The 72089-nt window shown below is 38.1% G+C and overlaps 1 protein-coding gene across 2 annotated transcripts; it reads left to right on the top strand.

Moving 5' to 3' along the window:
- The first annotated feature begins 25801 nt into the window (after positions 1-25801).
- P2RY10 (P2Y receptor family member 10) lies at positions 25802-55905 on the top strand. Of its 2 annotated transcripts, XM_077144753.1 has the most exons (3): positions 25802-25935; positions 44911-44997; positions 48265-55905. In XM_077144753.1, exon 3 carries the CDS (start codon positions 48314-48316, stop codon positions 49298-49300), a length of 987 nt encoding a protein of 328 aa, XP_077000868.1. In that variant the 5' UTR covers positions 25802-25935; positions 44911-44997; positions 48265-48313; the 3' UTR covers positions 49301-55905. The 2 variants fall into 2 exon arrangements, with proteins under 2 accessions (XP_077000868.1, XP_077000867.1); XM_077144752.1 differs by lacking the exon at positions 44911-44997.
- Positions 55906-72089: the final 16184 nt, after the last annotated feature.

The raw sequence follows: 72089 nt of genomic DNA, 5'->3' as shown, positions 1-72089 counted from the left end.
CAAGTCTTTTTCCCATTTTGTAATTGGATTGGCTGTCTTTTTGTTGTTGAATTGAACAATCTCTTTATAAATTCTGGATACTAGACCTTTATCTGATATGTCGTTTCCAAATATTGTCTACCATTGTGTAGGCTGTCTTTTTACTTTTTTTTTTTTTTTACATGGGCAGGCACCGGGAATCAAACCCGGATCCTTGCACATGGCAGGCAAGCGTTCTTGCCTACTGAATCACTGTGGCCCACCCTCTTTTTACTTTTTTGATGAAGTTCTTTGATGCACAAAAATGTTTAATTTTGAGAAGCTCCCATGTATTTATTTATTTCTTCAGTGCTCTTGCTTTAGGTGTAAGGTCCATAAAACTACCTCCAATTATAAGATTCATAAGTTATCTACCTACATTTTTCTCTAACTGTTTCATGGTCTTAGACCTAATGTTTAGATCTTTGATCCATTTTGAGTTAACTTTTGTATAGGGTGTGAGATACGGGTCCTCTTTCATTCTTTTGCATATAGATATCCAGTTCTCTAGGCACCAATTATTGAAGAGACTGTTCTGTCCCAAATGAGTTGGCTTGACTGCCTTATCAAAGATCAAATGTCCATAGATGAGAGGGTCTATATCTGAGCACTCTATTCAATTCCATTGGTCGATATATCTATCTTTATGCCAGTACCATGCTGTTTTGGCCACTGTGGCTTCATAATATGCCTTAAAGTCAGGCAGCGTGAGACCTCCAGCTTTGTTTTTTTTCCTCAAGATACTTTTGGCAGTTCGGGGCACCCTGCCTTTCCAGATAAATTTGCTTATTGGTTTTTCTGTTTCTGAAAAGTAAGTTGTTGTGATTTTGATTGGTATTGCATTGAATCTGTAAATCAATTTAGATAGAATTGACATCTTAACTATATTTAATCTTCCAATCCATGAATATGCTATGCCCTTCCATCTATTTAGGTCTTCTGTGATTTCTTTTAACAGTTTCTTGTAGTTTTGTTTGTATAGGTCTTTTGTCTCTTTAGTTAAATTTATTCCTAAGTATTTTATTCTTTTAGTTGCAATTGTAAATTGAATTCATTTCTTGATTCCCCCTCAGCTTGTTCATTGCTAGTGTGTAGAAACACTACAGATTTTTGAATGTTGATCTTGTAACCTGCCACTTTGCTGTACTTGTTTATTAGCTCTAGTAGTTTTGCTGTGGATTTTTCAGGGTTTTCAATGTATAGTATCATATCATCTGCAAACAGTGATAGTTCTACTTCTTCCTTTCCAATTTTGGTGCCTTGTATTTCTTTTTATTGCCTAATTGCTCTGGCTAGAACTTTCAACATGATGTTGAATAACAGTGGTGATACTGGATGTCCTTGTCTTGTTCCTGATCTTAGGGGGAAAGTTTTCAATTTTTTTCCATTGAGGATCATATTAGCTGTGGGTTTTTCATATATTCCCTTTATCATATTAAGGAAGTTCCCTTGTATTCCTATCCTTTGAAGTGTTCTCAATAGGAAAGAATGTTGAATCTTGTCAAATGCCTTCTCTGCATCAATTGAGATGATCATGTGATTTTTCTGCTTTGATTTGTTGATATGGTGTATTACATTAATTGATTTTCTTATGTTGAACCATCCTTGCATACCTGGGATGAATCCTACTTGATCATGATGAATAATTCTTTTAATGTGTTGTTGGATACGATTTGCTAGAATTTTATTGAGGATTTTTGCATCTATGTTCATTAGAGAGATCGGTCTGTAGTTTTCTTTTCTTGTAATATCTTTGCCTGGTTTTGGTATGAGGGTAATGTTGGCTTCATAGAATGAATTAGGTAGTTTTCCCTGCGCTTCGATTTTTTTGAAGAGTTTGAGGAGAGTTGGTACTAATTCTTTCTGGAATGTTTGATAGAATTCACATGTGAAGCTGTCAGGTCCTGGACTTTTCTTTTTAGGAAGCTTTTGAATGACTGATTCAATTTCTTTACTTGTGATTGGTTTGTTGACGTCATCTATGTCTTCTTGAGTCAAAGTTGTTTGTTCATGTCTTTCCAGGAACCCATCCATTTCCTCTAAATTGTTGTATTTATTAGCATAAAGTTGTTCATAGTATCCTGTTATTACCTCCTTTATTTCTGTGAGGTCCGTAGTTATGTCTCCTCTTCCATTTCTGATCTTATTTATTTGCATCCTCTCTCTTCTTCTTTTTGTCAATCTTGCTAAGGGCCCATCAATCTTGTTGACTTTCTCATAGAACGAACTTCTGGTCTTATTGATTTTCTCTATTATTTTCATGTTCTCAATTTCATTTATTTCTGCTCTAATGTTTGTTATTTCTTTCTTTTTGCTTGCTTTAGGGTTAGCTTGCTGTTCTTTCTTCAGTTCTTCCACGTGGACAGTTAATTCCTGAATTTTTGCTCTTTCTTCTTTTTTGATATAGGCATTTCGGGCAATAAATTTCCCTCTTAGCGCTGCCTTTGCTGCGTCCCATAGGTTTTGACATGTGTGTTCATTTTCATTTGCCTTGAGATATTTACCAATTTCTCTTTTAATTTCTTCCTTGACCCATTGGTTGTTTTAGTGTGTGTTGTTGAGCCTCCATGTATTTGTGAATTTTCTGGCACTCTGCCTATTATTGATTTCCAACTTCATTCCTTTATGATCTGAGAAAGTTTTGTGTATGATTTCAATCTTTTTGAATTTGTTGAGACTTGCTTTGTGACCCAGCATATGGTCTATCTTTGAGAATGATCCAGGAGCACTTGAGAAAAAGGTGTATCCTGCTGTTGTGGGGTGTAACGTTCTATAAATGTCTGTTAAGTCTAGCTCATTTATTGTAATATTCAAATTCTCTATTTCTTTATTGATCCTCTGTCTAGATGTTCTGTCCATTGATGAGAGTGGGGAATTGAAGTCTCCAACTATTATGGTAGATGTGTCTATTTCCCTTTTCAGTACTTGCAGTGTATGCCTCACGTATTTTGGGGCATTCTGATTCGGTGCGTAAGTATTTATGATTGTTATGTGTTCTTGTTGAATTGTTCCTTTTATTAGTAGATAGTATTCTTCTTTGTCTCTTTTAACTGTTTTACATTTGAAGTCTAATTTATTGGATATTAGTATAGCCACTCCTGCTCTTTTCTGGTTGTTATTTGCATGAAATATCTTTTCCCAACCTTTCACTTTCAACCTATGTTTATCTTTGGGTCTAAGATGTGTTTCCTGTAGACAGCATATAGAAGGATCCTGTTTTTTAATCCATTCTGCCAGTCTATGTCTTTTGATTGGGGAGTTCAGTCCATTAACATTTAGTGTTATTACTCTTTGTGTAATACTTTCCTCTACCATTTTGCCTTTTGTATTTTATATATCATATCTAATTTTCCTTCTTTCTACACTCTTATCCACAACTCTCTCTTCTGCCTTTTCATATCTGTCTCTAGTGCTCCCTTTAGTATTTCTTGCAGAGCTGGTCTCTTGGTCACAAATTCTCTCAGTGACTTTTTGTCTGAAAAGGTTTTAATTTCTCCCTCATTTTTGAAGGACAATTTTGCTGGATATAGAATTCTTGGTTGGCAATTTTTCTCTTTTAATAATTTAAATATATCATCCCACTGTCTTTTTACTTCCGTGGTTTCTGCTGAGAAATCTACACATAGTCTTATTGGGTTTCCCTTGTATGTGATGGATTGCTTTTTTCTTGCTGCTTTCAAGATCCTCTCTTTCTCTTTGACCTCTGACATTCTGACTAGTAAGTGTCTTGGAGAACGTCTATTTTGATCTATTCTCTTTGGGGTGCGTTGCACTTCTTGGATCTGTAATTTTAGGTCTTTCATAAGAGTTGGGAAATTTTCAGTGATAATTTCTTCCATTGGTTTTTCTCCTCCTTTTCCCTTCTCTTCTTCTTCTGGGACACCCACAACACGTATATTTGTGTGGTTCATATTATCATTCAATTCTCTGAGCCCCTACTCATATTTTTTCATTCTTTTCCATATAGTTTCTGTTTCTTTTTGGATTTCAGATGTTCCATCCTCCAGTTCACTAGTTCTAACCTCTGTCTCTTGAAATCTACCATTGTAGGTTTCCATTGTTTTTTTTCTTCTCTTCAACTGTATCTTTCATTCCCATAAGGTCTGTGATTTGTTTTTTCAGACTTTCCGTTTCTTCTTTTTGTTCACTCCTTGCCTTCTTCATGTCCTCCCTCAATTCATTGATTTGGTTTTTGATGAGATTTTCCATTTCTGTTCATATATTCAGAATTAGTTGTTTCAGCTCCTGTATCTCATTTGAACTATTGGTTTGTTACTTTGACTGGGCCATATCTTCAATTTTCCTGGTGTGATTAGTTATTTTTTGCTGGCATCTGGACATTTAATTACCTTAATTAGTTTATTACTTATTAGTAATAAGAACTAATTCTTAATTAGTTTTTATCTTATTAGGTAAGATAAAAACCCCTATCTTACCTAGGGTTTTCTTGCTAGATGAGTTTGTTGTCTATCTGTTCTTTGACCTTCAGTTCAGCTTTTTCTGGGCCTCTAGCTAAGTTTTGTTTAACAGAGGGTAATTTTTCAGTTCTTGTTTCCTTGTTTCTTGTCCTGCTTGTAAGGTGCCTTTTCCCTTCCCACCCTTAGGAGGGTCTACATAGGTATTACAGACTCCAGCAGGGTTTTCCCGGACTAAACTGGCTTCCTTTCGGGGGGAAGGAGTCACCTGCATCAGTTTTACCTGAGGGTGAGACCTAGCAGGTTGAAAGACTTTCCTGTGAAGTCTCTGGGCTCTGTTTTTCTTATCTTGCTCAGTATGTGGTACTTGTCTGTCTGCAGATCCCACCATCAAAAGATGTTGTGGCTCCTTTAACTTTGGAAGGCTCTCCCTGCTGGGGGCATGGTGGAGACAGAGGAAAGGTTGTAGGCTGGTTTTAATGGCATCAAATTGCCAAGCCCTGGGATCTGAATTCCTTGAGAGAGGGATTCCACCTGAGTTGCCTTTCACCCCTCCCCTGGGGAAGACTTAGGCGGGAGACAGCCCTGAAAGCAGCCTGTTTCTGCATATGCCTGGGGCAGTTGCAGCCTGTGTAATTCCACCGCTGAATCCAGAGGCAGCCAAGCCTCCATAGAAACAGTCACAAAAGCCTCTGTTTCATCCCCTTTCCTCTTTTTCGGTTAGCCTAATAAGCAACCTCTGCCTTGACCAGTTTCTCCTGAGCTCGGGGCCTATTTTTAGTAGTCAGAATTTGTTTATTAATGCCACAATTGGTGTTTGGTTGGACTCAGTCCCTGCTACTGTTAGAGTCTATTTCCTTTCCCTTCGGGAAGCCGCCTGTGGGGAAGGGGCGCCAGGCGCCAGCCACTGTGGCTTGGGGAACTCACTGTTCCGGAGACTCGCAGCCGGTCCAGCTGGTCCAGACTGGGGTATGCTGTGTGTCCGGTCACTATTGTGGCTCCGGGAGCTGTTCTGTACTTTTTCTGGTTATTTAGTAGTTGTTCTGGAGGACAAACTAAAATGTGCACATTACTAAGCCGCCACCTTGGCCCCTCCCCTCTCCAGGCTACACTTTTGACATTTAATTTGGAGATCTCTTCTGCTAAAATATTCAAGTTCATGGCTTTTAAAATCAGCCTTCCAGCAAAAGCCACTAGTCAACTTTGCCAGATTATCTGCCATTTAAAAATAAGGATTGCCTTCCTTCCAGTTTGCAATAACATGTACCTCATTTCTATCTAAGGCCTTATCAAAAGTATCTTTAGAGTCCACATTTCTACCAACAGTCTCTTCAAAGCATTTTAGGTCTTCTCTATCAAGCTTCTCACAACTCTTCCAGAATCTTTCCCTTATCTATTTAAAAAGCCGTTCCAACATGTTTGGTATTTCCAAACTGCAGCAGCACCCCACTCTCCAGTACCAGAATCTGTTCTAGTTTCCTAACTGCTGGAATGCAATATACCAGAAATGGAATGGCTTTTAAAAAGCCATTTTTAAACACAGAGTTTCTCTCTCATTTGGAAAGGCACATGGTGAACACAGTCAGGGCTCCTCTCTCATCTGGAAGGGCACATGGCAAACACAGCATCATCTGCTAGCTTCTTCTTCTGGCTTCCTGTTTCCTGAAGCTCCACAGGAGGTATTTTCCTTATTCATCTCCAAAGGTCACTGTCTTGTGGGCTCTGCTTCTCGTGACTATGTTGTTCTGCTCTGCTCTCTCTGAATCTCTTTCGTTCTTCAAAATGTTTCCTCTATTACAAGACTCCATAAACTTGTCAAGACCTGCCCAAATGGATGGAGACACATCGTCACCTCATCCAGTTTAACAACCACTTTTGATTAAATCACATCTCCAGGGAGATGATATGATGGGAGTTTCAAACATATAGCATTGCAAAGGGATTATTCTGCCTTTATGAAATGGAATTTAGATTAAAACATGGCTTTTTTAGGGTCCACACATCCTTTCAAACCAGCACTATGTGTAAGTGTCTTGGAGAAGGTCTTTTGGATCTATTGTGTTTTAAATAAACAGCTCTTCTTGGACATGCAATTCTCTGTCTTTCTTAAGAGATGGGAAATTTTCAATAATTATTCCCACCATTATTCTTTCTTCCCCTCTTTCCCTCTCTTCTCCTTCTTGGACATCCATAGTATGCATATTCATGCACTTCATGTTGTCATTCAATTCCCTGAAACCAGGCTTATATTTTCCCATTCTTTCCCTTATGTGTTCTTTCATGTGTAGGGTTTCAGATATCCTGTCCTCTTGTTCATTAATTCTTTCTTCTGTTTCTTCAAGTACGCTGTTATAAGTCACCATTGTGTTTTCACATCTTCTATTGTGCCTTTCATTCACAAAAGTTCTGCCATTTGTTTTTTCAAGCTTTCAAGTTCTGCTTTATGGTCCCCCAGTGTCTTCTATATACCTTCATCTCTTCTTCCATATCTTCCCTCCATTTTCTTATTTGATTTTGATTTGATCTAGCATGCTTTTATAAACATCTTTAATTAGTTGTTTCAACTCCTGTATCCTATTTGAAGTGTTAGTTTGTTCTTTTTGCTCATGTCTAGGCATCTGATTTCCTTGATTAGTTAATTCTGGAGGTCATTTTCACTCTTTCGCCTAGGGTTTTCTTCTTGCTTGGCTTTGTTCTCTATCTTGTCTTTGTTATGCAGTTCAACTTATTCTAACCTCTAGCATAGCTTCTGTTTAACTGAACAGAGTTTTTAAGCTCTCGCTTTTCTGGTTCTTGCCCTGCCTATATGGAAGTTTTTTGATGAGGGTATACCCGGATATGATTGATTACAATAAGGTTTTCCCAGACCACGCAGGCCCAAGTCTCAGGAAAAGGGTGTAATCTGTATTAAATGTCCCTCAAAATGAGACCCAGCAGGATGTTGGATTTTCCTGGCAGCCTCTTGACTCTGTGGTTTGCCTATCTAGCCAAGCAGGTGGCACTTGTAAAGATCACAGCTCCCCACCAGTGTAAAGCAGTGCAGTGCCTTTAATTCTCAGCAGACCCTGTCCTTGACATGGGCATGGATGAGATTGATGTTCAGGTAGTAAGCATGCTTAAAGTGTTTCTATTTTCCAGGCCCTTGGACCTGAATTCTCTGAATGAGAACCATCAATTCAGCTGGGCTCATTCCCCTTTTCTTGTGGAAGATGCACTCTTTAAGGAATTATCTCTTACACTTGACTAGTTAGTTACCTGTCTCTCAGACTTTTCTTAACTCTGCCCATGCCTAGGTGAGTGCTGACAATTAAAAATGTCTGAGGCTTTCTATAATAAGTGCTTAAAATTGTTAAAAATAATAATAAAGCCCTTTTCAGAGTCAGTTCCCAGCCCAGAAATTTCACCAGTCAAGAGCAAGAGTTGGTACTCAGCTCTGTGGTGCACCTTTTCTTTTGACACAGTCTTTTTCCAGAATTCTGAGCTTGGATAACTACAAGAAAACTCTGAGCTCTTTTTGCTCCATCAGTGCCCCTTCCTCTCTGCCAGAAGAGACCTCAGAGATCCTTTTCTGTTTGCTCTGGGTTTTGTCTGTGTTAAGAGCTTGTATTCAGCAGTCCAAATTTGTTGATTAAGCCACAATTTGAGCTTGCTTGAGCTTTCCGCTGCTCCAAGTAGAGACTGCTTCTTTTTCCCATGGGAAAGTGTCTCCAACACAACCTGCTGTGCCAGTAGGGAGAGGGGCACCAGCCTCCACAGTTTGGGGGCTTTACTTATATTTCTGCATTGTCTTTTCAGCCCTTCTACCCATTCCAGACTGGTGTACAATGTGTGTTCAATGCGTAGATGTCCCCAAATAGTTGTTCCAGATAGTTCCTGGCTATTTATAGCTACTTTAGAGGAGTAATTAAGTTGCATTCCTCTTTTTTTCCATGGACAGGTGCCAAGAATCAAACCTGGGTCTCCAGCATGGCAGGTAAGAAGTCTGTCTGCTGAGCCACCATGGCCTGCCCCATTCCTCTTGAATTCAATTTTGAACATACTGAATTTCAGAATCTGTGGGACAGCTAAGTGCATATGTTTAGCAGGAATTTGTAGAATATGATCTTGAAATTTAAAGAAGGACCCTTGGTAGGAAATACAGCTCTGGGATCCAGAGCCTATAATGAATCTTTCAGATGATAAAATTTACATCTCTTAATTCTCAGTATCTCTGGCTTTCTGTGAATATTTTATTGTATTTGATAGACTCTCTAGACCAGTCTACTTGGTTAAAGAATGTAATGTAGTATTTGGCTAAGAAGATTATGCCCAGATGTAAAAGGATCCAGTTCTTTAATGAAGACACTGTGTGATCTTGGAAAAATCACAACTTTCTGGGTGGCTCTTCATTGGCAAAATTAAGAATAAACAAAGATCAGCAGCTATTTTGAATTACTCTTCCCAGTTGACCAGCTAGTAATTGTCCCAGAATTTTCACAACAGTGAAGGGCTATCTTGCTGAACACCTGTCATTCCTATACTCGTGAACCCTCAAGTAAGCATTTTCTAAAAGTAATATCATTAGGTCAATTGGTATTTACATTTGATTTCTTTCAAGACATTTGAAAATTTCTTTTCAAAACTTTGTCAGAAAGTAGCTGATTCTCTACATCCTCACCAACACTGGATATTATCAACATAATCTTTTATGAACTGATTTTTGACTATCTTATAAGCTTCCAATAAGTTCATCAACTTTTTTTGAATGGAGAAAAATATTTTGTTAAAGACCTTGTATTTTAAATATAGATGCAAACCATAATAACCTTAAACCTCTGGACCCCAAAAGGCATGTTCTTTCCTTATGAAAACTACATTTGTTCTATCACAATATCACAAAAGCCTTAAATCCCTTCAGTAACAATATTAAGTACAAAGTTTCATCAAAATCAGTTACAGATGTGGTCTATCTTAGGGCAAAATTTCCCTCTGACTGTGGGCCTGTGAAACTTAGAAGACGTTATCTCTTTCCATCGTCAAAAGGAGGAACAGTCATAGGATAGATGTTCCCACGGACAAAGGGAGAAACTGGAAGGAAAACAGGGATCACAGTTCCCAAACAGTTCTGAAAACCTGCAGAGCATACTCCATTGTATTTCATATTTTGAGAGTCATTTGCAGAATGACGTTTTGTCTTTGGGGCTTGATAGAACAGCAGCCATGCCCTTTCCAAGTGCTTGCAGCATCCCTTCTGTCTTCAAATACTGGGGTGAGGGCTACTTTGGGGTTATGGTTGGATTTTAGGGCTCACCCTCCTCAAGCATTAGGGTGGTGGTAAGACTCTCCAAATCTCTTGAGGCACAGGTTCAATTCCATTACAACAGTGAGTTGGTGGCCAGGCTCTTCCCCAATATCAAGGAAAGTGCTTCACTTTCTCTGAAGACTCCATTGGCAGCAGTCTTCCTGAACAACAAGGTCTCCAAACTCTTCACAATCCTCCAGGTATCTGAAAACCCTGGGGTGGTAACACTGTTCCTGAACAATGAGGCATAAAGCCCACCCTCTGTAAGCCCCAGGGCATACTCACACTTTCCACATATATGGATGAATTTATTCTCCTGGGCTGAGATGTCTTTGCTCCAGACCTCAGATTCCATAGTTCTGCCTTTGAAGTATATTTTCCTTCAATCTGTCCCTTTTCTGCTCCTTTAAGTCTTTGCTGGCAGTGTTTACATTCATCCAAATCTTGCAAAAACTTGTATGCTTTACAGCATGCACACAGGGGTCTCAAACATCAGAGAGTAGCACTTTCCACAAATCCTTTCTGGATAATTTTATTTCCAGTCCTGACTTGCACTGAAATGGCTGATGGCTTCCATGTTCAGTTAAATTCTCACATGGAGAACTATTTTCTGGGAATGCATTTTCTGGAAGTTCAGAATCTTCCAAATCATCAACCTCTGTTTTCTTTTTATGGAAGGTTCAGTTTCCACTTTATCCCTTTCCTCTCACGTTTTCCTATGATCTGCCAAGGGAAGCCAGTCTGCAGTTTCCACATTTACTTTGGAAATCTCAGCTAACTATCCAAGCTTGTCACTTTTGAATTCTGCCTTCCATCCAATTTCAGCACTCAACTGTCCAAGTTCTCTGCTGGTTTAAAACAAGGATCACCTTTCTTTCCTCCAGTTTGCAATGACACTTCAATCATTTCTGTATAAAGCCTCATCCAAAGTACCTTTATTGTCCATATTTCTACCAACACTCTCTTAAAGGTAATCTAGGCCTTTTCTATCAAGCACCTCAAAATTCTTGCAGAATCTTCCCCTTATATAGAGCAGTTCTAGCATTTTTGATATTTGTAATTTCAGCACCCCACTCTCCTGTTACCAAAATCTGCTTTAGCTCACTAATGTTTGGGGAATGAAATATACAAGAAATACTTTGGCTTATATAATGGGGATTGTTAATTTACAAGTTTGCAGTTATAGGGCCATGAAAATATCCCAGTCAAGGCATCATCAAGACAATACCTGGACTCTGAAGACCAAGCAGTCAGTGAACCCCAGCTCCTCTGTCACATGGCAAGGCATGCAATGGGTCTGTTTGTCTTTCCCTTCTCTCTTGGGCTTCTCTCACTTCTCTTCTAGGTTTCATTGTTTTTAGCTTCTGGCTTCTCCACCTGTGGCATTTTTCTCAGTTTCTGCATCTTTCTCCCTATGCTTTTGTGGTTTTGTCTTATATCTTCTGTGTGTATACTTCTCTCTGAACTTCTTTTCTTTCTCTCTATTTCATCCTCTTACAAAGGACTACAGTAGTAGGATTAAGACACTTGAAATAACCTGATCAAAAAGCCCAACCCACACTAGGTTTTCATCCACAGGAACGATTAGCTTTAATAACTTGATTTTCTGTGGTACATAGCGCTTTATACCATCATACTTTGGAAAACAGTGAGGAGTAGTGGTCTTTTATTAAGAATGTATCTGGTTAAAGCTTTCATTCTCGAGCTTGAGTAGGCCATATATTTGAAATGTCTGCTTGGAGATAAGTTGCATATTTTAGCATTACCAAATGTGTTTCTCTTTTGAGGAAAAATTTAATACATTGGCATAGGTTGCACATACAACTAGTATCAAATGACAGCATCCTTCACTTTCTGTGACTTTCAAATATTTTGAATAAATGTGAAGTTCCTTATTTTTTGTGAACCAGACCTTATCCACATCAAAGTGATGAGATAAGTAATTGAGTTATTGAAAAACAATATGAAACAGTCTGAATCTATGGTAACTTCTTGAATCAGCTAATATTTTTTCCCATGAGACTCTGGTGTAAGTTACCCTGAAATTTTAAGAGATTTGATCAAGGAATAGGAGCAAAGATATCTTCAGCAAAACCTTTACTGAATTCCTGTTTCTCTAAGCTTTAAAATGTCATTAGATTGTAATGCAAAGAACTAGGGAAATCATTTGGAATAAACTGTATCCACTTTTCAAGTCAGAGTGAGTTAGCTTAGCAATTGAATTGTTTATCATCATTTATTTTTTGGTTGTAAGATGACTTGATCAGATATACTGCTCTGGGATCTATACATTATTCTTCAGCCAAGGAAGAAAAATAATGATTTCTTATGACTTAATGTAAGTATGGCATTTGATGGGTTATGATCTAATATTTTCATCAAAGACCAATGAGGCATCTAATAATACCTCATTTCAGCATATTATTTTGCTCTGTCAGAGTCATTTCTTTCACATGTACTCTTGCAACACTCCTCTGAGGCAAGAGTTATTATCTGCATTTTACCACAGAGCCGGAACTCAAGCCCAACCCATTTATCTCTTTGGCATCTCCTTAGAAAGATAGAGGAGGCCTTTGGTGAGTAGCAGCAAGGTAGTTGCTTTATCAATCCAAAAATAAGCTTAATATCATTTTACTGCAAAATGGGAGAGTATTGTAGAATTTTACAAATCATTTCAGAAACTCAGTACATTTACCTTTTGAGTCCAATTCATGCCAAAATTTTCCTTTATGTTTTCAACAGTTAAAACGGTGAGCATATATTTCAAATCTACAAGTAAAAGTACCCTTGCTAGAGGCAAAATTTCCAGATATTTTGTATTTACAACTTCTTCCCTAATAAATAAATAAGATTTCCAGTGCCATACATATATGGATCCTGATTTGATGGCCACCAGATTGAATTCAATTAAACAAAATTACTGTGCACCTATCATGTATATGACAAGAACTTGCATTCTGGTGTTGGAGGTTATAGTAGATTAGGCAAGTATGCATAGAACTAAAATCTTAAACAGAATATAAATGCCTGAGTGTGGTGGAGATTCAAAGAATGAAAAATCCCTCTAATAATATCAGTAAAAGGGGATAGAGAAAGGGTCAGGAAAGAAACCTTGACAGAAAGATGGGGAGAATTTTATGTTTCTGAGTTGAGGACAAAGAAGCTCTATGATGATGGATTGTCTCATGTGAAGGATTAGAGATGAGAAAGCATAACAAGCATTTGGGGGAATAGTGACAATCCAGTTGGCTTGAGACATGATATACTTTTAGAAATACTGTAAGAGAGGAAGATAGAAAAGTAGAGTGAAGCCATGTTAAGGAAGGCTCTCAGATCCAAGTTGCAGAATTTGACAGGCAACCTGATAAACAGTGATGGATAATTTAAGGCTCCTGAAAAAGAAAAAGTACATGATAAGGGCTTAATGTGAAGAAGATGAAGCTGATAGCCATGTGATGGGTATATGACAGAACACAGACAATGCAAACTGTTCGAAGACTATTGCAGTAGCTGACTGAGAGATGAAAAGGACATGGGCTGAGATACTGGCACTAAGCAGATACAAGAGAATGCAGAGAAAGAAACTAGATAACTTAATACTTAAATAGATGGCAGTGGTATGGATTGGGCAGTGAGAAATGGTAAGTATGTGAACATGATGATAGATATTCTGACTGTAAAAATGAGAGAACACTTATAGAATTAGGGATGCTTGGTTTAAGAACTGGTTTTGAGAAAAAAAGTAATTGTTTGAAAAGAAGTCTTATACTTAAGCTAGTTCTGAGAAAACATTACCCCAAAGAATAAAGAAATTTCATTCCAAGACAGTAATAGGCCCTGCCATGCTGGTAACAGCGAAGGTGTCACAAATGAGCTCAAAGTCCCTACTATAGCATCACTGCTTGGGAAATAAGGCTACAACTTGAGAATACTGCTCTAAAGGCAAAATAAAATTAGCAGATCAAAATATTAGAGACTAAAAGAGTTTGGAGAAAAAATAGAGAACACTGTTGCATTCTGAGAACAAAAAACTCTTATTTGAGTCAGCTAGGCATTGGATAGTGTTTAATGAATAAGAATGGGTTTACTGTTTAGGAACTTATATGCAAACATGGGGGTCAGCAAACTGCACGTGCATGCAAAATCTATCCCACCACATGTTTTTGAATAGTCAGTGACTTGAGAAAAGTTTTTGCCATTTCTAAATGGTTGAAAACAATTTAAAAAAGAACAATTTTCCATGACACTAGAAAATTATATGAAATTCAAATTTCAGTGTCCATACATAAAGTTTTATTAGAACACAGTGGCATGTATTTCTTTTAGGTACTGTCTTTGGAGGCTTTCAGCCAATGGCTGAGCTGAGAAATTGCAACGGAGACCACATGACTTACTGAAATTGCTTACTATTTGTTCCTTTAAGAAAATATTTGCTAACTGTGACTGAAGGATCACCCTTATGCTACTGCTGCAGCTGGTAATGAAAGGGTTGTAGTGAATGTTTGGTATGGGCTTTGCACTTTGAATCTCAGAGGCTCACACTGTTGTGTGCACTGGAGAGTTACAGGCACTGCATAGACCCTCTGTCAATTACACAGTAGTCCTGATGAAAACCTACGGGCTTTCCATGCTGTGTGAATCTGGGATCTCACAGTATCACTGCCACCTCCTGGTCTATTTTTACAGAGCAATTACAAGACCACTTTTCCCCCTTCCAATCAGTGTTGTCTCCATCCTTCCTCCCTGGTCCATCATTGGACTTCAACATCTCTTCTCATACTTTCTATAGCTATACCATTGAAGTTAATGGTACAAAACCAGTTTTCTCATCCTTGATTTTCTCTCCCTGGCTGCATAAAATGCCATTTAAAAGGAAAGAAACTTCTCATCTTAGACTCATCTATTCCAGTTTTTAGGTCACTTTTACCTCTAGCTTTTATGGAAAATGAGCTGAAAAATGGGTGGGTTGAATATCCCCCCGAACAAGTAGATCATACATACAAACTGTTAAATTGAGCTATTTTTCTGTTATTCATTTGAACTGTGCCACGACAGCTTACCTCTATGTGCTGTTATGGGCTTCTGATGTATTATATGATATTAGACTTTTCCCTATACAGGATAAATTTAGGGAGCTATCAATTAAAATATATCCTGGAGGTATGAGACACTTACAGCTAACTCCATGATGATTTTATGTCTTTTTGCTTGTGTTGAAATAAAATATCTGTGCATTGAATGTCATAAAATATGCCTTGCCCTTTGTCTCAGGACTAGATGTATTTCTATTTTATCATAGCAAAAGTGAAATGTATGTATTTATGCATATATGTGAAACGAAAATGTAAAAAACCCATGTTATTCAAATATGTAAACAATTTTAAGGCAGAAGTGTGTCAAACCATATTTATAACATTCACACAATGAAAACGATCAGAAAGTGCTGAACTCTAACTGTTGCACATGGTTTGCACTATTATGTGAAAGTGTAAATAAATGAGTGAAGAGGGAGGCAAAGGAATAAGTAAAATTGTAATAGTGATTTACTGCCAGATAAAATGGATAGTGGATAAGTGATAATAAGGTCCTTGTTTTTTCTCTCTTTGGCCTCAAAGATGTTGCCGTTGTTTTATTACAAAACTATTCCAAAATAATTTTCATCAACCACATATCACCCACTGATAACAATATAAAGTATCAATTTTAAGTAGGCCTACTTTGGAATCAGGAAAAAGCAGAGCATCAGGTCATGGTACCCCCAACTCAGAGTGAGTCTAACATAAGTATGGTTTTGACCAAGAGAAAAGCAACTCCTGACATCCTGGAGCTGGCCTGGTAATATCAGATAGGCCTTGATGCTGTTAGAAGGTGGCCTGATAATCTTAACCAGGCCATATTTTTCTATTGACGATAAATGATGTCACAGAACACCAACATCAGATAAGGCCACATTACAACTATGATTAATCAGGACAAACCAATACCACTTCATAATCACGTATGAGCACAGACAAAACATGAAAATTGTTCAAGCCACAAGTTACCAAATATGCGCCTCTCCCAGATAAGAAAAGTGACAGCTGTTTCTTTACCAGTTATACCCTTAGCTTCATACTTACTTTCCCTTTTTCTGGGAAAGACACACAATCTTAGAATTTATGAATGCCCCATTTCCTGACAGCATTCAGTCCAGAACAAAGCCTGCTTTCTTAAATCCTCCCCCAAATCTTCCAAAACAATACCAAACCCTATAATTCCTTTCTAACACCCTCTTAGTGAGACACCTCATGGTTCCTCATGGTTTTTGCTCTCCTTCACTGCAACAAATAAGTGGTCTTTGGTTGGAGTGCATTCACAGAAATGGAGCATCCACTGAGATTCATCTGAAATCTTGCTGACTTAGACCAGGACCTTCAAATCAATAATAATGTGAACATCTGAGAGTCTTTATGTCTCTATCTGTTTGAGGTGCTGCTTGAGGTAAGTTCATATTAAATTGAGCCCTGATATTCCATTGAATCCCTTCATCATGGGGGATTATATAGTTTTCCTAGGAATAAGGACCATTAGAATGTTTTTAAATACTTTCATATTTGTATTATTCTTTGGTGAAATTTTTTTCTTGTCTTCTGTCATCTGCTCTTATGATATGCCAGTTTATCTAGTATCTTGAGTGTTGTTTGTCTAAGTGGGGAAAAGTCTACAGGGACAGAAGAAGCATAAGTTTGATAAGTTCTTCCTCAAGCTGACCCTTGGAGATAAGGTGATTAGAATGTCTTCTCAGAGTGCAATCTTTTGGGAAAACTTTATGTCAGCTTTTTAGTCTGTGTGATGAATTATCAAAAATTTAGCATCTTGGGCGGGCCGCGGTGGCTCAGCGGGCAAAGTGCTTGCCTGCTATGCCGGAGGACCTCGGTTCGATTCCCGGCCCCAGCCCATGTAACAAAAACGGAGAAACAGAATACAATAAAACAAGAAAATGTTTAAAAATGTTTCCCTTTCTTCCTTCCTTCCTTCCTTCTATCCTTCCTTCCTTCTCTCTGTCTTTAAAAAAAAAAAAAAAAAAAAAAAAAAAAAAATTTAGCATCTTAAACAACACTCGTCTATTATCTCAGTTTCTATAGTTAGGAAGACTGAAAGCACCTTAAATTGATTCTCTGCCTCAGGATTTCAATAGGCTGTAATCCAGATGTTGGCCAGGGCTGTAGTCTGCTCAGAGGCTCAGTTGGGGAATGACAACTTTCATGATCATTCAAGTGTGTTGACAGAAATTATCTCCTTGCAGTAATAGGACTGAGGTCCTTATTTTCTTGCTAGTTGTTGGCTGGGTTCTCTTGTTGTTCCTAGAAGCCATCTGCAGTTTCTTTCCATGTGAATTGTCCAACATGACTGCTTCATCATCTAGCCTGAAAGGAGAGTCTCTCACATCAAGGAGAGTCCAGATTTTTTAATGGGTTTTCTCCTGAATATTTTGGGCACACACAGAATAATCTCCTTTTTTATTAATTCAAAATCAACTGATTTGGGACCTTAATTGCACCTGCAAAATCCCTTCAATTTTGCCATATTTTATTGATTGTAAGCAGGTCATAAATTTCATGAACACTCAAGGAGAAGACATTATGCAAAGATATGAACACAAAGAGACAGAAATCACTGGTGGTCACTTTAGGGTCTTTCCTCCACAGTCACCATTTCCATCTTCCTAAGTCTTGTCTTTGTGTCCCTGTATTAGTTAGGGTTCTAGGGAAACAGAACCAACAGGAGATATCTGTAAATATTATGAAATTTTATAAAAGTATCTCATGCACCCGTGGGGATGCATGAGTCAAAATTCCGTAGGGCAGACTGCAAGCCATCAACTCAGATGAAGGTTTTTGGTGAATTCCCTAGGAGAGGTTGTCTGGCTGAAGTAAAGATGAAAGCTTTCTCTTTTGAAAGCTGAAGTCATTCCTTCTCTTTTCAATGCCTTCAACTGATTGTATTAAACATATCTTATTGCTGAAGACACTCTCCTTAGTTGATTGTGGATGTAATCAGCCATAAATGCAATCAACTTACTGATGATTTAAGCCCATGAAATTTAAGTCCACAGTAACAATTAAGACAGTGACTGCCTGACCAGATGAGCAGGCAACATTACCTGGCCAAGCTGACACATGAGCCTAACAATCTCTGACCTTGAGACCTGCTTTGTTTAGTTTCATCTGTCCAGAATCAGATTTTGTCTGGTCCCTGATTAGTGATTGCCTTAATTTGTCAGTATGCTGTAACAAAGTACACAGACTATTTGGCTTAAACAGCAGAAATTCCTTGTCTTGAAGTTCTGGAGGGTAGAAATCCAAAATCAAGGTGCCAGTAGGGCCATGTTTTCCCTTAAGGGTAGAATCCACTCCATGCTTCTCCCTTGGATTCTAGTAGTTGATTGAAAACTCATGACATTCTTTGGCTTCTGGCAGCAATTCAATCTCTGCCCATACCACATGGCCATCTCTCTCCCTGACCCCCCTCTCTCTTATAGATTATGCCTAAATTTCCGCTACTTATGATAACACACTAATCCAGTTTGGTTTCATCTTATCTAAAAACATCTTCAAAGATCCTTATTACAAATAGGATCACATCTATGGGACTGAGGACAAAGAATTAAACTTGTCTTTTTAGACACAATTCAGTACCTAATAATCTACATTCTGGCCTACCAAAATTCACATCCTTCTCACATGCAAAATACATTCACCCCATTCCAAAATCTTTAAAGCCTTTCAACATAGACTCAAAGTTCAAATCTCTTCTAAGTCAGCTATGTATATGGTCCTCCTGGGGCAAGATGTTTCTCCATATGTGGATCTGTAAATCCTTGAAAACAAATTATCTGCTTCTGAAATAAATAGTAGGACATACAAAAGATAGTTATTTTCATCCTTGAAGGGAGAAATTAGAAGGAATAAAATAAGTTACAGGTCTCAAGCAAGTGAAAACCCATAAGGGAAAATTTCATTAGATTTTAAATGCCTGAGTTTAATTTTCTGTGGCTCAATGATCTTTGCTTTGAGCAAACTGGGGACACTGGCCTTGCCCTCGCTAAATACCAGTCTTAACCTCACCTTTTCTGAACATCAGGGTGCTGGCCCTGTGCTCTGTGAACATCAGAGAAGCCCTGTCCTTTTGGTCTGAGGAGGTCTCTTTGTCCCAGAACTCTCCCTTCATAGTCAAAGCCTATATCAGCTATCATTACAAAATGAAGCAACACAACGACTTTATGAGATAAACAAAAATTGGTATAATTTGTTGCTATGAGACATCTTTTATGCTTTATATGAAAACACCAAAGGAAGTCCTTCAGGGTGAAACAAGGTGACTCTAGCTGGTAATTTGAATCCACAAGAACAAAGACCGCTTGTAAAGGTAATTATGTAATTATAAAAGACACTATAAAAATATGCATTTTTCTTCTTTCTCTTTACTGATTTAAAAAGCATTTGTATCAAATAATATGCATATATGCATATACAGAGAGAGAGAGAGAGAGAGAGAGAGAGTGGAGAGAGAAAGAAAGAGAGAATAGTTGACCTAAATCATATAGAAACTTAACAGATGAGTAATACATGTCAGTAATAACAAAAGGAGGTAGTTGAGAGCAAAGCTGTAATAAGCTAAGGCACTTTCAACAGATGTAAACTAATTAATAAGGTGCATTTAAATTTAACATTAATAATGTAATATGTATAGCAATAACATTACACAAAGAGAGGAAAGGGATAGAGCTAAATAGGTGTAGCATTAATATGTGTTATTAATGGAATTAAGCTCGTAAAATTCTGAAGCTGTTTCAGATTCTGATAAGTTAAGATTCATATGGTAAACCCTAGAACAATTACTAAAAATTAACTCAAAATATAGTAAAAATCATTAATGAAATTAAAATACTGAATTTAAAATATTGGGTTACAGCAAAAGAAAGCAATAAATGATGTATAGAGGAACAAAAAATACACGATATATATATATAACAAACAAAAAGTCAAATGAAAGACATAAGTCCAAAGAAATCACTTGTAAAATTATAGAGCTTTGTGCTTACTTAGACACTTTTTTCATGGAATGCCACTTTTTCTTAAAATAAGGACTGAAAGAAATAGTATGGCTATTCATATTTGGGTATTTGGCAGACGTTTCTTGATAATGATGGAAGTGAGCCTGTCACTGCAAGGACAAACAACTGACATGTATTTATTGCCAATGATAAAATTTGAACTTTAAAGTCAAAATTGAAATTTTGGAAGACTTGCAAACCATCACCATGAACTTGAGAGTTTCTTATTACTTAGACATTTTGATGAGATCGGTGATGATAGTAACAAATGTGATACAGTTTTAAAACTGTATAGTGAAACACCAACATTTGGGATATCAGTGTAACTCAGTGAAGCTAAGTTTACAAACGACCAATCTGCATGTTGTTAAGAATAACACATGCCTGAAAGACCTACTAAAAAATAAGATAGACTAATGGATTTTAATCTAATAGAGAAGGATATATTCCTTGATATTTTTTCACAATCCATGTCATGAGTATACTTTAAGAAGCTACTACTTGTCTATCTTTGGTGTCATAACAGAGAAGAATGTACATAGTTATCTGAAAATGCTATTAGAATGCTTCCCACTTTTCCAGCGACAAATCTATATGAGGCATGATTTTTCCCCTACATTAGATCCAAAACAGCATATCAAAACAGATTGAATGCAAAATAAGATATGAGAATCCAGCTATCTTCTATTAAGCCAAATATTAAAAAAATATTTTAAATGAAAAACAATGCCATGCCTACATTTTTTGTAAATTCATTATATTTCATAAAATATGCATTATTTATATTAACATGCAGTGAATTTCTCATTGTTGTTTTTAAATGATCAACAAATGAGTATTTAGAAAAATTATCAGGTTTAATGGCTAATATGTAAATATCAACAGATATACTCCACATAAACAAATGCTCTTTGGGATCCTAAATAATTTTTTGGGGGGTGATCCTAAATAATTTTATGAGTGTAAATACAATGGAAATGAGACCCAAAAACTCTGACCTGAGGAATGCTGGGAAGATACTCTTCTGCTCATCAGTATCTCACATTCCAGGCACTTGGCATCGATTCTTTCGTGCTTGCAGTGCTCTCTTCCAGAAAATCCTTTTTGATTTTAGTATGAAGGAACTATCAATCACTTTTGTATGATAACAGGAACACAAAGATTCTGGAATAGCACGATATCCATGGAGAGAAAGCTGGACAGAAAAGCCATCAAAAGGAGGCAGAGACACAAATATCCGTTCTTACCCATTCCACCATTTTCCAATGATCATCCATGGTGGCATGAAGTTAGTATGTCTCAGAACAAGACACCTGGGATAAGAAGCTGAGATAAGAAACACGTTTGCCTCATTCCTTCTTTTACTCATTTGTTCATGACCTTGACTCTATGGAAGCCAGGGAAAGTACCAAGAATTTGGGGAAATTCCATTGCTGGTTAATTCACACCATGCAGACCCAAATGGCCAGTTATTTGTCTGAACAAAACTTCCTCTTATGGATATCCTTTGAAATATATTTCTTTAGAAATTCACAACCTACGAGAGCAATATCATTCTGCATCTCAGAACTACAGCTTCCTCACCTAAGGACTCAAGTCGTAGCCATGTGCTGATATTTGTCTCCAAGAGAAGCCTCTAGGGTTCAGGAAAGTGGGACATTCTTTCAACTAAAAAGCGTTTTTTCTCACTGAAGGAAGATACTTCAGTATATGACTTAAAAAGTTTTTAATGAGAAATACTCAAAAATCAACCTCCTTCAAAGGTTGTTATATTCCTACTCATGGAGATTCATTTCCTCTTTCATTTTAAGTGCTCTTTTATGAAAAGTGATTTTTTTGAAATTACCCTCTGCCTTCATTTGTACTCTCATTGCCTTAATTCATGCTATCAATACTTTAGCTTAAATTACTGATATTTCAACCCTGTGTCCAATCCAATCTGTTTTTAGAAAGAGGTGGGGCCCTAACACCAGACTGAGTTAGACCTTAACCTTGCCTTTCTCATTTACTTGTAATGTGGTCTTAGGAAGTTAATTGACCTCTCTATGCTTCAGTTTTCTCATGGGTAAGATATGAATAATGTTATTCCTCTACTTCATAGGATTGTTTGGAGGGTTGAATGATGATATATGCATTGCCTAGAATGGTGGCTGATACATAGAAAGTATTCAATAAGTAATAGTATCCATCTCCTCCTTCAGCTCTGTTTAAAATCTTTTCATAAATTCCAGTATGCTATGGCCTCTATACTCCATGACCTTTTTTGTGTCATTGCAACATCAAAGATTCTTTTGTGCTGTTCTGTAACATGCACGTTATGCTTCAGCCAAACTTTTTTTCTTCACTATCACACAGAGAGTACATGTTTATTATCAATTCATGTCCTTGGTAATATTCCTTCTCTCCCCCTGAATCCTTGTCTTCTCTTCTCTCTCTAAACTGCCATTTGCTAAACTTCAGACACTCAAATGTTCTTCCACATTTTTTTAATGTCTACTTAGCCTCCATATTCTGTGGGTATGTACATGTTTAAATGATTACACTTTTTAAAATTTAGCTACCTATTTTAGACTCATCCTAAGTAGTATTATCCATGAAATCATGGATTTGATGTGACAATTTTACTACATTTTAAAATATCGAGATAAATGAATAACTTTAAAAATTGTTAAAAACTTTAAAAATTGTTTTAAAGTCATTATGTTTCACCTAAAATAACTTTGCATACCTCCAGTGGGACACGTTCCACATATTGGGAAACACTGATTAAACCAAAATTGCTTATTGCGCAAGGACAAGTCCATCTTCCCCAAAAGGGTCCAGCCCATGATGATATCTTCTTATTAACAGACATAACTTAATACTAAATCATATAGTATACCATATTTTATAGTTTGTTTATGAGTTATTAATTAAGCCAAAGTCTCCTGGATGATAAGAAACATGTTTTATTCTTTTGAAACCCATCCTACCCACTTAGCATTCAAGAAAATTCTTTAATTGTTGCCACCCATTAAGTACTTATTGAATTATTAATTCAAAAAATGCACAGTAAAAACCTTTAGCTATGTAATTGGATATGTTCAACTCTTGAAAACAGTGTATCTAAAGCAATTCATGTTTACTAGTCTAATGCAAGAATAATTGAAGTTATTCTTTATTCTGCCTTTATTTTTTACTCATTTGTCCCAATTTGGTTCCAGAAAGGATGAAAGTGCTTTAAAACAATGGTACTATAGTACAATAAGATAAATATAAAGTGGGTAGGAAATAATAAAGAAATAAAAGAGCAAAGACATAAAATTGAGCTATTAAGAGGCTAATCAAAAATGCACATCATAAAATTATCCCTTCACTTGCTATCACTAAACTATAAATTATCTCCAGATTTTATAGAAGACTATGTAAGAAGGGACAGATGATCAGTTGCAGAATCTTCATTATCCATAAGATTTGATTCAAAGTAGTTGTTAGGAAAAGTCTAGATCTTCCTGATACTAAGATCATGCAGGACTTGGATTCTCACAGGAAACACAGCATTTGGTATTAAAAAATGTCCTCACAATAGCCATCACTCTTTCTGTCAGTAAAGGCCTAAAAGCATTTAAAGCACCCAGGCTAAGGGAGACATGATCCATGAATTAAAGTAAACTTTGAGGGGCATTTAAGGAGAGGAGAAGAGTTTAGAACTATGAGCAAGATGGAAGAGCTGAACTACATTTTTTACTCTTATGCCAAAGATATTTATTACTTGGTTTGAGATTATTATGATTCCTGGTCTATTTGTCATAACTAGAATATACTCTTCTGAAATTAATTGGAGATAAATGTTCAATTACCAGCTTTTTTGTTATTTTTTGGCCATCAAAACACTGTACTAAATTTTTCATTTGCCTGAACTTGGATGCTGACTTTTGAACTTATTTAGCTTCCCTGATTAGGACAATAAAAGTTAAGGATACTTCCATGCAAGAGGAAAATGAGGTAATTTGGCTTCCTTCTAGCAATGTTAAGATGTGCTCTGTGAAAATGAAGGTGGGGCTGGTGGCACCATCTAATTGTCAGGAAAGGATTCCTTTTCACTCTCTGTCTTCAAAACTCAACACTTCTGGATTTTTATTTTTCCAGGGAAGAATCAGATCTTAGAAAGACTGGATCACATTGTCCAAACTCACTTGGACATGGATTTGTACCAGAAAACCAATTTACCAGTTTGTGGTGAGGACCAGAACTGCCAAATGGACAGATCTGTGTTGTGGTCTGTCAGTGTATTCTCTTCTTGGTAGGAGAGCCAAGTCAGGAAATTAAATTAAAAGTTTGGAGTAGTATAAATATATGAAATCAGAATTAGGAATGAGACTGCAACATCAAGAATGTTTCATTTGTTACATATCAGCCAGGATGGGCAACTTTCCTTATACCAGTCCACACAAGCCATGGCTTTCTTATCAATAGCCTAAGTTCTTAGTTACTGGTGATGAAAGCTTCTCTTTTCTTTCTTAAACTTTTTATTGTGAAACAACTTCAAACTTATAGGACACTTGCGGAAATAATGCAAAACCGATATTGAAAACTCCAACATACCCCGCTCAGATAACTAGATCCACCAATTTTAATATTTTGCTACATTCCCCATATAATTCTATCTATCTACCTGTCTGCCTGACTTTTATCTATATATTTCTCTATCACTCTATTTTTGAAATATTTGAGAATGCAGTGTTTACATCATGCTCCTTGTATACATAATACTGTTCTAAAGAACAAGGTTCTAAAGAACAAATTTCTAAAGAACAAGAGTTCATTAGGTAACTACCTTAAGTAGTTATCAAGTTCAAAATCTTAACACTGATATAAAGTGAAAGCTTCCCTTTTCTGTCTCCTATTGCCCTTGGTATTTGTATTGAAGATCACTGAGTGTTGAACGTGACTCTATCTAGTTTTCTAATTGGTCTAGTTTTATATGGAGAGCTAGGTTCAGATCCAAGTTTCCCTCTTCAAGAATTAAAAGAGGGCACTTACTTCTTTAATCACTCTTATCCATGAGATAACCCTACCCTGTCACCTAACTTACTTTTTTTTCTCCTTTGCTATGCTTATTACCCAGAAGTCTCTTTAGAACTCCAGGCTGTGGTTTCTGAGTGTGGTTCCCCTACATGTCCACGGAGGTTAGTGTTGCTCTGTGAGTCTTATTTCTTTAGAACTATTCTCAGACTTAGCTAAGACTATAGCCACCACCTTTATGATCTTCCTTTATTTGCAGACTAGTGAAGGCACCATAGACATTGTTCATAAAGACCAGAATCTTAGTACACTGGAGAGAGGCTGTGTAACCAGCACTATTCTTTTAGTTATTCATGCATTCTTTTAATATTCATTTATTCATTCACTTCCTCACTTATTCATACAACAAAACATTCATGAAAGTGCTTTGTGCTAGACTAGTTGGGAATTCAGAGATGAGTCAGGCATTCTCTGTGCTCTCAAGAAGTTTACAGTATAGAAAAGGGATAGAAATGTACAAAAATAACTAAATTACACATTATACTGTGAGCTCTGAGATGAGGAGTTTGGGGGAATGGTACTCCAGATAGATGAAAAACTTTAAGCAAAGATAGTCTCACTGGTGCTAACACTTACTTGTATTCTTGAGGTTCCCTCAATTTTTGCCCCTTAGGCCTTGAGGGTGCTGCACCTCTCTTTAATTACCATATAAACTTTCTTCAGATTTTGCCAGAAAATCCCATCTCATTATGGAGTCCATTGGAATCTACTGAGACAGATAGGCATGTGGTTTATGGTAGAAGAATATCAGCAGGGAATAGTGAGAAAGGCTGGTATGCAATCATTGTTTGTATAAGCATAGCTTTGGCTCCCTGCTCTTTTAATTTCTTTGCATCAATGAAAGAAAGAAATAAAACTTGAGTGGCGTCATCCGCTCAAGGGACTTACCTTTAGTCTTTACAAGTAAGGTTTTTGTGGTGAGACACCAACTGCACTCAACTTCCTCTTTCAACAACAAATTCGTCAGTTATCAACAGGAATCGTGTTGCCCCGAGCTAATACATTTTTACCCCTACCTCTCTGCAAAGGAACAAGAGTGCTAATCCTGGCTGAACTCCAGGGTAAGTTACAAACTATGGCCTGGGAATTGGTGTTTCTCTCTGGGAAGATTAGAGGTGGGGGCATGAAGATCCAGAACACAGACAGATATGGGGCCAGTGTTTGAACTGAAAATAGTCTCTGATTTCTCATATCAGACTTTGAACAGCAGGGCCTAGGGTGATTGTTGTTGAGTCTGACCAGAGTCCAAAATTAAGGTTAATTATATCAGTCTCCACCATAACTCCAGGACAGCGGGGTCTGTAATGCAGCTCACACTTTGCTGATGGCTCTTTGTAGGGTGGAACTGGGAAAGAAAGCACAAAGTAGTTGGAAAAGAGTGTGTTCAGTGAGACTTGTTGGGACAACTTGGCATATACAGTAAGAAAAAAGGATCTGTTTACATATTTCAGATGGATTAAAGTCTGTGTTTGTAGAGAAGAAAAGGAAATGTGCAAATATGTGTACTTTACTCTGATTACATGGAAGAGAAAAATTGTGTTTTTTTATTAATTAAAAAAAATTAACTAACACAACATTTAGAAATCATTCCATTCTACATATATCTATGTGATGATATTAAGAATTACTGATTGCATATTTAGAAAAATTGTGTCTTGCGTTCAATTTCCCCTATTCATATAGTTGCACAATGAACAAATATTTTTACTCATCAGCTCCTTGCTTTGGAGAATTTAGCTTTCAGAGACACAGACACAGATATTAACTTCTTCCAGGAGAGAAGGGAAAAAAGTCAGAGCATAGATTTTGGAGCTGACTGGGCCCTTAGAAATATAAATCCCCTATAACATGGATGTAGAAACTGAGAGCCTGTGAAAGGAACTCACATAAGAATAATCAGCTACTTACTGACAAAGCTGGAACTAGATAGAACTTATGTCTCCTGACTCAAGTGCCTTTTATCCTATAGCAGCCTGCATGTCCCAGACAGTACTATAAATGTATATGACCCTATGGGTGTTTAGGTCAGGAAAGTAGAAAATCTCCCAGATGAAAATTTCTGGTGAAATGATTCCAGGATCTGTATTAGATGGGTTTCTTTGTCCTTTGAAAGGTACTTTTTCTCCCACTGGGCAATAGAGCACAAAAGAGAAATGCGTATCATTTCAATGATTGCCATTCTTATTACTCTGAGTGCTAACACCTCTCAGATTTTGCACCCAGTCGTGGTGTCCCTAAAGGTGGATTTTGCCTTCAAATCAGAAAGTTCTGCATTTACAGTTGTACAGACTATTCAAATTCTAGCACAAGTGGATCATGAAAATTCAAATGAATGAGCATACTACTGGGTCATTTTAGATGGCCGGTTGTGCTTGGGGTAAATCAGTTGTCCTAAGAGACAGACCAGGCCATAGCCCCCTGACATGGCTCTAGCAAAGAGGACAGAGACTGTTAAGAAGATTTCCTTTCTATGAGTTCCATTAATTAGAGCAGTGGGTATGGCTGGCAAGGATTGGGAGTCTTTGCTTTATTTAAAAACTGTTAGGTTAGCGTGAGACCTCACGCTTCATTTTTCTCTCTCAAGATATTTTAACTATTTGGGATACCCTACACTTCTAAATAAATTTGATTATTGTTCTTTCTATTTTTCTATTTTTTCTAATTGATTCTTATAGATCAATTTGGGCAGAATTGACATCTTAACTATATTTAGGCTTCCAGTACATGAACAATGTGAGTCAATAGGTCTTCTTACACTTCATATCAGAACATTGTGCAAGGAAGTTTCTATCTAGTATCTGATCACATGCATCATAGGGAAAACAGTGATGTGTTCAATAAATATACAAGGAAATAAAAAGCTTGGGTTCTAGTTCAATTTCTTCCAATGATTCACTATATGGCCTTGGACAAGTTATTTTATTTCTCTGGGGTTCAATATTCTTACGTAGAATAAGGAGTGAGGACTTGGAATAGTTGGTATCCAATTACATAACTATAGATATAATTATTTGAGTCTAGGCTGCCAGGTACCTCAGAAGATTTACAATTATGAAGCAATATATAATAGGGCCATAGTTGGAAAATATAGCTAAAGGAAAACTTCTAGAAATAGTCAAGATCTCTAAGGGAACCTAGTAATCCTTGTTAAGGTCTTATATATTTCTTCCACATAATGTTATCATAAGAGCTTCAACTTTTACAGGGCAGACGAATGTTTTTGTAAGTAATTTCCTTTTTTCTTTACAAATGATAAAACATAAAACAAAAAGTAAGGGAAAGGGCTCTGGAATCTAATTTTTACCATGGCAATGTCTCTCAATCGACATTTCTTCAGTCTTTTAAAACCAGTGTTCCCTTTAAGAAATGTAAAAATCTCACTGGAAAGTTATCATATTTTTGCCCCTGGGAACCAGACTCTGGCCTCCTAGAAAAACCTCCCCAATGACATTGATATTTTCTAAGTACTACATATCTAAACGCTAAGAATAATTTCTAGATCTGGATTTTCAGCAGTTCATATTATAAGGACAATAATATGCTATTAGTATTGCTTTCTCAAGTAACATATTTTTTACCCTCACACTTTAAGAATTACTGTTCAAACCTTCTTTGCAATCTTCACAACTATGCTTTTGGGTACTTTCTAAATCCGGTAAAGTGCAAGATCCAACAAAAGGCCCTTGGAGATTATTCTGTGTTCAAGTAAAGGCGAAACAAACTAACTTTTATTGAATGGTTATTATGTACCAGACATGAAAGCAGGCATTTCCACATATATTTTTCATTTAATTTTCACATTGATCTATGTTTCCAGTTAATCTTCACAATGATCTTCATTTTACAGATGAAGAAACTGTATTAGTTTCAGGCTAGACAGCAAATAATTGAGTAAAAACAGGACCTTGAAGTTTTTTGAAAGCTCATGATCCTTTCCGCTTACAAAATTATGCCCCAAGCACAAAAATGATATCTAATAAAGACTCCATCTTAAATTATTAAACATCTAAAAAAAAATTAGACATGGAAGTTAAAATCAAATTTGAAGATCTTAGTTCAAGAATAGGATCATTACTTTAATTCATTTTAAAGATAAAATTATTTTATTTTTCCTAATTTACAGAAAAAAATGTCTATACTTGCAGATTATGTATAAATATTTGTGTTTCTGACATGAAAGATGGTTATTTGGAGTGAATTTGAATTAATTCAGGAAATAGCTTTCAATCCCAGCTTCTCTTCTTTAATCCTGGTTGTGAGAGATTGAATGAAGGACACCATACTCATGGGTCTCAGACTGGCAGGGAAAACTCATGATAATAATTAGTGATTAAAAGAAGAAGAAAAATGGAAGGCAAGCAAACTTCCAAAATGGTCAGTAACATCCCTAGAATTTGGGTGGTACCCTTATGTGCTCCACTCCCCTATTTCATTTCTCCTTCTACTCCTAAAATAAGCTCAAAGTCTGATGCTATTGTCAAAGAAAGTAGGAGTTAGTGCAATAAACACATTCACTCAATGCTGTTAGTGAGAAAAGGAGAGTATTGTGAGGGTGGAGGTTTGTAGAGCATAACTGGGGAAAGAGCAATCACCGTGATGCCAGAAGTCTAGGTTTCACACTAACTGGTCTTTCACTTGCTAGTCTTAGATATTCAGAGAAAAACAGCCACTTTTTTGAGGATCATTTTTATCATCTGTAAAGTGAGGATGATATTCGCTGAAGTAATTATTCACAATATTTATTTTAACACTGTTTGTGATTATGAACGTACTAATGTTCTGTAAAGTTAAATCAGCACGGGGGTTGTGGTAGTAGCAGCTGCATTAGTGGTGGCAGAAACAGTGGCAGTGAGGGGAGTATTAGTTAGAGGCAGGTGTTGGGAGAAACCAAGCCCAGAAAGTCAGGGTTAGTTAAAGCTGTAAAACAGTTTAAGGATCATCTAGTTCAAACGATCTTATTTTAATAATGAAAGAAATGAAACCCACAGAAAGGATGGAGTTTTTTAGGGCAACAGAAAGAGTTAATATTTGAACAGGTAGTAGAATACAAATGTCCCTTAATTCCAAATCAGTATTCTTTTCACTAAGCTTCACTGCTTTTGAGTTTTCCCCCATCCCACAAGAAGTCATGTCCCATTCAGCTCATGCTTATTATAAAGAGATTGCTCCAGCATTTCCACTCACAGATCTATAATGGTTTAGGTTCATAAGCAAAGCTCCATTAGGGCCTCTGGTTTTAAAACAACACTACTTTAATAGCTGGTGGGTACTCATTTGCCACATCTGCATAGTTGTGAATGTGCAAGTAGTAGAACCGAGAATAATGGCTTCTTCATCTTTGAAGAATGGTCTTATTTATAGAAGTGCCATTTTAAAATATCTTCCTCTCCATGCAACAGGGTGTTTGGATAAGGATGATTTCAGGTTTTTCTGTTAATCATGAGCTGTCTGCTTTATTACAAACAAACAAAATCATGATAACTCTGTGATTTTGAGAACATCACTTAATAGTGATGAACCCCCATTCTCTGATCTGTTAAATAAACATAATAATAATAATAAACTCAGAGCTCTTACAAGGATTAGAAGAATATATGAATAGCACTTAACTAGTGACTGACAGAATAAATATGGAAACGTTTGGACTTAGTATTTGACTAGAACTTAGAAGGCTTGCCCAAATTCTGATGCCATAATAATATAAGTACACTTTGCTTGTACCTTTGTGAAATTACAGAATATAGCTTGTTGGTTGTGGAGTGAATTTGCCTTTGGGCAGATATTGTAGGTAACTATTTAGGTTCAAATTGAGTTATTTTTAAGGATCTGATACATCATTGAATTCTGAGACAAAATTTAGGTATTTTAAAAAATGAAGCATTCAGTGATCAAGTTCAGACATAAGATATGTGATTCATGTAGAATTTCAACTAGAAATCTGGAATTGAAGGCTTTGAAGCTCTTAGGGTCCAGATTTCTTTGACTCCACCCTTATTAACCTTGTTTTGACTGCACTTTCCATAGTAGCAGTGAGCAAAAGACTATGGCTGCTGCTTGGAAGAGTAGTAACTTATGGGAGAGACTTGAAAAGTAAAACTGCCTGAAGCTCAGTTAATGTGCCCATTCTGCATACACTTACCCTTACCAACTAATGCATATGAACCGAGTCACTATCATATGCCTACTCTCTGCTAACCACAAGGAGAAATACAAAAGTCTAAGATACAGTGTTTGCCTCCAGAGAGATTACATTTTCTTTGATGCCTATAAGTCAGTAGCAGTTCAAAGATGAGGGAAATTAGAAAAGGGTTGCCCAGTGGAGGAAAAAATGACAGATGAGATGGGACCTTGAAAGAAGAATAAAATATTAACTTCTGATTTGGGCTCCAGAGAGAAAAGAGTTTAATGGAATTTTAGGTATAACTTTATGCCAATCTTCATTATTAGGGACTTCCTTATGTCCAGATACACTTGTCTGAAAGTGAATATTTGTAGCTCAGAAAGGGTAACTGGATTTTCTGCTATAAATATTAGATTAGAGTTCTATACTGGTCATGTTCTTCAGGGATTTGCTCCAGTAAGCAGATTCCTCTTTCAAAAGGAGAGCTGTCCCTCTCAATGGTCCCATTGGGGTAGGCAGTATGTACCCTGTACAGACCACCACACACTGGAAGCACCAAGTGGCATTTATTTCTATAAAGCTGGGAATTCGGCTCTCATTTCTAGCTGGGTGGTTCACAAACGAAGAGATAAGTGCTGGAGTATAAAATTTAAGGGTGTGACTTTTTGTATGTTATAATTTTGCTTGTTCATTGTTGTTTGTGTGGCCCTGGCTAGCTGAGTTGGCTATGTGACATCAATGAGGTTAAGTCCTTAAGATTAATCCCTATAAATTCCAGCTAACATCATTTTTTAAATAGCTATTTAGTATATGTTCAGTTTTGTTGTAGAATTAGAAAGATAAGGAATTTTAAAATCTGACCACTAATGATTAAAAGCTAACAGTCCAGTGTCCAGACCTCCACAAATAGTGAAAGAATACAAGTGTTATCATAAGGCCGAAAATTTCTTCAGATAAAAATATTTACTTAATGATTGCTTTGTGTCAGGCATTCTGCTCAAATTCCCACTTTAGCCACACCCCATCACAAATACCCATTGCCCAGCTTTTTCATCATGTGATTTAAGAGGGCAATCCTTGAGGTAGGTAGGTCAATTAATATATGTTTTAACAATCCATGCAAGAGAGGATGATGAGGTGGTAGCCTGGTATAGCAGAGCCATAATTGGGATAAAGAGAAAGGTTGGTGAGGAAGGGTGAATATATATATACTGAGAGAGAGAAGATTATTTAGACTCTTGAAATTGCATACATGGTGACAGATAAGTGAAAGGCCTGGGCATTTGATGAGTTTAGTTTTTGTTTTTTTTTATATATATAATCATTTTGAGATGTCCAGGGAACATATACATGTGAAATATCTGCTGGAATTTTTGACATATAGGTTTAATATTTGAGGAAAAATGAGGTCTGGAAATAAAGATGTGAAAGTCATCAGGATGTGGGTGGTAATTGAAAGTAAATGGATTCTGTTATTCAGGAAAAAGATACCAAATAAGAAGAGAAGATACAGACCTATGTAAAACCAACATTTCAAGGATAAGCAGTACCTGGTTTTAGCTGAGAGCGAAGGGCTCTCCCCTTGGTATAAGAAGGGAACACAGAGATGAGCTAATCTAACAAAAGTCCAGTGAAAGAACTCTTTGGACCCTCCTGCTTTTATCCTTTCAACTTATGGTGTGCACAAATGGAGAGGCAGGAAGAGGGAGTTAGTGATGCCATGCCAGTAGCAACTCCTGGGCTCAGAACACTCATGGCATGCACAAGCAAGGAGGCAGGGGCCAGGGTGCTAGACACACCACAGCATACCACCAGGCACTCTTGGGCTTGGAGCACTCATGGCATGCATGGGTGAAGAGACAGAGATAAGGCAGCAAGCTGTGTCACACTGCAAGATACTCCTGGGCTCAGACCACTCACAGTGTGCACAGGTGAAAAGGCAGGTACCAGAGAAGCAGCTGTGCCATACTGCCAGGCAGTCCTGGGCTAACTGTGGGCACGGGTAGTTGAAATACTCAATCCCACAGCCCAAAGTCATTCCACACCAGACTCATCATACCTACAAGTGGATTCTCTGCTATGGTGCACACTGCCCACCCACAACTCCAGGGTTAGTAGCTTTTAGGGCACATGGAGACATGTAGTCTTGACTGGCTTTGCCCCTGGTTGTGTCCCAGCTCAATGCCTGACTTATTTGGGGACAGGCAGGCCTGAAACGAAGAGGTGGTTCAAGAGCACCATCTGCTGTGATGATGTGGAAACTGCAGTCTGGCAAACTGCCTTTCTCCCTAGCTTTTAACAGATCTTCAATTAGAGTTGCACCACCTACAGGAGACCTTGCCCTTGGTTTGGCAGGTAATTACTGACAAAATACAAAAGAAAATCTTCAACACAAACCCAAGCAAATACAGAATCTCAGATATGTGAGGAAAATCAACTTTCAAAATGACCTTATCAAGATAATCAAATGCCTCAAAAGCAGGAGAAAATTTCAAAGCACATGAAAATGCCAGAAAATATGGCCCAGCCAAATGACCAAATTGAAACAAAAGAGGAGACACAGAATTTGGGACAACTGATTAAAGACGTCCGTACAAATCTCCTAAATACATTCAATCAGTTGGCTAAAAACAGAAAGGATATCAAGAAGATACCAGAAGTGCACAAAGAAGAACTTGAATGAATAAATAGAAAAATGGCAGATCTTATGGAAGTGAAGGGCACTGTAGATTAAATTAAATACACAGCAGTAGATTTGAAGATGCAGAAAAAAAGAAAAGTGAACTACTGGATAGGACAACTGAATTTGAACTTGCAAAAGAACAAATGGTAAAGAAGATTGAAACATTTGAATTGGATCTCAGGGAAATGACAAACAACATGAAACATGCAAATATAAGAATCATTAGTGTTCCAAAAGAAGAAGAATAGTAAAGGGCTAGGAAGACTATTTGAGGACATTATTGGGAACAACTTCCCAATCCTTATGAAAGATGTAAATAAGCAAATCAAAGAAGTCCAACAAACTCCATGTTCTAGTTTGCTAGCTGCCATAATGCAATATGCCAGAAATGGAATGGCTTTTAAAAAGAGGAACTTAATAATCTGTGTACAGTTCCAAGGCCAAGAAAATGTCCCAATTAAAGCAAGTGTATAGAAATGTCCAATCTAAGGCATCCAGGGAAAGATACTTTCTTTCAAGAAGGCCGATGAAGTTCAGTGCTGCTCTCTCAAGTGAGATGGCAGGTGGTGAACACAGTTAGGGTTTCTCTCTCAGCTGGAAGGGCACATGGTGAATGCAGCATCATCTGTGAGCTTCCTTTCCAGCTCCCTGGGAGGTGTTTTCCTTCTTCATCTCCAAAAGTCACTGGCTGGTGGACTCTGTGCTTCATGGTGCTGTGGCATTCTCTGCTATCTCAGAATCTCATGGCTTTCTCCCTTGTCATTCTCTAGCTTTTTTCCAAAGAGCTTCTTCTTTTAAAGGGTGGGGATAAAACCAATCAGGATTCACTTGGAGTGGGTGGAGGCACATCTCCATCTAATCAGGTTTAAAACCCACACTGTTTGAGTCACATCTCCATGCAGATAAGCTAATTAAAGTTTCCAACATACAGTACTGAATAGGGATTAGAAGAAACCATTGCTCCCACAAGGTTGATTAAGATTAAAACATTGGTTTTTGAGGGTACATAAACCTTTTCAAACTAGCACATTCCAAATAGAATAAATCCAAACATACCCACTCTGAGACATATACCAATCAAACCGTCAAATGTTGAAGAGAAGCGAGAAATCCTGAAAGCAGCAATAAAAAAGCAACTCACCACATACAAGGGAAACCACATGAGGTTAAGTTCAGAATACTCAACAGGCACCATGAGGATGAGAAAGTAGTGGTGGTGTGATATATTTAAGATTGTGAAAGAGAAAAAATTCTAGCCTTGAATTCTTTATCCAGCCAAGTTGTCTTTCAAAATTGAAAGAGATTGGTTACTGGACTATGGACCCTCCCCCCCCCCCAAAAAAAAGTGAGGGAGGGATTAAAATATTCACCAACAAACCAATATTGAGAGAAGTTGTTAATAAAAGACGAGCCCTGCAAAAAGTAATTAAAAGAGTTCTGTTGGTTGGGAAAAAAAAGGAAAGAGAGGTCTGGAGAAAGGCTAACAGGATTGAAGAATATTAGTAAGACTAATTTAAAGGATAAAAAGAGAGGGAAAATGAATAGATCCGACAAACAAAAAAACAAAGAATGATATGGTAGATTAAAGAACTGCCTTTACAGTATTAACTTTGAATTTTAATGGGCTAAATTACCAATTAAGAGATATAGATTGGTAGAAAGGATTAAAAAATACAACCCATCAATATTATGCTTACAAGAGACTTATCTTAGGCCAAGTATACAAATAAAGTGTAAGTGAAAAGATGGCAAAAGATGTTCTATTCAATAGGTAATCAAAAGAAAGCAGAAGCAGAGTGCAAAGGTGGTTCAGTGGTAGAATTCTTGCCTACCATATGGGAGACCCTGGCTCAATTCCTAGCCTATGCACTCCTCACCAAAAAAATGTCAACAAATGGTGCTGTGATAATGGAATAGACACATGGAAAAAGAATTAAATGTGATGCCCACCATAAAGCATCCAAAAAAAAAAAAAAAAAGAAAGAAAGAAAGCCAGAGAAACTATACTATTAATATCTGACAAAATAGGGTTTAAATGTAAATACATCATAAGAGACAAAGAAGGACACTACATATTAGTAAAAGGGAGAATTCGCCAAGAAGAAATAACAATTATAAATATTTACGCACCCAAAAACAAACAAGGAGCTACAAAGTTCATGAGGCAAACTTTGGCAAAATTGAAGGGAGCAATAGATGTTTTAACAATAGTAGTGGGAGACTTCAATACACCACTCTCTTCTATAGATAGAACAACCAAACAGAGGATCAATAAGGAAACCTGTACAATGTGATAAATGAACTCTGTCTAACAAATATATATAGATTATTGCACCTCCAAAACACCAGAATATGCATTCTTCTTTAGCTCTCTTTGAACTTTCTCCAGGATAAGTCATATGCTGGGGCACAAAACAAGTCTTAACACATTTAAAAGATTGAGATTACTCAAAGCATTTTCTCTGACCATAATAGAATGAATCTGAAAATCAATAACCACCAAAGAACCAGAACTTACACAAATATATGGAAATTAAATGACACACTCTTAAATAATCATCAAGTCAAAGGAGAAATTGCAAGAGAAGTAGATAAATATCTTTGAAGATCATTGAAAATGAGATACAACATACCAGAACTTATGGGGTGTGTCAAAGGCAGTGCTGAGGGGAGAAATGTATTGCTCTAAATGTCCACATTAAAAAAGAAAAAAGAGCAAAAATCAGGGAGTTAATTGCTCACCTGGAGGAACTAGAGAAAGAACAGAAAACTAACTACAAAGCAAATAGAAGAAGATAAATAAAAATGGTTAAAGCAGAATTGAATGAACTGGAGAACAAAAGAACAATAGAAGGAATCAATAAAACAAAAAGTTCATTCTTTGAGAAAATTGATGATATCAGTGGACAGCTAGCTAGGCTAATAAAGAAAAAAGAAAGAGGATACAAATAAATAAAATAAGAAGGGAGAGAGGAATCATTAAAAAAATCATAACAGGATACTATGAACAATTATAAGCCAACAAACTAAACAACTTAGGTGAAATGGATAAATTCCTAGAAGCACATGAGCAACCTACACTGACTGGAGGAAAAATAGAAAACCTCCCCAAACCAATCACAAGTAAAGATATTCATTCAGTCATCAAAAATCTTTTTACAGAGAAAATCCCAGGGCCATATAGCTTCACAGGGGAATTTCATCAACATTTCGAAAAGAATTAACATCATTCTTGCTCAAACTTTTCCAAAGCATTGAGGAAAAAGGAATACTAATTAAATAATTTTATGAAGCTAACTTCACTCTAATACCAAAACCGGATGAAGATACTACAAGGAAAGAAAACTACAGGCCAATCTCCCTAGTGAATACACATGCAAAAATTCATAACAAAATACTTACAAATTGAATCATACACCATGACAAATGGGGTTTATTCCAGAAATGCAAGGGTGGGTCAACACAAGAAAATCAATCAGTGTACTACAACATATTAAAAAAGTTGAAAGAGAAAAAAGTCACATGATTATCTCAATTGATGCTGGAAAACCATTCAACAAAATTCAGCATCTTTTTCTGATAAAACAGCTCAAAAGGTAGGAATCAAAGGAAACTTCCTCAATACGATAAAGAGCTTATATGAATAACCCCCAGCCAGCATCATACTTAACACAGAAAGATGGAAAACCTTTCCCCTGAGATCAGGAACCAGACAAAGCCCAATGTCACCAATATAATTCAACACTCTGCTAGAAGCTCTAGCTAGAGCAATCAGGCAAGAAAAAGGAATGAAAGACATCCAAATTAGAAAAGAAGTAGGAAAACTTTCATTATTTGCAGATGATATGAGCCTTGGGAATCTTGAGAAATCTACAATAAAGCCACTTGAGCTAATAAAAAAAATCAGTAAAGTAACAGGATACAAGATTAATGTGCAGCAATCATTAATGTTTCTATACAAAAATAATGACCTAAATGAAGAAACAATTAAGAAAAAAATTCCATTCACAATAACAACTAAAAGAATCAAGTATATAGAATAAACATAACCTGGAAGATAAAGGACCTGTACATAGAAAGCAAATATTGCTAAACCAAATCAAAGAAGATCTAAATAGGTGGAAAGACATTCTGGGTTCATGGATAAAAAGGCTAAATATTAGTAAGATGTCAATTCTACCCAAACTGATCTACAGATCCAGTGCAATACCAATAAAAATTTCAACAACCTATTTTGAAGACTTGGAAAAGCAAATAATCAAATTTATTTGGAAAGAAAAAGAGCTCCAAGTAGCCAAAAACACACTAAAAAGAAAGAAGAATGAAGTGAGAGGTCTTATACTTCCTGATTTTAAACTATTATAAAGCCACAATGGTGAAAACAACATGATATTGACACAAAGATAAACATATTGATCAATGGAATTGAATTGAGAGTTTGGAAGCATATTCCCAGATCTATGGACAACTGATCTTTAAAACAGGCCCCAAATCCAATGAACTGGGACAGAATAATATTTTTGACAAATGGGGCTGGGAGAGCTGAATATCAATAGCCAAAGGAATGAAAGAGGATCCCTACCTCACACGTTGTGCCAGCTTGAAGTTCTTGTTTATTTCAGAAAAGTCATGTTTTTTAATCTGGACTCAATATTGCTGGGTGAGAGCTTTTGCTTAAGTTGTTTCCATGGACATGTGACCCACCCAATTGTGGGTAGGAAGTTTTGGGAAAAACCTTCCTCTTAGCCTTCCCTAAGGAGACACACAGGCTTTTACCAAGGTAAATGTATTAGGGAACAAGAAATGATCAGATACTTTGTGGATTATTAGACACTGGTTCAGAAGTGACATTAATTCCAGGAGACCCAAAATGTCACTCTGGTCCACCAATGAGAGTGGGAGATTATGGAAGTCTGGTGATAGATGGACTTTTAACTCAGGTCCATCTCATAGTGGGTCCAATGGTTCCTTGGACCCATTCTGTAATTATTTTCTCAGTTCAGAAAACCATAATTGGAATTGGCATATTCAGCAACTGGAAGAATCCCCACATTGGTTCCCTGACTTGAGGAATAAGGCTATTATCAAAAGGGATACCATGTGGAAGCCACTAGAACTGCCTGTAAACAACAAAACAGTAAATCAGAAGCAATACTGAATTCCTGGAGGGATTGCAGAGATTACTGCCACTCTTAAGGACCTGAAGGATGCAGAGGTGGTGATTTCCACCACATACTTATTCATCTTTCCTCTTTGGCCTGTGCAGAAAACAGATGGGTTTTGGAGAATGACAGTGACTTATTGAAAAATTAATCAGGTGGTGACTTCAATTGCAGCTGCTGTCCCCAATGTGGTATCATTGCTTGAGCAAATCAACACATCCTCTGGTACCTGGTATGCAGCTATTGATCTGGAAAAATGCATTATTCTCAACAACTTTAGTAAGGATCACCAGAAACAGTCAGCTTTCAGCCAACAGGGCCAGCAATATGCTTTCACTGTCTTACCTCAGGGGGATATCAACTCTGCAGTCCTATGTCATAATCTTGTCTGCAGGAAACTTGATAGTTTTCCCCTCCCAAAAGACATTACACTGGTCCATTATCTTGATGATATCATGTTAATTGGACTGAGTGAGCAAGATGTAGCAACTATTCTAGGTTTATTTGTAAGGCATTTGTGTCACAGAGGATGGAATATTATGCAGCCTAAGAAGAAATAAGGTTCTGAAGCATATGACATGGATGAACTTTGAGGACATAATGCTGAGTGAAATAAACCAGACACAAAAGGATAGATACTCTATGATAGGATAGACAGTGTTATTAGCCAGAGAAGTGGGAACAGTTACCTAGTATGTACAGACTAGTTAATGAGATTGAACTTAAAGGTATGTAAATGGTAGTTCATTGTGGGTTTATGAGTAATAGTGCCATATTGAAGGTGAATATGACTGAAAGGGATTCTTTAAAACCATGTACATCACTGACTGACACTACAAATATAAATAATTGCGTGGACTACTTCAAAAGTATGACACTTATACAAAGTGTTAATAACAGAAGGGTACATTGAAAAAACTGCTTATCACATACTGTGGTCTATATTTATCAGGACTACATCACTAGTACCACAACACTACCAGGGGCGTATAATTGGAGGCAGAACAAGAGTTAAGGGGAGTTTTGGATTTTCTCTTCAGTGTTGAGGTATCTATATGTTATTTTTCTCCTTGGAGCAATGGAAATTGTCTAAAGCTGAGAGTGATGATTGTTTAACTAAGTGAGAATACTGTGGAATATTGATTATTTTGGACAGAATATATGCTATATGAAAATATATCACCAAAATCCACAGATTCAAAATAAATAAATAAGTGGAAAGTTTCAGGTGTTAGAGAAAATGTGGAGAGAGAGATATAATTATTCAATGTTCGTAGGATAGCAGAATGGGGCAGCCCCAAAGGAGGATAATGCAGTGAATCCACAGGAAGCGAAATATTGTGTTGCCATATGACTAAGTTATCTCATTACTGGGAATATACTCAAAAGAACTGAAAGCAGGAACTCAAATAGACATTTGCATCCTGACGTTTATGACATTATTCATGATACCCAGTGGTTGGAGGAGGCCAAAAGCTTGACTTTGAAGCAGAAGTGTGAACCGTGGTGGATACATATGATAGAATATTGTGTGGCTACAGAAAGGAACAAAGTCATGAGGTATGCAATGAGGTGAATCAACCATAAGGACATTATGCTGAGCAAAGTAAGCCAGAGCAAAATGACAAATATTGTATGGTCTCTTTTAGAAAATACTTATAAGAAAATTGGGGTCTAAATTGTAAGCTCTTACAGAAGTCACATTTTCCTGAGCTTTAACTATTGTTTATAAATTCTGAGATGCTGTGCTATAGGTATATAACTTGGTATTTTCCTGGAACTTTGTGTAACTGTGTGACACCTAAGACTCAGAAGTGGAGTTCTACAGCTCTGAAAGTCAGCATTTCTGCATACAGCAACTGTTATAGAAGCCATAAAAGAGAGCAGCCTTCAATCAGAGATAAGAACAAAGCTGATCTGGTTGGGGATATGATTAATCAGAATACAGGGTGAAGGATGATATTGTCTTTATTTTGGAACTTCACCTACTGTATGAGACCCAAGGAAGAGAAGTTTATTTTGTCCAGAACCTAAATTTTATGTAGTACACAATCTAAATTAACCTGTTTGGCCAGCTCAGTTAAAGAACCTAAGCACATGGAGCCTAGAATTAAAAATGAGATCTTGCAATTCTGTATTGCTTAATGTAATGCTCAGATACATTCCAGATTATATTGGGCAAGTAATTAAAAAGTATTGGCAAAGACCCTTGAGAGACAATAGAAAAAAAAATGGCACTATTAAACTTTCTCAGTTGGAAATCCCTGAAACTCTCTCAAACATTCGGGTCTCCCAAATTAATGGGCCAAGACCTTGATAGTGAGGCTTGCTCTTATGAAGCTTATATTTGTAACAGGGAAGTTACACTTACCTAAAATAATGCCTTAGAGTTACTTCCAGAGAACGTCTTTTGTTGCTCAGATGTGGTCTCTCTCTTTCTCCAAGCCCAACTCTGCAAATAAAATCATTATCCTCCCCGCCCCCCACATGGCACATGACATCCAGGGATGTATGTCTCCCTGGCAATGTGGGACATGACTCCCAGGGATGCACCTGGTCTTGGCACCTTGGAATTGGAAATGCCTATCTGACCAGAAGAGGGGAAAGAAATGTAACAAAATAAAGTATCAGTAGCTAAGAGATTTCAAATAAAGTCAAGAGGCTATTCTGGAGGTTATTCTTATTCAAACTTCTGATAGATATTGCCAATTGACATGGTATACCAGGCTCCATCTAACAGCATTCTTGTAACCATAAAAATTATCCAGGGCTCTGTTGGAGAATCTATAAAAGTTTCACTCACTAAACCCCATGATGCCAACACCTGTTTTCAACATGAAGTTAGAATGGTCATTGCACAAATATCCCTAATGGCTGGGAAAAGGATCAAATGAGAAGGAGGAGTTGTATCAAATAAGATAGGATTTAACAAATGAGTATGACCACTGACTCATTGTGTTATTTTCCTTTTCAGTTTCCAATGTCTTAGAGCAGCTTGAAAATAACACCTAAAATGGTGGAACTGTAACCCATACCATACTTTGAATTTTTTTCTAGAGCTGCTTGTTTAGTACTTTGAAATTTAACATTGTTTGTGTTTATGTTATATTTCACAATTTAAAATATTTTTAAAAAGAATAAGCAGAGTTAAAAATAAGCTGCAAAAGAGACTCAGAATGAATAGACAGATAATTAAGGGAAGAATCAAGAAAGACTTGTGCCTTGGAAGCCAAAATAAGTGAATATTTCAAAATTATGGAAGTTGTAAGACTGTCCAGGGCACCAAAGAAGTCCTGCATGGTTTAGCAATCTGATGGCCATTTGTTACATTTGCCAAAGCAGTTTCAGTGAGATTTGGGAGTGTGCATGCCACCATGGAGTGCATTGAAAGGTGAATATAAAGTGAAGAAAGTGGGAAGTTTAAGAAGAAGATGGTGACAAAGAGCTAGAACAAGGTTCACAGACAAGAAAAGAATTATTTGGTAGGTTGGAGAGAACAGATGACAAAACCTAGCTGAGAATGGAGAAAATAATGATCTAGAAGTGAAAGCAAAGAATCAATGAAAGAGTATCCTGAGGGAGGTAAGAAGAGAAAAGAATAAAATCATGAAATTGGTCTTGTGCAACAAAAAGGGTAGCTATGTTGGGAAATAAGAACAGTGCAGCTGTAGATATGATTATGCGTGTTGAGAGGGCACAGTGGATGAAGTTGAACTTCTCCTAAATCAATAACCTTAATTTCTTCCATGAGGCAAGAGATAAGACAATCTACTGAGAAAAAAAAATGGGGGAGAGCAGGAGAGAGAAGGAAACTTTAGCAGATTTGTGAAGGTGTAGAATAGCTACCATGGGAATAAGAGATGATGCTAACCTAGAGTGTGCAAAAAGAGTGTAGTTGTGCCAAACCAAATAGACCCTGATATTTTTAATAGCAGCATCCAATAGTTTGGGTAGTTAAGAAAGAAAACAGATTGTGGTATTGATCTGAAGTAATGTCTTGCCTGGCTGGTGCAGCAGAAAAATGGGGTGCAAGGAAGTTTAGGGCTCTAGTGTGACTGTTTAATTTGACCAACTACTCCACTTGGGCTGGGTAGGGGAGAATGTGAGATAAGGGAATGTGCTGGGTTAGACTAGGAAAATTGAGAGAATTAGAAATTTAAGGTCTCAGGGTGTTTATGGGGCAATTTAGTTTGATGGAGTTTGTAGTGGAACTCAGTGTTCATATTGTTAGAGAAAGAAAAAGTATTTTAAGAAGTTAGGAATTGATGAAGTTTGGCAGACTACAGATTTGGAAAGTAGTGGAAAAAGGAATTTCTGAATTGGTTCAGATAGTCAGGAAAAGTGAAAGAAGTTAGCTGATAAACGTGAATGGGTTTTAGAAAAGTGCACATATTTGAAATATTTTTATAATATTTCACATTTTACAAATGAAATTATCTTTTACTCCTCAGTCAGTCTCCAAAACTGGTCAATTCCATAACTGAGTTTTACTGGAAATTCTAACATTCCTATCATACTAAGTTCAGAGCTTGTTCTTTGTCTTCTGAACTATTGCAGCAATAAGATGATCAACCACTGGCCCAGTTTTAGCACAGGAAGTCCCACATCCCAGGAATCCCTCAGTCCTTAGAAAAACTGGAAGGCTGGACACCTTACAGACTTCCAACTGATTTGGACTTTCCTTTTTCTGGTTTCTCATGTTCCACACTTTTGCTACAGTTATTTTTCTAAAACTCAGGTATGGTAATACCACAACTCTTCTTAAAATCATTCAATGATTCCACATAAAGTGCATTCAAAGTCCTCCATTATTTAGTCCCATTTTTATTTATAGTCCCTTTTCCTTCCATTACATTCTCCCACTCTCACTTCTTATGCCACTCTCCCTTTTTGTGCTCCAGCTGGGCTGGAATACCTGTTTTTTATGTAAACCATTCATTTTGTGCTTTAGGACCCTTGAATTTTATTCATTCAGTTATGGAAGTTCTTTCTCTTCCTCTCTTCTGTTTGTGCCTGGCCTAGAACCACAGCTGGTTAATGAAAATTGACTTCTCTTCTAGTTGCACTTCTAATTCTCTTCTTCTGGCCAGGCTTTCTTTCTGCTTTCACAGAAATTTTTATGTTACCTCTTTCATGGCATCATTTTTGAAATCTATTGTTAGTTATTCTTATGCATCTCTCCCTAAAGTGGCTGTAAATTCCTTGAGGTCAACAAACATATATTACTTTTCTTTGAAAAATCCCACTTCACTCCACCACTCTCAGTAATTAGCATATTAGATCCACACATGCCAAAATGTCTGTTTCCTGGATGAAGTCACAAATTATTAAGTCCAGGATAAATGGTATTGATATTAACCAGTGCAGGGTGGCATGAGTTTTGAAGGCTTTTTTTTTTTAAAAAAAATCTGGAACTAGTCCCCCAATTTAATGAACTACTGAGATTTAAACAGATTAGTGACTAATTCAGACACAGTCAAATTTATATCTTTCCCAGACATCTTTATTTTTCTATCCATCCATGGCCCTAGAAAGACTAATAAGGAAATATAGATAGCTTGGCTCAAGTGCCATCTTCTTTGGCTCAGAATGATTCTATCTCTCAGAATTCAATTGAGGCAGCCTGTATGGTAGAAAATCATTGAATAGGAAGCCTAAAATTCCAGCTTCCAGTCCTAATTCCACCAGATACTAACCTTGTGATCTTGAACACAAGGCACTGAATTTTTGAATGCATTTGTTTATTAGCTAAAAATGTGGTATTACTGGTATCTGCCATACTTTCCTCACAAGGATGATGCTGTGCTCACATAAAGAATTCCCATTATCTTTTGCACCCCTTTTTTTTTAGTTCTTACCATACACTGATTGTGTTGGAGATTTTTTAAAACATTTCCCCTAACAGAGAAGAAATTTTTCAGGGACAGAGACCTATGAACTTAGCATAGAGTTCATAGGATACGGAGTATAAGATATCTATTAATTGAGTAATGGCCTTGAAGGCAGTCAGAGTCCAACCGAAAAACATGGAAAAAATAAAGCTATTTTTCCCTTTATGTTTACTTTGCAGGCACTGACAATTTTGGATACTATAGATCCACCTTCCTCACCCCCATTCCAGGTTTGCAGAAAGTCGTTTGCTGATGGAATGATACTGGTAATCATCTGCAAGACTACAACCAATAAAAGTGAAAGATTGAGATATCTTTGGAAGCAGATCATAGGAACTTCTTTCATCCTGAGGTCCATATAATAATGTTGATGATACCCTGAGACCTTGGGCTTTGCTGATATCTAATTTTATTATATTTTCAGTGATGCTGGTGTTGTTGTAACCAAGTAGAGAAATAACAGTGGCCTAGGTTGGAGTGGAGGCGGTAGAAGTAGAGAGTTGTTTATAGATTTGAAAGCTTTTTAGGAAGGAGAATCACATGGATTCTGATTGGATATGGGAGTAATATAATGGCAGAGGTCTGGATGACTCCCCAGTTTATAGCTTTGGTGTCTAGGAGGTGAGTCAAGGCACAGACTGAGAAGGAGAGCATAGGCTCAAGAGTTTATCACCCAAAGTCTACCTTGAGCAGCCCATTTTCAAACCTGCTTATGAGATAAGAACCAAAGATATATCTAGATTGAAGGGTAGAGAAACTGAAAACCCAAGGAGGAACAAATCACTCTGCAATAATCAATGATAGAGCCAGAGCCAGAGCCAGAGCCAAAGAAACAGAAACAGAAAGAGAAAAGGAAAGTAGTCAGTTTTTAAGCTCTTCCATTCTGCTTTTCCTTGTTAGTAACTTCTTAGGTTTTTCTCTTTCCTTAAATTTCAGAAGTGACACAAATTTACTCCAGCAAGCTAAATATTCCCTCTCTAAAGCGAGTCCACATTTCTTCCAACCCAACACAAATTCTCCCAAAACTCTCTCCATCATATGGATTTCACATTTAGTTGTCATCAAACAGATTTGGGGAAACCCCTCCCTACTTCCCCTTCAGTCTGGAGAAGAAAAGAGATTTTTAAAAGCAGGTAATACAAGTCTCTAAGCTCACAATGAACTGTGAATTTCAGAGGAATAATAACCCACAGAGAAAAAGAAGGTGCGAGTTTGACCTCTACCTTTCTTTCAGCCTAATATGGCTCTGTCATTTAACAAAGGGGTGTGAGCAGGAAATACCCTTTTAGTAACTGAAACTTTCTAAATCAGCTAAACAGGAACAAATAGCCACATCTGTAAATTGCAGAAGTGGAAGTGTGATTTGGGTGGATGTGAGCTGTTCTTGGTTCTTATAACTATAATGCATTTGGTACATCTTCCCTTGCTCTCTCACAGCCTTTGCATGAATAATAATAGTAGCGGTGCCAGGACTGAAATCATAGTGGCTGGTGGGGAGGGATGGGGTGGCATGTATGTGGGAATGTGCTTAGTTCTGTCCTGACAGCATAACTAGGGGAATTCTGGTGTTATTAGATCAGAAGGTCCTATTACAAGAACAGAAAGGTGCACTCTATCATAGTGTGCCCTTCATACAAAACCATAAATAGTACTGAGCTAGCCTCATTTCACTAAGTAATTCTTCTGAGACAGAGAGAGGCAAGTGGTATCCATAGGTTTTGGAGCAAGCCAGGTATGATAGTAAATCTTATCTTCATCATTGTGCTAGCTTTGTGTCCTCAAGCCATTTACTGAATTTCTCTGAACCTTAGTTTTCTCAATTGCATTATGGCAGAATTAAGAGTACCTACCTTTTAGGGCCATTGTGAGAATTAAATTAGATAATGCATAGGAAACTCCCATCACAAGTTCTTTCTATTGAACATCATAGATAATTATAAAATGACAATTACTTCCTACCTTCTCACCTGTGGGTATACCTCCATCTCCACTACTCTGAGCTCTAAGTCATACAGACATTTGCAAAATGTCTGCATGACTTTTTAGGGCATATAAAAAATAATATGCCAAGTAGGGAGGGGTGAAAAAAGGGGAGGGAAAGTGAAAGCATGCTTTCGTAAAATGGTAGCTCATAATGTCTGCTTTCTTTCATCTGTGAATTCACAATTTAAAGTTTTACTCTTTTAACACATCTCTACATCCATATTTCCTGGGGTAGGAATAAAAATGAAATAGAAAACCATTCTTCTACTTAGGAAGAGAGTGTAAAATTAGGTCACTCCTTTGTTTCTGTAAACTTATTTAAAGCAAAAACAAAATACCAACAAAACAGTAACAAAGACAACAAAAACCCTTACCTCAACTGAGGAAGAACTTCAGTTTTATTTCTCTCACTTTTAGCTGTAAATACAGTCAACATTCCCAGGTATGGAAAGAAAGTACATTTGTTCAGCTTGTCTTTGGGAAGAAATCAAATGATGGGGAGATTAGCCATATTGCCTTCCCTTTTGAAGTTCCAGATCTTCCATTTAGTAGCTGTGTGGCCTTAATAAACCCTTTTCTCTAGACCTCACTTCTTCTAACTGTATTATGCAAGGGATGGATTAGGTAGTTTCCAAGGATCCTTCCCCGTCTGAAATTCTACAAGATAGTTCAAATAAAATAATTAAGCTGTTTCTCTCTTACCATTCCTATCTGCAGGTAGCCTGCATAACTCTATGGCCAGATCTTGAGAAACACTAAAGTTTACCTTATACCCCATATACCCTACATATAATGTATAATAAAAACCATACTAAAGAAAAATATGAATGAAGGAGTCCAAAAATGTTTTATCCTTATGATGACTACTTTAATGAATGAAAAAGAGGTCTTTAATCTTAAACTGTTTCCCAGAAATGGTGTTGCTAGCCTTGTTTTACTGGTGCCCTAAGTAAAGTTCTTTGTGAGTGTTGGGTAATTCTTCCATGCCCATGCCCTTGTGCCACACGAGGATATTCCTAAGCCCTAAAATTAGTGAGAAGTTTCTCTTATTCCGTATCAGACTAGGACAGTAGCAATGCAGTATCAAGGCAACGAATCCATTTTCCAAGCACTGGCAAGTCAAGGCAGGAAGCCAGCACCCCATAGACAATGTAGCAGACAAAGGAGAGACAAGGAGATCTAAAAGGTGAAGCTGGATTTCTACCATTGCGTTTGGGAGTGAATGAGCAATATTCATTCTAACTAGGGCTTGGAAAAAACAAATTTGAAGGCAAATGGGAATAAACTCAAATGTCAAAGATTAAATGTACAGCCATTTAGATGTGGTAGGAATCTGGTAGAGCAATTGAGGGACAATACCATGGCTTCCTAATTAATTCACTGGATGACTGTGATCAGTTGTAGAGCTTCTTTGAACCTCTATTTCTCATCTCTAAACAAGTCCATTCTAATTCTAATACCCTATGTCTTTGTAAGTATAAAAAAGAGAGCTGGTGGAATAAAGAACTAAGTTAACCATTATACTCTTTGTTTCTGTTTGCTTTGGGCAGGGATCATAACTTCACAACTTACCTTGATGAATATATTGAAATATTCAAGATGGATAACAATACCACCAGCAATGCCGATACCGACTGCCCTCCACCTAATGTGACATTTCAGTACTCCTTGTATGCAACCACCTATATCCTCATATTCATCCCCGGTCTTCTGGCCAACAGTTCAGCCTTGTGGGTTCTTTGCCGCTTCATTAGCAAGAAAAATAAAGCTGTAATTTTTATGATCAATCTCTCTGTGGCTGATCTTGCGCATGTGCTGTCTTTACCCCTCCGGATTTACTATTACATCAGTCACCACTGGCCTTTTCAGAAAGCCCTTTGCCTACTGAGTTTCTACCTGAAGTATTTGAATATGTATGCCAGCATTTGCTTCCTGACATGCATCAGCCTTCAGAGATGCTTCTTTCTCCTCAAGCCCTTCAGGGCCAGAGACTGGAAACGTCAGTATGATGTGGGCATCAGTGCTGCCATCTGGCTCATCGTGGGCACTGCCTGTTTGCCGTTTCCCATCCTCAGAAGCACGGACTTAGCCAACAAAACGGAGTCTTGCTTTGCTGATCTTGGTTATACGCCTATGAATGCAGTGGCTTTGGTTGGAATGATAACAATTGCTGAACTGGCAGGGTTTGTGATCCCAGTGGTCGTCATTGCATGGTGTACCTGGAAAACCACTATATCTTTGAGACAGCCACAACTGGCTTTCCAAGGGATCAGTGAAAGGCAGAAAGCACTACGGATGGTTTTCATGTGTGCCGCAGTCTTCTTCATTTGCTTCACTCCCTATCATATTAACTTTATTTTTTACACCATGGTAAAGGAAACCATCATTAGCAGTTGTCCCATTGTCCGAAGCACGCTGTATTTCCACCCTTTTTGTCTGTGCCTTGCAAGTCTCTGCTGCCTTTTGGATCCAATTCTCTATTACTTCATGGCCTCAGAGTTTCGTGACCAACTATCCCATCATGGCAGCTCTGTTATCCGTTCCCGCCTCATGAGCAGGGAGAGTGGTTCATCAATGGCTAGCTAAAAATTAAATAACTTTTAATTATGACTTTGTTTACTCTTGCATTTTGGCTTGCTCCAAAAACCAGAAAGACCAAATAGATGATTCCTTTAATTGAATTTTGAAGAAGAAGAGAAATTAATGTCTAATGTTGTGATGGTGATAAGAGTTTGATGGTGGAGACAGACTGTGGAAAATGCCAGAGAAGAAGAGAACATGGTACTGACTTATTTCCTCCTTGGTAATTCAAGGCACTTTCTTATTTTCAAGAGCTAGATCAAGCTTTTACAGATGTTTCCAACCAAATAGAAATGGGATATTTTAATAAACATTTCTTCAGTAAATGTTATTGTTAATATGATACAACAATACATGAAACTTTTTTAGCATATAAAAAAGAATTTTATTCCTGAATAGGAGTAAAAGTATCCAGTTGTGATGGTGAGGCTCTGGTGTCAACTTGGCCCAGGGATTATGCCCAGTTGTCTGGTCAAGCAAGCACTGGCCTGGCTATTGCTGCAAGGATATTTTGTGGCTGGTTGGTAAACCAGAAGGCTGGTGTATTAAATCATCAGTCCATTGATTACAGCTGTGGCTGTTTACCTCTGTGCTCAACTAAGCCATGCCTCCCACAAATGAGATAATCCAATCAGTTGAAGACTTTTACAGAAGAAGAGACACTTTTTCACTGCTTCTTCAGCCAACAAATCTCTCCTGAGTTCATCCAGACACTTCTTCAGAGCTGCCAGCTTCACAGCCTGCTCTGTGGATTTTGAACTCTTCCATTCCCACAGTTGCATAAGACACCTTTATAAATCTCATATTTACAGATATGTCCTGTTGGTTCTGTTTTTCTAGAGAACACAGCTAATACATCACCTGTAAGTAGAAAATAAAATAAAGCACAGAAAGATTAAAGTAATTTTTCTTGTCTAATAGAATATAGCCAGTTTTTAACAAAATTTCTGTTTGAACACGGGTACTGAGAATCAATAATGAAGTTATTTAATCACTGCCCTTTGGATCCTGGGTCTTCCTTCTTTCACTCATCCAGTTTTCATGACCAGAATTGCTGTACATTTTCAGCTTCACCACAAGTGCCAAGTAGCAGTTCAAAGCAACTACATTGATTGACAATTTCTATTATTCTTGTTTTCAAACATCCAATCTCACCTCTTCTAGATCTTATAATAGGGACTGATGACAGATTTTTTAATGGGAAGGTCTGCATATTATATTGCCTTGGAAAGATAGCTAGGGCATACTTTTATTTCAAAATAAAAGAATAATTTGAATATTTTTATGTGTCAGATAACCATCTCTGTTAAAATGTAAACAGTGTACAAGATAACATGAGAACACACATCATAGGGTTTACAATGGTTAGCACAGCAATTTAAATTTGGAGTATGCAGCATAATGCCCTTCACATTGCAGAGAGCTTTACTCATTTTAATAGAAGCAGCCATTCTTGACTTTGCAGTGTGTTATCTTTGATAACACAAGGAAGTACAGATAGAAGTTGCTGTCTGTACCGGTTTGAAAATATTATGTAACTCAGAAAAACCATGTTCTAATCCTGATCTAGTCTCGTAGGGGCAGTCATGTCTTTCAATCCTGATTCAATATTGTAGTATGAAAATCTTGATTATATCATCTCTGCAGAGATGTGACATGCTCAACTGTGGGTGTGGCCTTTTGATTAGATGGAGATGTGACTCCACCTATTCCAAGTGGGTCTAGATTAGTGTACTGGAATCCTTGAAAAGAAAAAACATTTTGGAGAGAGCTCAGAAGAGAGTCTTGGATGTTTGAAGATGCTTCGAGCCCAGCAGAATTTGCCATGTGTCTTCTCATGAGATGCTAGTGAGCCAGAACTTGGACAGAGCCAAGGGAAGCCAAGAGATGAAAGCCAAGCCTGAGAAGCATAGTGAGAAATTCCCATAGGAACAGAAACTGAAAGATATGGAGCTCAGTAGCAAGGGACTGGCAGATGCCAGTCATGGGACTACCCAGCTGACAGAGCTGTCCCTGACCCATCGACCTTCCTTGAATTAAGGTATCTTCCCCATAGACAGAAATGATGAACATGTCATTAAAAACTGGAAGGAAGAAATTCTTTGTAGATGGAAAGCAAAATTTAACAGTGATGAACTGGGATATTTAGCAGAAGAAATTTCCAAGCTAAATGTGAAATTACAGTCTGGCTGCTCTTTGAAGCTTTAGTAAAATGTGAGAAGAAAGAGATGAGAACTAAACTCTTGCATGCAAAAAATCTTGTTTTTCTCTTATCATATGACATAAGTTATATTGTTTGTGTTATAGCATTTAAATTATAGGATATGAAGTTTAAGGGTGAATGTTACCTAAGGACTTGTACCTGATTCTGGAGAGATGTAGTGCATTGCTGGCTGTACACAAGACAGTTGAGTATTGTTAGGCAAAACATATGTCTGTTATTGCATTCTATTTGGAAATTAAGCATATTTCAAGGTGATGTACATAGCTGCCAATTTGGCAGTGGTGGACTTTGATGGTTAGGTTCTGGTGGAAACTTGGACATGCGATGATGCCCAGTTGTCTGGTCACACAAGTACTGGCCTGCCCATTGCTGCAAGGATAAAAGAAAACAGAAATTGGTGTTCTGGAGAATTCTGGGCTTTCAGAAAGTGAGACCCCAGTAAATAGACCCTCATATGAGGATTTATCCAATCATGGAAGTGGTCAGCCATTGAGGGACAAGTTTGGATTTGAGATGGGTTTATCCAGAAAGAATTTATGGAAAGTCCTATTATCTGATGGGTATAATCCCAGTATACTACACAATAAACCAACTAGAGTGTTGTGGAAGGTATATAAATGGAACTGCTGCCAGTCTGGATTAAAGGGACAGAGTAAAAGAAAAATGTCTTCAGAGGCAGGACCATGGAGGCTAAGGTCTGGAGCCAGGAAATCTCAGTCCAGGAGAGTGGACCCACCCTTATATATGGAGAAGGTGAGTTGGACCCAGAAGCAAAGGTTGGGCCTTCTGCTTCATTGCTCATGAAGAGCTGTGCCCCCTCAGGCCTTTGAGAGGGTGGAGTGCATAAACTAGAGATTAGGGCAAACCTGGCTGCCACCCCATTGTTCTGAAGGGGTTCGGCATGTGCCTTGGAGATGGCAGAGATTCTGGGTGCTGCCTCAATGTATGGACAGGGTGGTGCCAAGTAAAAGGTGGTCCCCTGGAGCAACCGCTGCATTCTAAAGCCCTGAGGATATAACTCTCAGACTTTGGAATCTAATGCGGTTTGCCCTGCAGGTTTTTTGAACTGTATGGGTCCAGTGACCGCTGTTTACCTTTCAGTTTCTCCCTATGGCAATAGGAACATATATCCTATGACTGTCCCACCTTTGTATATTGGCAATAGATAACTTATTCTGAGTTTTACAGGTCCAGAGTCAGTGGAGAATTTTTTACCTTAGAACAGACCATGCCTGTAACTAACTTTGATGAGATTTTTGTATTGTTCTTGACTCTGTATGGTATTTGTATTGTTACTGAAGTGGTTTAAGCTTTTGTGATATTGTAATGGAGTGAATGTATTCTGTATATGGAAAAACATGTCTTTTGGGGGGTCCAGAGGGTGGAATGTGCCCATTCAAAAATACTATGTACACCAGAATAGCCATATTTTAATACGGATCCAATCTTGTGGTGGGGGCACTATTTCTTTTAATTATGATTTAAAAGGGGGGTAGGGACTCTTGATTAAATTTTCTCCATAGAGATGTGACATTCCCAAATGTGGGTGTGGCTTTTTGATTAGATGGAGATGTGACTCCACCCATTCCAGTTGGGTCTTGATTAGTTTACTGGAGTCCTTTAAAATAGGCAACATTTTGGAGAGAGCTCAGAAGAGAGACATGGATATTTGGAGATGCTTAGAGCCCTGTCGATATTGCCATGTCCCTTCCCATGAGTTGTTAAGCAAGCCAGAGCCTGGAGAGAGCCAAGGGAAGCCAAGGGATGAAAGCTAGCTCTGGAGAAACAAAGTGAGGAAACACTACAGGAATGAGACTGAAAGCAATGGAGCGTATGAGCAAGTGACCAACAGACACCAGTTATGAAATATCCTAGCACCAATGGTCAGGCCAGTGCTTGCCTGATCGGACAACTGGGCATTACCAATTGACCAAGCTGACACCAGAACCTAACCATCACACCAATCTTTCTAAGAAATAAATGCACAAACACAAGGAAGTAAAAAGTTGCAGTAAATGTGTACTAAAGATTTGGGCTCAAAACTGTCACTGAATAAAAAGCATAAAAAGTCACTCATTCATTTAAAATGCTTTAGGAGCCTATCATGTTCTGGGTTGTCATTGTGTTAGGTACTTTCTCATATAGCACCTCATTTGGCCTTTCTTTAAAAACTTATGGAAGTTTCCATTACAAATGAATAAAATGGAAGGTGAGACAAGTTAAGCAGCTTGACTCAGGATAAAAAATAGTGAGCCAAGATTTGTCCAGTATACATCATATCTGCTTAAATTATTCTGTTTGTGTTATTACATTTGCTAGGTCAATATTAATTTCATTAGAACTGTGAAGATGTGATGATTAATTTTACGTGTCAACTTGACTAGTTTCTGCTTTCCAGTTGTTTGGTCAAACACTGGTCTACCTCTCTGGAGGCATTTCATACATGGCATAAAATTCAAAATCAGTGATCCTTAAGTAAAGGAAATTTCTCTCTAAAATGTCGGTAGGTATTCTATAATCAGTTGGATATTCAAGGAGGAATAGCTGAAGATTTCTGTGATCAAAGGGAATTCTTCCTTATGACAACATCCTCCACATCTTCCTGAGTTTTGTACCTAATTCAGACTCCAGAATTCAACATCTCCATCACTGGAACTTCTAGTCTCAAGCCCTCCCTACAGATTCAGACTTGCCTGTCCCCATAATAAGCCGAGCCAATAACTTATGCATCCTATTGGGTCTCTTTCTCTGAAGAAGTCTGTCTGATATGAAGAGAAAGACTAAACTTAGTCCACCTGAGACAAAGACCATTTCAGCACAATTTGACTGGGATTATCAGAAAAATCTATGGGTTTGGGGTTGGCATGTCAGACTGGAGGTTATAAGGTATCAAATGATAACAAGCTTTCCTAACTCTCTCCCAGTCTACAGGGCCATGATGAGAGGAGCTATAAGAACATGAAACAGTTCATTATTTTCCACAATAGGTAATTTAGGACATAATGAAGACCATATGAGCCTCATAAATAGATAGATGAAATTGGAAAGCTGGAAAGCCAAGAAAAGATTTTTTTGGAGTTTTCCAATACTCCTTCTTAAACATTACTATACTTCACTTTGAACATATGTGTGTTTTCTGAGAAGTTTCTCTGAGCAGAGTTCACAGAATTGCATTAGAGACCAAGAATAATATACTACCATGAGTGAATGAGAGAAAAATGTGTGTCCCCCTTCTGGCAATTTTCTCATCTTCAGTTTCAGAGTCACTATGGAGGATTTGAATACCAGCAATCCTCAGATTCTCAGGTTGGCATTTGTGAATCTCAATCCATCATTCTCGTATTTTTTATGCCTGTGATTTAAACAGACTCTTGTAAGAGAAGGGAAGTGGTGGTCTTCAAAATATTCCATTGAGCAGTTTGGCTATAGAAAATGAAGAAGTGACAAATTAAAAAATGAAGTAAAAATAGAATAAGATTTCCAAGGAGGGACAGAGTTCTAGAACTATAATATAATGAAACTGAATTTCTGATTCTTTATACACATCTATCTGAAGAGAATCTATGACGAGGGCTTCCAGAAGGGCCTGGCTGTTGAGAGTAACATTATCAGAATGGCCATGTAGACAGTCTCCACCTTAAGTAGATGACTTTGAAACAGCCCCATTTAAAGCTACATATCCTCCTATGATTTTGGAGAAAACGAGCCTCACTTTTCAATAGTCCTTTCAGTTAGTTTAAAAGAAGTAATGTTTCAAGCACAGGAATGTGGATTAACGAGCAAATTAAATTAGGCACTTTTCACTTTAATGTAGAATCTGTAGGCTCTTTCTGACATGTGAATCCAAAGGGAAGAGTTGCAAATGTAGTGAGAGAGAAAAGGATAAAAACACACTAGCAACCAACGTGCTTTAATTTTTAAGGCTGGTTCATCTTCAATAATGCTAAGGGGAAAGGAGATAATGCTCTGGTTGATGAGATGGCACCTCGAGAGGCAATAAGACTATGTTAATGTATTACAATGAGCAACAGTTTAAACAGTTATCCCTATGCTTGTGACAGGGTCGTGATGTGAGGCAAAGAAGAGAATTTTGAATCAGTTTCTCAAAATGTCACAAAAAATCCTTAAATTTCCTCATATTTCCACAAGAACCATGTCATATCCAATTAGAAACCTTTCAGAACCCCATATCTTGATGAAAGACTTGTTCACATTTTGACTGTTTCAATAACAATGGGAAGGAATTTTGAAGAATACAAAAATTTTATACAACAATTTGTATGATCTTAAACGTTGTTTATGTGGGATTCGTTAGACTGTTTACCTTTAGAAAGCTTTATATACAAACATAGAGTAAAACATTTACCACTGATTAAATGGATTATTTGCAAGGAATGTGTGGTCATTTTTATAAAAAACATTGAACATAAGACTCTTGCTTAAAAATATAAACCCCTATTATAAAATGCTCCTATGAGAAGAGTTTCTCCTTGCATAATTTTACTTACAGCATATTTACCAAGAATGTAATCCACCAAACAAGTAAGTTTATTGTTTTTAATGGAAAATTTAAAACCACATTTCTCTGGATATAGTTTATTTTTAGGTAGTAAGCAGTATGGATGGCATGTTAACTATTTAGAGCTAAAACTGTGACTTTAGTATGCTTAAAATGAAATTTTTTATTCCAAACACAAGCATTTTATTATCTTCTAAGATGCTGAAAGAGTTAATAAATCTCCCAAAGTTTTGAATTTACTAAGAATGAATAATTAAGGTAATTTATAATAATTAACCACACTTTTATTTTAGGAACAGAAAATTCATTCTTATTTTTCATATAGGTATGTTTTGTCCAAGTAAATTACATAGGCAGAATTTTGGATGTAAACAACTGGGAAAGTATGGAACAATTTGTATCACAGTAACTGAAAATCAAATTGGGTAGTGAGAAGAAGGAAAGTAGCAAAATTCTGGGGCTTGTTAGCATTAGACTAGGCCTTTCCCCCATGATGTGAGTGGCCCTTAACAGATATTCCCTCACAGCAGTTCTGTAATTGATCATCCATCCACCTTCAAGCAGCTGGATCCACCCTCCAGCAGTTACAAACCTGCATGACTGCAGCAGTATTCGACTTCTCACCCTGCCCAATCCCTCACGTATAAAATATCCTCTCATTGTTCTCTCTGGGGGCTGAAGTCTGACTTCAGACTCCCACTTAGCTGATTTTTGAATACATCTTTTCACCTGTGGTCAGTTTGTCTCTGAGCCTTTCTTCAAGCCTGACAGTTTGTTGCCAAAACGCAGGAAGGCTTCATTGAGACAAAGTGATCACTGGGGAGCCTCCACCTCACCAATGCCAACCAGGCAAACAACCCCGGACACTGATTTCATGGTCAAGCGAGTCTCAGGATGTCTCTGGATACCGGTTCAGTGGGGAACTCTCCCCCAGCCATTCCATTTCTGAATGGAAACTGTCCTCTGGCTATTCCATTTCTGAAGGGGAACTGTTCCCTAGCCATTCGATTTGTGAAAATCCTAACACAAGGTCTGTGATCCTCTCCAGCAGAGGGGAACAGTCACCTAGATTTGACTCCCAGCTCTGGGGACACCTGGCCCTGGGATAAGTCACCCATTTTCCTTGGACTGAGGATGAGCAACATGGGGAAATCACTCTCCCCCCTCAACCCCCACCTGAGGTTCCTAGACTTGCCACTCCTCTGGGGCATCTCGGTGCTTCTCCAGAGGATCCAGTAATCTCATCAAGCCTGTCTCAGTCTCTTCTCTCTGTTCCCCAGGTCTCTAAGACTCACACATCTGTCCACCATGGGCAGCATTCATTCCATTCCTCCCAAAGACACCCTTTAGGTTGCCTCTTCTGTAGCCTGAAACTCTCTATACCTGACCAAAGAAGCCTCATTTTTACTCCAGCACAATTAGGCCACAATATAAATTAAACAATAACACACAATGGCCTGAACATAGTACTTTAGACATTCAAGTCCTCCAAGGCTTTGAGGACTTTATACAGCACAATGGCAAACCTTTGGTGGTTCCATACATTCTGGCTTCTTTTTTCCCTCCATAACTGTCCTTTCCTCTACCAACCTTGTACCACCTACCCAATTGTGTTCCCCTTTTTTCATTTTTTGTGAAGAGTCCAAGTTTTCTCCTGATGGTCCCTTGCGACTGTGCCTGTCTTAGGTTGTTCCTTCCCTGAGGGATTTGATCCATCATTGGCTAACCAGCCGTCTTCTGGGGGCAAGTAGGGTGGTGTAAGTTGAGAGAGGGGCAACACCCCCTAAGAGGGTCTCATATGTGTCCTTGACAGCCTATGCCTCCTGGCCTTTAAACTAAACCACTGTGATTTCAATGCCTTTAGTCTGTCCAGAAATTTAATATCTAAATCCCTTTTCATTTTTGTAGGGCTAGCATGACAGAGGTTAAGGCAGCAGTCCTTAATTTGGATTCACATTGTTTTCTTTGAACACATGTCCAAACTATGCATAAAAGGCAAAGGAGAAGAATTAGCATCACTATTAAGCTAATAGTAAATCCTTCTGATGTTTTTAACCACATTGATGGATTTAGAGATTGCAGCCTTTGAGCAATCCCATTCATAACATCAGTGCTTTGTAATAATTTTGGAGTGTTCTTTTGCATATCTACTACTCTTGCTTGAAGTTCATTAATATTTATAGTTAAATTATCTTGATGCCATAATAAATGTCTTTTATTTTTTTCCCATTTATGTTCACTTTCATTATATGAGTGTGGAGAAATACAGAAAGATGTGATATTACAATCACACAACAAGTGCTGTTGCATTTTAAGCGATTGAATTTCATCTCCTACATAATTACAGTTTGTTCTAAGTCTTTTGTATGCAGATGAATTTTTTTATTTATATTAACCTGCTGAGTCCATACTTTACTTGCATTTTCATGCCATTTTTGTACATAATGTGCAGTTTGAATTTCTTCTGTTAAAGCCACTCCAGCTACTGCAACTGTAGTAGTGAGGACAATGATTCCCAAGATTACTATAATTAAAATACCAATAACTCTTTTGGTGCATTTAAGCACATTTTGTAAAATTTTGAGTAAAATATGTATATCAGGTATTCCTGAGGTCGAATTTGGTTCACAGGAAGCCATACTCCAAATTGCTTTCTTAAAAGAAGAAAAGTCTGATTTCTGGAAAAAGAAGAATTAAGACAGGTAAATAATTGACAATCAGAACAATGTATCTCTGATGAGGATGAATTAAAGCAATTGTTCCTGCTAAAGTAACATAAGGATTATTCACACAAACTTGAATGTAAGCGGTTTGATCAATTTTAAATTTAAGAGAATAGATTGAATTTTTTTAAGAGTGATTTCCTTTCCAAATATGAATAGGACCTAAACTCATGGCCAGTTTCCAAATTGCTGTTTGTCAAGGACCTGAGTTAACAAAAGGAAATGGGGCTACCATTCCCATCCCATGCCACAAGATTTTATTTGTAGCATTGGTATAAATCTAAGTAGAATAATTATTCAAAGTAAATCGAGGTAACTTAACCAAACACTTTGAGTCAGAACTACAATTCTGAATTGTGTACCCCTTAGGGAACCAATCTGTTACAATTCCATAAAAACCATTAATGAGTACTGCCTTTTGTTTGGCATGGCATTGTTCCCATTGAATATTCTCTGACTCAGGTGTCCATGTATATGCATTTTTACATAAAGGCAGCTCATTAGGAACAGGCTCAGAAATTGATTTTTCTTTATATGCAAAACGTAGTCTAGAAAGCAAATGTAATTTAGCTAGAGAATTATTTTTCTTAGGAGTATAACCTAGCCATCTCTGAAATTTTGATTTTAAACAAGGCATATTATCATGGCTTGAGAGACAAAAAGGAAGGCCTTGAAATGCCATCACAGAAATAATAATTTTTTCTCCTTTCTCTTTTTGGAAGTAAGGGAGATGAGAATCAACTGGTCCAGGAAGATAAGTTGAATCATTAATATAAACAGCTACAGGATTGTCTCGTTAGGTAACAGGTCTTAGTAATGGAGGATTAGGTACCTATGCCCAATAAGTATAATTTTCAGCTTTAGTTATAGGTATATTTAATATAGATTGCAAAGATAACAAGCAACATCAATTTATTTAAGTGCTTACTAAAGTGTAAGGCAAAGTGACTTATGGATAATTCAATTACAGTCATCAAAGTAAGGAACAAATTAAGTATATTTCTTTCCTTGCCTGACTCCTCAATAGTATCCTTAGCTTCCTGTGCTAACTTTTTTATTTTCCCCCATGAAGGTGGCTTGGCTTGTTGGGTGTGGGGTATTACCACATGTTGTTTCTTCTGTGGTTTCCTGCTCATATCTTGTATACATCGCTGGAGCGAGTTTGTACTGGTTCCTGCATCCACTCAGCATTGTTTTGGCTGGGGCCCCCAGCTGGCCCCCATACCTAGTTTCTCAATAACAAATTTTCTTCAATATCAAATCAAGAACTATGTTGATTGCTCCAATGATAACTTTTTTGACATTTAGGACATTTTCTGGGAGCATTTCTTCCTGATCTAATTTCTAAATTAACATTATTAACTTTGAGATGAGCTCCAAAATTATGTTTAGCTTTACAATCTTTTTTCATTTGTCCAGGTTTTGCACATTTGAAACATTTCTCTTTTTGTGACCCTCTTTATGCTTGTTCCAGCAACAGCTTCAGCTAACAACTGCATTTTATGTCATTCTGAACCAATGTCTCTGCAACATCTAAGATAATTCTCTAGATGTCTTCCAGCAGCTTTAATAGGATGTAAAGCCTTTTGAAATTCAGAATTAGCATTATCAAAAGCAAGTTTTTGTAATAATAAATATCTTAATTCCACCTGAGATACTGACTTTTCTATATTATCTTTTAATTGAGCTATAAAATCAGTATATGGTTCATTAGTTCCGTGTAAAATTTTTATAAAAGAAGGACTAACAGTTCCAGGAGGAGTAATTTGTTCCCAAGCTCTGATATAAGCAAGTCAAATTTGAACAATAGCCCCATTATCATACTGTATTTGAGCTCTGACCCCAGCATATGGTCCAATGCCCATAATTTGATCTGCTGTGACTGGTACTGGTGACTGTGATTAGCATTTCGAGCTGCTTGTTGATTCGCTTCACCGAATAGACATAATTTCCATTGCCAAAACTGAGAAGCTGTTAAAGCAGCATGAGCAAGCATCTTCCAGTCCCATGGAATTAATCTTTCAGACTGTGCTAGTCCTCTTAAAAGTTCCAAAGTATATGGAGAAGACGTGCCATACTGAGCACAAACAGTTTTTAATTATTTTAAAATTTTAAAAGGAAGAGGCACATGCTCAAATTGGTGCCCTCCTAGAGGAAATTGATCATTGGGAGGAATTTGAGTAATTTGTGCTGGAAACGTATAAGCTTCCGGATTCCCCTCTAATTGAGCTTGTCGAATTCCTAATGAGACTGTTGGTCTTTTAGGAATCGCAACTGAAAATCATGGTGGACATTCATTTGTTACATTGTTGGGAAAAGCAAAAGGAGGAGGATGCTGAGTGTATTCTGATTGTTCAAAATAAATTCCTTTATGGGATAATTTATCTACAGAGGGTAAATAAGGAAATTCCTCCGAATGAAAAGAAATGTGTTTTTTTCCCTTTGTATTTCATCTGTGGCATCAGCTGGCCGATCACTCACTTTCATGGTCACTACCATTTGCATTTTCTGAACTACCATGTTGAAGTGGTTGTAATGCAGCTGTAATTAAATTGCATAAAAACAAATAGAAACAGGAATATCTTCCCCTTGACTATAAACCTTTTTTAAATTCCTTTATCACTTCATGCCATTGTTTAAGTTCTAAAGTTCCTCTTTCTGGCAACCAGTGACAATATTTCTGAATAATACAAAATAACTCTGTGAGTTTATCCTCTTTTACTTTCACTCTGTTTGCCTTTAACAAAAAATATATAAATGCTTTATTTTCACCATGTAAAGAAAAATATTGTCCCATTGTAACCCTGATTAGAGCATACCCAGGACAAAACTTTTTACCAAGTTCTCAGAGTCCAGAATCTCCCTCCTTCTGGGTCCTGGCAATGTGACCAAATCCTCTCCAATCTGTTGGAGACTTCCCTTTCTCTGTCTCCTGTTTGTCCCTGTTAGTTCCTGTTTGGGCACCAATTGCCAGGATTTCCTTAGGGAACAGGAGAGAAAAAGGGACACTGCACAGGATCAAGAGACACAACAAGTTAGTTAAGTGGGGTCAGGGGACTCAAGCTCATCAGGAGCAAGAGTCCTGAATAAACTGACATCCACATATTTATTGTGCTCTTACATGGGACCTGTTTTAGGGAGTATAACAAAGCAATATTTTTGATATCTGTCATGCCTGCAAAAGCTACAAAGTTTGGTTCATGGTTCTTGTCCCAGGAACTGTTTATTACTTATCAGAATGTTTTCTATACAGCTCCCTTTGGGCTCCAGAGTCAGCATGCTTGAGAGCAGAGTGAGCATTGACCAACCTGCCTGAAACCACAGAGGCAGAACTTTCTCACAGTAAGGCCAGATTAGATAAAGTGCATACAGGCTGTACCTCATTTCACAGGAGACCAAGAGGCCATGCCTCCAAGGTTGTTCTGATGAAACTCTGTCAACAGTCAGAGGTCAGCTTCTGGGCCCCAACACATTGCCTGATAGAAACAATGAGCTTCACTCATATCTTCCTGGTAATACCAGCATGTTCTACCCCCTTGTTAGGTTGGGACATAATCATAAAATTTCATTCCACCTTCACCATCCCCATTCCAGACTCCCAAAGTGTTACCCTCCTCTTTTTATCCCCTTCACCTCTATGGTGGTTTGAAAGGATAATGTACCGTAGAAAAGCCGTATTTTAATTCTGATCCAGCCATTTCTTTTAATCCTGATTCAGCGCTTTAGGTTGGAAACTTGATTAGATTATCTAATCCAATGGAGATTACCTAATCTATGGGAATGTGACTCACCCAATTGTGGATATTAATGTTTGATTAGTGGGAGATGCGACTCCACCAATTCCAGGTGGATTTTGATTAGTTTACTGAATTCCTTTAAAATAGGAAGCATTTTGGAGCCATGAGAGAGCCATGAAGTCACAGCCTACACAGCCAGAATCCTTTGGAGATGAGGAAGGAAAATGTCCCCCAGGGGAGTTTTGTGAAGCAAGAAGCCTGGAGAGAAAGCTAGCAGACGTTGCCATGTTTGCCATGTGCTTTCCAGTTGAGATAGAAACCCTGAACTTCATCAGCCTTGAGTGAAGGTAACCTCTTGTTGGTGCCTTAATTTGGAAATTTTTATAGACTTGCTTTAATAGGGACATTCTCATGGCCTTAGAACTGTAAACTTGCACCTTATTAAATTCTCCCTTTTAATAAAGCCTTTCCATTTCTGGTCTATCACATTCTGGCAACTAGCAAACCAGAATAACTTCTCACCCCCCCCAATCTTCACACAGTCCCCTCTAACCAATATAACACTATACTGTGAGATACTGAACATTCCTCAAAGGCCACACACCATGCGCTGGTGCAGGTCACTCTGAAATATCCTAACCACTTCCCAAATAAAACTCAAAAACTCTTCTCCCCCCTAACACTATGGGGGTTAAAACCTGTTGTCAATTATCTTCTTACTGCTGGACTATTATGGCCAACCACCTCCCCAGGCAATATGCCAATACCCACAGTAAAGAAACCAAAAGGCTCCTACGACTTTATACAAGACCTCAAGTCCATTAATGAAGCAAACATACCCATCATCCCAACAGTCCCCAAACCACATAATCTTCCTTTCTTCTCCCCAAATACCTCCCATTTCACCATCATAGACCTTAAGAGTACATTCTTTACAATCCCACTACGTCAGTCCTCCCAAGACCTATTTGTCTTTACCAGGACAGGTTCCACCTCCCAAAGCTCCCAAAAGCTTACTTGGACAATACTCCCTCAAGGTTTTCAAGACAGCCCTCATATCTTTGGCCAAGCACTTGCCGAAGATCTCTCCACCCTAACTTTGCACCCCTCTACCGTTATATAATATGTTGATGACCTTCTCTTATGCAGCCCATCCTTAGATCTCTCCATTTCCCATACCATTGCCCTACTCAATTTTCTTGTGGATAAAGGCTACGAAGTGTCCCCAAACAAAGGTCAGTTTTTCAAAACAGAATGCACATACTTAGGAATCCATCTAACTCCTACCCACAAAGGTCTCACCTCAGATTGAAAAGAACTAATTACTAACCCCCCTGCCTGTAACCAAGCCTGAATTGCTCTCCTTCCTGGTACTTGCCAATTTCTTTTGTTTGTGGATTCCAAACTTCAGCCTTTTAGCCAGACCTCTCTATCAATCAGCCTATGTGTACCCTCACTAACCAATAGCTTCCCCCTGATCACTTTCCCACACTTTCATGCAGCTTAAGGCAGCCTTAACTACTTCTCCTGCCTTAACCTTGCCAACCCCTCCAAACCCTTCCAAGTCTACCTCGACGTATGGCAAGTATTTGCATTAGGACTTCTAGCCCAAACATATGGCCCAGTATGCAGGATATAGCTTATTTCTCCAAACAACTAGACAAGACCTCCCTCAGTTGACCCTCTTGTCTCCAAGATCTAGCCACCATCTCACTACTAATTCAAGAAACCTCAAAACTTATCTCTTTCTCCTCTCCTATGGTGCATACCTCCCATTTTCTACAATCCCTCCTAACCCACCAGGCCATATCCACAATATCAACCACACACCGACAAAACCTACATGCCACACTTCTGGAAAGCCCTAATATCTCTTTCCATAGTTGTCCCTCACTCAATCCTACCACATTTCTTGCTACATCTAATCTCTTTAATGACAATTTCCTCATTCATGATTGTTCTGAAGCCCTAGACTGCTACATGAATCCCTTCCCAAAACTCACGGATTCACCCTTCCTGAACTGGCCCTTCATTGATTCATCAACAGCAGTTCCATGAAAACAAATAACTCAACTCAAGCAGGGTATGCCATTGTAACATTAGACAGTGTCTTAAAGTTAAGACCCCTCCTGCCAGGCATCACCTTACAGCAGACAAAACATATAGCTCTCACAAGAGCTCTAAACAACAAAAGGTCTTTTAGTCAACATTTACACCAACTCTAAATTTGTTTAGTACATCATACACTCTCATGTCCCAATTTGGAGACAAAGAGGGTTCCTCACCACCACAGGCTCTCCCATTATTAGCATCCATCTTATGTTAAAATTTCTCCAGACAGCATCCCTAAATGGCAGCTCATCCTAAATGAGTAGCAATTCTGTATTGGAAATGTCATCATAAATTAAACTCTTTTACCATCAAAGGCAGTAATCAAGCTGACAGAGAAGCTAAGTTCAAAGCCATGCAGAAATTATTCTACACACAGTTATTAACCCTCTCTATGTCACCATCTTCTTATACCCTCAGGAACATCTTTCCTTACCCAAAGAAGGAGCATATCTACAAGCCAGGTGGTTTATAAAAAAATGGCAAAATAATCCTTCCTTCAAAGGAAAGCCTTAATATGCTTACCACCCATCATAACTATTTCCATACCAGCCCCAGAAACCTCTAGTTCAGCTGTTATGTCAGAATCTGGATCACACCCTCTTAACGGAGTTACCAGAAATTTAAAAAAGCTGTGTGGTCTGCCCACAAACTTCACCCCAGGGGCAACCCAAACCCCAGCTTTCTGAACTCTTCAGTCCTGAGGACAAATGCTGGGGCAAAATTGGCAATAGATTTTACACACATGCCGTCAGTCAAAAGGGTAAAGTACTTCAAAGTCTTAGTTGACACATTCTCTGGATAGGGAGAAGCTTTTCTCAGCACTTTAGAAAAACCAAACACTGCATTTCTATGCTTATCCAAGAAACGATCCCCTACTTTGGACTGTTTACATTTATACAATCTGACAATAGGCCTGCTTTCACCTCAAAAACCATGCAAGGTATTAGCTCAACACTTGGTATAACCTGGAACTTACACATTCCCCTACAGACCCCCACCATCAGGAAAGGTAGAACAAGTAAACAGTCTCGTTAAAACCCACCTTTCAAAACTCATGCTCCAAAGCCCCCAAAATACATGGATAGAGCTATTGCCCCTTGCTCTTATGTAACTCTGTTTTATATCCCACAAACCACACCTTCTAAGCCCCTTTGAATTATTGTACAGGTGTCCATATGTGCTAGGAAGCATCCCTGCAGCTCTCACCCATAAGAAACTACATGCTCACCATAACCCAAACCTGATGCGTTTTATGGGACATAGCTAACAACTCTACCTCAGCCTTGCTCAGATGTCCTTCCATAAAAGTGCACTCAAGGGACTGGATCTGTATAAAATCTCTGAATGCTAAGCTTTTACACCCATTTGAACAGGACCATACCTAGTTCACTTCACAACCCCCACTGCAGCAAACTTTCAAACTTCTTATCTTGGATACATTTTTCCAGGTTAAAGCTTGCCTCCAGAAAACAGCAACTAACAATTAGACTTACTCACGTATAATCAACAAAACTCTCAACCACCACCTAGCTAAACCTGCAAAAAACAGACCCTAAAATATGAGTTTGGAAACTTCTGGGTGAGACTTCCCCCAACTAGCTGCCTAAATTCCTACACTTGTACTCATATTGGATTTGTCCTGACCTCACAAAACCACCCATTTTTGTTCAAGCCTCAGAAGAAAACATGGGGAGACACTGACATGTACATCCATGCCCTCATGGAAACCATTTCCCCAGCCCCCTTCTCCAAGCAATAACCCCAAAGCAATATCTTTATTCATATACAACCAAGTTCTTCTGGAATCTATTCCCCTAGACTCCCCACACTCAAGCACACATTGACAGCCTTTTGGTCCAAAATTAACAAAAAAATCCACTGAATCTCCTTTAACCCCCCTATTCTCTTCTGCTCTATACTCCATCTCAATATCAACAACCTAAAATCCCTGATATGTCAAAGCCAACACATCCCAGGAGGTGCCTCTAGTCGGGTCCATTCTGTCATCACAATGCACAGCCTGTTTCAAACTTTCACACCAAAACCCACAAAAAGTGAGTGGGTCAGGGGATGGTCCTTGAGTACTGTTAAGAATCCTCACCCTTTGAGCTCCCCTTAGCAGCACCAAAAGTTCTAACTACTCCTGTCATGAAAAGAGCACATCCAACCCACTACCAAAACCAACTTTAGCATTCCAACTTTCACATTCCAGTGTTACATGCATAACAACGTTCCAGGAAAAGTCTCTCCAAAACTGGAATCTCCGATTCTTCGTCTCTCCTCTGAACACTTCTGACATCCTCTTTCTCCATGGCCAAAACCTCTACCAGACCCTCTTTCCTTTCTGGCAGAGAAGATGTTCCCTGGTCCATACTGTGCCTTTCACCAGGCTGACCAACTATTCTGCTGCCCTCACAGCCATCCTAAAACTGAGAAGGGCCTTAATCCTTTCCATCATTGCTTTATTTAGTGTCATAAGTATAAGAGGAGCAATAACAAGATCTTCCATACTAAAATTATCACAGACACAATGTGCAGTACTCTCAAAAACGTTGTCAGAACTCAAAAGCAAATTAACAGCTGGTCTGGGAGCTCTTAATGCCCGACACCAGTCACTAGCAGAAGCATTCCTACAGAACAGGAGAGCTCTAGATGTCTTCCCTGTAGCCCAAGGAGGTTCATGTGCAGAAACTTGTTGCTTCCATGCAAATCAATCCGGCAAGATTCAAGAAGCCATAAAAGATGTGAAGGGCATAGGCCACACCTTAGAAAACAACAGCCTCAGCAGCAGGTGGCCTTCATCTTTGTGGCTACTCTCTCTTCAGCCCCTTCATCCATGTTATCCTCCTCATCATAAGCTTCTTAATTTTGGCTCCTTCTGTCCTTAAACTTCTTAGCACCTTTATTCACAGCACAGTACTCATCCTAACCCAAGAACATGTCAAAAGTGTAACGTCACTCTGGGGCTATTGATACCAGCTCCTGGAGAAGAAAGCAGAAGCTCCAGATGCCAGAAGGAAGGAAAATGAAATTTAACTCCACCCCCTAACAGCACAAAGTAGCTAGAAAAACAACTTCCCTCACTTTCCTTGCCCTTCCTCCCTGGCCTAACCCAATCGCCCCTCCTTACCTGTTTTTCCTTTGTTTTTATGTATATAACCAAAGGCTGGCATGTTAGGCAAGACCTCTCTCCCATGATATGACTAGTCCTTCCCCCAGAGAAGTTCCCTAATGGCTAACCCTTAATGGATATTCCCAGGATGCAGTTCCTTAATTGATCCTACACCCACTCTCCAGCAACTGCTTCTGCCCTCCAGCAATTACATCCCTGCAGGACTGCTGCAGCATTTACGTTTTCACCCCACCCAGTCTCTCAAGAATAAAAGATCCTCTAAATGCTCTCTCCAAGGGGCAGAAGTGTGACTTCAGATGCCTACCTTAGTGGTGCCTGAATAAATTCCTTTGCCTGTGATCAGTTTGTCTATGAGTCTTTCTTCAAGCCTAACAGTTAGTGTAGACTAGCAGGCTTCCTGATCTTCTCAAGCATGTGTGTGTGTGTGTGTGTGTGTGTGTGTGTGTGTGTGTGTAAGAGGGAGGGTTTCTACAAACTTAGAACTTGCATTTGAGCTGGGCCTTATAGGATGGAAAAGTTTTCATGTTGTCACTAACTATAAATGAAGAATAAGCATTCTGGTTGGAAAACCTAATGAGCCAAAGTAGAAAGAATGAAAGGTTAGAAAGTAATTAACACCAAATACTACAGTTTGGCAAGAAATATAGAGAGTAGTGGTAAATAATGAGGTTATAAAATAGAAGCTTAGCATATACAAGATTTTGGCAGAGACCATCCAGCTAGTGCAGACAGCCTAAAGCACTCCTTTGGAAACAGAAGCCCAGAACCCTCAGAAGTGCATGGACAGGAAGATGAGGACAAGGAAGCAGGCCAAGCCATGTTCCTTGAATGCACTACCCTCACATGTGCCACCCCCACCTCACCACCCAAGGTTCCACACACACTGGGGAACCCAATGCCCCACACCATGCTTCAAGAACTCAGATCCAAACTCTCCTATGTTATTCCACCACACATCCCATCCTGCTGCACTCATGTCACCCCAGCCTGACCCACCTTTTCCACACCAGCACAGTCTTACCCCACCGCTCCCAAAACCTGTGCACCTGCGCCCAACCCCTCAACTTCTACCTCCTCCACTGTGACCCCTGCAGGAAGTCACCTGCACATCCGAGCTGCAGGCACTCAACTTCATAGCCAAACCACACCTGCCCCCAGCCCATACCGTCACACAACACAGCCCGGTCCTCCCTGAGCTCTATGAACATGTACATCAGTGTCCATCCAACCCAGATCCATGCATGTGCACAGCCACATCCTTCCTGTGAGGCACCCAAGCATCTGTTCACCAACTTGTGGACCCCTGCACTCCAACCCCCTGCCCCACACATGTGCACACCCTTGACCCGCCACTGGCACAGGCACCTGGTATCCACGCTTGGCAGATATTTACGTGCACATCTGTGCCACATAAGCCTTGAACTGCATATATGTGCACTCCTACCCAAACCCACATGCCCCTGGGCACCTGCACAAAGGCTCCACCTACACAACATCACCCACCCCTGACCCACATACCGCAATCCCCATGACATGTGCCTGGCCCCTTCACACTCATGCATCTACAACCAAGGTACTCTGGACACTTACCTTGTGTAAGAAAAAAACCCACACCTTTCTCTATCTGTGTCCCAACCTCTGTGCACTGTACCCCAAGCCCTGATACCCACAATCCCCACGTTCCACTCCCCCCAATTACTGCCTATGCACCAGCACCCATGCATTTGCACAGACCCCCATCCACCTCACACCACAGCTTACCTCTTTGTTTCTTATTCCACACACTACTCCTATGCTCCCAGGCCTATTTGAGGTGCATCCCCCTTCCAGTGGCCTCCACACTGCACCTCTGCAATTCTACACTCACAACTCATGATCACGGGCACCAGCATAACATTCCTGCCCTGTGCCTAAATCTGTGTTGCAACCTGTCACCACACTTCTGTGCTCTGTCCCATGCCCAGCATCCAGCTCCACATCCATCCTGCAAATACAAAGCTTTAGATTACTGAAGGAAATCAACTTCCAAAATATGAAAATATTTACATGCCTCAAAGGCAACATATGATCAATAAACATATCAAGATGCAGACAGATGTAGCCCAGCCTAATGACCAAATTAAAATACGGGAGGAGACACAGACTTTGGAACAACTCACCAAAGATGTTCGTGTAACTCTACTAAATAAAATCAGTGGGGTGGCTAATGACAGAAAGGAGATAAAAAAAGACACTAGTAGAGCATAAAGACAAATTTCAAAGAGTAAAGTAAAAATAACAGCTATCACAGAGATTAAAGATGCTGTAGACCAAATAAAAAATACACTAGAGACACACAACAACAGATTTGAAGAGGCAGAAGAAAGAGTAAGTGAACTAGAAGACAGGACAACTGATTTTGAACACACAAAAGAGTAAATGACAAAAAAATCGAAATTTTTAAACTGGATCTCAGGGAAATGATGGACAAAATAAAGCACACGAATATAAGAATCACTCATGTCCAGAAGAAGGAATAAACAGTAAAGAGCTAGAAAGATTAGTCAAGAATATAATGGAGGAAAGCTTCCCAACCCTTGTAAAAGACATACATGTGCAAATCAATGAAGTCCAATGAACTCCAAATAGCGCAAATCCAAATAGGCCTTTCCCAAGACACATACAAATCAGTCTGTCAAATGTTGAAGAGAAGCAGAAAATCCTGAAAATGGCAAGAGATAAACAATCTACTGAGTACAGGGGAAATCACATAAGACTGAGTTTGTACTACACACCTGGCAGTATGAGGGGGAGAAGGCAGTGATATGATATATTTAAGATCTGAAAGAGAAAGAACTCCATCCAAGAATTCTGTACCCAGCCAAATCGTCCTTCAAAAGTGAGTGAGAAAAAATGCGGGAGAGATTAAAATTTTAACAGACAAACAAATGCTGAAAGGAGCTGTCAAGAACAGAATGACCCCACAAGAAATGTTAAAGGGAGTTCTGCTGCCTGAAAAAAAGAAAGGAGAGGGAGGTGTGGAGGAGGGTACAGAATTGAAGAGTACAAGTAAGGGTAACTTAAAGAATAAAAAGAGAATGATGGAAAATAATATATAGATGTGACAAATAAAATCCATAAAACAAAATGGTGGATTCAAGAAACACTTTTGCAGACATAACTTTGAATGTCAGTGGACTAAACTTTCCAAGGAAGAGATGCAGATTGATCTTTTTATATTTCTTAATCCGTCTATATGCTACCTACAAGACACGCACCTTAGACATGAGGACACAAATAGATTGAAAGTTAAAGGATGGAAAAAGATGTTCCATACAAACTGTAACCAAAATAAAGCAGGATTAGTTAAAGTAATATCAGATAAAATATACTGTAAATGTAAAGACATCATAAGAGACAAAGAAGGACACTATATACTAATAAAAGGGACAATTCACCAAGAAGAAATAGCAGACTTAAATGTTTATGCTACTAATCAAGGGGCTCCAAAATACATGAGACAAACATTGGCAAAACTGAAGGAAGCAATAGAAGTTTCAATAATAATAGGAGATTTCAACACACCATTCTCCTCTATAAATACAACAACCAAACAGAAGACCAGCAAGGAAAGAGAGAACGTATACATTTTAATAAATGAATTTGACCTAACAAGCATTATATATATATGGATACACCACGAAACACAAGGATATACATTCTTCTCTAGTGATCAGGGAACATTCTCCAGGGTAGGTCATATGCTAGGGCACAAGAGAAGACTTTATGAATTAAGAATCATTGAAATTATTCATAGTATCTTCTCTGACCATGGTGGAAGGAAGCTGGACGTAAATAACCACCAAAGAATGAGAACATTCACAAATATATGGAGATTAAATAACATAAACTTTTAAAAAATATTTTTATTGACAAATATTCACACACATACATTCCATACATGGTGTACAATCCATGCCTCACAATATCATCACACAGTTATGTATTCATCACCATGATCTTTTTTACATTTGCTTCACTTCAGAAAAAAATAAAAAGAAAGAAGAAAAAACTTATACATACCACACCCTTTATCCCTCCCTCTCATTCACCACTAGTGATTCCATCTGCCCAATTTATTTTACACTTTCTCCACCTTATGATTTATTCATTATTTATACATATTTTTTACTCATCCTCTATACCCTTGATCAAAGGAGCAAGAGACACAAGGCTTTCAAAATCCCAGAGTCACATTGGTAAAGTTGTATCATTATACAATTGTCTTCAAGAATCAAGAGAACTGGAACACAGCTTAACAGTTTCAGGTACTTCCTGCCAGCCACTCCAATACACTATAAGCTAAAC

The sequence above is a fragment of the Tamandua tetradactyla genome, chromosome X (assembly GCF_023851605.1).
Source record: "Tamandua tetradactyla isolate mTamTet1 chromosome X, mTamTet1.pri, whole genome shotgun sequence".
In the NCBI taxonomy this organism is placed as follows: Eukaryota; Metazoa; Chordata; class Mammalia; order Pilosa; family Myrmecophagidae; genus Tamandua; species Tamandua tetradactyla.
This window is presented reverse-complemented; position numbering and strand designations above follow the sequence as displayed.

Coding starts and splice junctions, on each gene's coding strand:
- P2RY10 (XM_077144752.1), top strand. CDS start 48,314: ATGGATAACAATACCACCAGCAATGCCGATACCGACTGCCCTCCACCT.